The sequence below is a fragment of the Tenrec ecaudatus genome, chromosome X, assembly GCF_050624435.1.
Source record: "Tenrec ecaudatus isolate mTenEca1 chromosome X, mTenEca1.hap1, whole genome shotgun sequence".
NCBI classification, from domain to species: Eukaryota; Metazoa; Chordata; class Mammalia; order Afrosoricida; family Tenrecidae; genus Tenrec; species Tenrec ecaudatus.
This window is the reverse complement of record NC_134548.1, coordinates 167,154,225-167,220,051: the sequence shown is the minus strand read 5'-3', so window position 1 is coordinate 167,220,051 and position 65,827 is coordinate 167,154,225. Positions and strand designations below refer to the sequence as shown.

General features: G+C 57.1%; 6 protein-coding genes across 16 annotated transcripts; 4 read left to right on the top strand and 2 right to left on the bottom strand.

Annotated features, from left to right (window-relative positions):
* Positions 1 to 6,734: 6,734 nt before the first annotated feature.
* Positions 6,735 to 10,792, bottom strand: TMEM187 (transmembrane protein 187). Of its 3 annotated transcripts, none has more exons than XM_075538584.1 (2): positions 10,398 to 10,792; positions 6,735 to 7,715 (listed from the first exon to the last, which is right to left on the bottom strand). In XM_075538584.1, exon 2 carries the CDS (start codon positions 7,699 to 7,701, stop codon positions 6,895 to 6,897), a length of 807 nt encoding a protein of 268 aa, XP_075394699.1. In that variant the 5' UTR covers positions 7,702 to 7,715; positions 10,398 to 10,792; the 3' UTR covers positions 6,735 to 6,894. The 3 variants fall into 3 exon arrangements, with proteins under 3 accessions (XP_075394699.1, XP_075394697.1, XP_075394698.1); XM_075538582.1 differs by having other exon boundaries at positions 10,504 to 10,789; XM_075538583.1 differs by having other exon boundaries at positions 6,735 to 7,711; positions 10,504 to 10,788.
* A 1,309-nt stretch (positions 10,793 to 12,101) lies between these two features.
* Positions 12,102 to 29,596, top strand: HCFC1 (host cell factor C1). Of its 4 annotated transcripts, none has more exons than XM_075539338.1 (25): positions 12,102 to 12,683; positions 17,214 to 17,362; positions 17,604 to 17,764; positions 18,208 to 18,416; positions 19,455 to 19,539; positions 19,869 to 19,975; positions 20,174 to 20,353; positions 20,433 to 20,792; positions 20,963 to 21,123; positions 21,327 to 21,524; positions 21,633 to 21,857; positions 21,939 to 22,263; positions 22,375 to 22,517; positions 22,644 to 22,782; positions 22,981 to 23,201; positions 23,405 to 24,938; positions 25,165 to 25,328; positions 25,820 to 26,225; positions 26,355 to 26,642; positions 26,755 to 26,873; positions 26,958 to 27,095; positions 27,257 to 27,442; positions 27,595 to 27,895; positions 28,112 to 28,175; positions 28,260 to 29,596. In XM_075539338.1, the coding sequence occupies exons 1-25, from the start codon at positions 12,491 to 12,493 to the stop codon at positions 28,297 to 28,299; spliced, it is 6,096 nt and encodes a 2,031-aa protein (XP_075395453.1). In that variant the 5' UTR covers positions 12,102 to 12,490; the 3' UTR covers positions 28,300 to 29,596. The 4 variants fall into 4 exon arrangements, with proteins under 4 accessions (XP_075395453.1, XP_075395452.1, XP_075395450.1 ...); XM_075539337.1 differs by having other exon boundaries at positions 26,352 to 26,642; XM_075539335.1 differs by having other exon boundaries at positions 25,688 to 26,225.
* A 1,180-nt stretch (positions 29,597 to 30,776) lies between these two features.
* RENBP (renin binding protein) lies at positions 30,777 to 36,241 on the top strand. 3 transcript variants are annotated; one of them, XM_075538805.1, is made up of 11 exons: positions 30,777 to 30,913; positions 31,114 to 31,223; positions 31,343 to 31,418; positions 31,526 to 31,601; positions 31,716 to 31,888; positions 32,106 to 32,330; positions 32,545 to 32,626; positions 32,712 to 32,887; positions 33,596 to 33,727; positions 35,926 to 36,013; positions 36,092 to 36,241. In XM_075538805.1, exons 2-11 carry the CDS (start codon positions 31,117 to 31,119, stop codon positions 36,211 to 36,213), a joined length of 1,257 nt encoding a protein of 418 aa, XP_075394920.1. In that variant the 5' UTR covers positions 30,777 to 30,913; positions 31,114 to 31,116; the 3' UTR covers positions 36,214 to 36,241. The 3 variants fall into 3 exon arrangements, with proteins under 3 accessions (XP_075394920.1, XP_075394921.1, XP_075394922.1); XM_075538806.1 differs by having other exon boundaries at positions 30,816 to 30,906; XM_075538807.1 differs by having other exon boundaries at positions 30,875 to 30,893.
* A 129-nt stretch (positions 36,242 to 36,370) lies between these two features.
* NAA10 (N-alpha-acetyltransferase 10, NatA catalytic subunit) lies at positions 36,371 to 39,600 on the top strand. Of its 4 annotated transcripts, none has more exons than XM_075538811.1 (8): positions 36,371 to 36,671; positions 36,961 to 37,059; positions 37,196 to 37,254; positions 37,786 to 37,831; positions 37,925 to 38,040; positions 38,210 to 38,254; positions 38,733 to 38,817; positions 39,307 to 39,600. In XM_075538811.1, the coding sequence occupies exons 1-8, from the start codon at positions 36,651 to 36,653 to the stop codon at positions 39,508 to 39,510; spliced, it is 675 nt and encodes a 224-aa protein (XP_075394926.1). In that variant the 5' UTR covers positions 36,371 to 36,650; the 3' UTR covers positions 39,511 to 39,600. The 4 variants fall into 4 exon arrangements, with proteins under 4 accessions (XP_075394926.1, XP_075394925.1, XP_075394923.1 ...); XM_075538810.1 differs by having other exon boundaries at positions 38,577 to 38,817; XM_075538808.1 differs by lacking the exon at positions 36,371 to 36,671 and having other exon boundaries at positions 36,715 to 37,059; positions 38,577 to 38,817.
* A 2,731-nt stretch (positions 39,601 to 42,331) lies between these two features.
* Positions 42,332 to 54,351, top strand: ARHGAP4 (Rho GTPase activating protein 4). The gene is made up of 21 exons (XM_075538509.1): positions 42,332 to 42,398; positions 45,644 to 45,848; positions 45,962 to 46,124; positions 46,211 to 46,273; positions 46,394 to 46,576; positions 47,000 to 47,128; positions 47,214 to 47,435; positions 50,612 to 50,713; positions 50,808 to 50,999; positions 51,084 to 51,168; positions 51,330 to 51,357; positions 51,456 to 51,555; positions 51,888 to 51,948; positions 52,039 to 52,116; positions 52,190 to 52,324; positions 52,408 to 52,513; positions 52,596 to 52,829; positions 52,905 to 53,213; positions 53,387 to 53,455; positions 53,534 to 53,633; positions 53,982 to 54,351. The coding sequence occupies exons 1-21, from the start codon at positions 42,332 to 42,334 to the stop codon at positions 54,183 to 54,185; spliced, it is 2,835 nt and encodes a 944-aa protein (XP_075394624.1). The 3' UTR covers positions 54,186 to 54,351.
* Positions 54,352 to 54,734: 383 nt separating this feature from the next.
* On the bottom strand, positions 54,735 to 62,682 carry AVPR2 (arginine vasopressin receptor 2). The gene is made up of 3 exons (XM_075538508.1): positions 62,615 to 62,682; positions 55,023 to 55,861; positions 54,735 to 54,940 (listed from the first exon to the last, which is right to left on the bottom strand). The coding sequence occupies exons 1-3, from the start codon at positions 62,680 to 62,682 to the stop codon at positions 54,735 to 54,737; spliced, it is 1,113 nt and encodes a 370-aa protein (XP_075394623.1).
* Between the last annotated feature and the right edge of the window lie 3,145 nt (positions 62,683 to 65,827).

Below are 65,827 nucleotides of genomic sequence, written 5' to 3'. Positions count from 1 at the left end.
GTAAGAAGAATCAGCACAAAGCTGACTCCTAAATGTGCCACTCTCGCATCTTTCACATCAATGATGCTTTTTCCCCTCGGCACTTTCCCTCTTGCCTTTGGGCTCCATAATTCACTGCAACATCTCACAGCCCTCAGGAACTGTCCAAGGAAGTGCTCCTGCAATTGTAGAGGCTAGCAAGTCCCAAACATGTGGATCAGGCATCGGGCTGGAGGTGTCTCCTGACTCATGTGCCTGATGAACCCAAATCAACAGATTCAGATGACAGACTGCGGGCTCACAAGGCTGTGGAAGCTGGCAGATCATGGTGAACAATAGGCTGCTGGCTTAAGAGCCAGAGGTCAGATGGTGACATCCAGATGTAATATCCAGCACAAATGAGCGAACGTGGTTAGCACATTTCTCTACATTGGATGCAGACAGTCTCTCCCAGGAAACAAATCCTCCTTGCAAGGGTGGACTTGAATAAGGGTAGTGACTAGGGTAAGGGCGGTAACCTAAGCTATGCCCTCTAGTAAGGCAGTGACGCAGATATATCCCACCCTAATCCTGCTTCATTAACATCACGGACACTGAGCTCTCAAATGGGACGTTACCCACAGGTACGGAGGCTAGGATTTAGAACACCTCAGAAAATGGAGGAGGCCGAAAATCATCGCCAGCCAAGTTGACACATAACTTTATGGGCCAAGCATGCTTTCGCTGTGCACCTCTGCTATCTACGCCTAATTTTAATCATCAGTTTCCACACACATTTTTTGTGTACGAGCAGCAAGCTCTCCAATCCCTTGGTGAGCCGCAAGCCTCTTATCTGCATAGTCCCTCCCGATCATTTTGTGAGCAGCTAGAAGGGCTGTATTCAGAAAGTCCTTGGCCTGCCGTGACCCTGCTGCTGTTTGAAATATCGTATAAGCCGAGTTTTGCAGCACATTTTTGATGCCGTTTTTGTGGTGACGATAGGTGCCTCAGCTGATGTTCATGTTGGCTTATACTCGACTGGATCCAGATACAGTACTTCCGTCACCACAGTCACCGCAGTTTAGTGACTGACAGACGGGGAAGTGGACCTGTCCTTTGGCTCACCTGCAGTCATGGGGTTGCTAGACACTAAAGAGGAATGTAGAAGCCTCCTTTCTTATACACTGGCGTCTGTCTGTTCGCCTCTACACTTCTCACAGCTTTAGGGTTCCGATTGTGAGCCTATGTCAAGGGGGTTCTCAGATGCTTTTGTTTGCTCCCAAAGTCTATTTTGTTGGTTGTTTCAATAGAGGCACTTCATGTCCTTGTGCTGCTTCTTGGACGGTGCGGCCGCTTTGGCGGAACATATGTTGGAGGCCAGGACTTCTAATGATGCGGCGAGTCCTTGGGGATGATAAACATCTCTCAATGAAGAGTCCAATGAAAAAGTGGCCAAAGGACACGCACAGACAGTTCACCGAAGCCGACATCCAAATGGCTGACACACCGAGGGGGAAAATGCTCCCCATTACCAGCCATCTGGGAGATGCGAATCTGAACAGTGATGCGCTATCACCTCTCACCGACAATGACAGCCCAATTCAAAACAAAATAAAACAGAAACACAACAGATGCTGGAGCGACCGTGAAGGGATTGGCAGCACACATGGTGCTGGTGAGTATGTACATATGTTTCACCCCTGTGGAAAGCGATATGTCTCAAACACCTGGGAACAGGAATTCCATGTGCTCCAGCAATCCCTCACCTGAAGAGGTGAGCGCTATGGCAGGGAGAGGTGTGCTCTCCCATGTGCATTGCCACACTGCTCCCAATAGCAAGAAGTTGGAAACATCCCACATGCCGACCAATAGAGTGGTTCAAATATCTCTGGTCCATAAACACAATGGAATACTGTGCATCCCTGAAAAATAGCGATGACCCCACGAAACACCTGACAACATGGATGGTGCTGGGAACCACTATGCTGAGTGCAGGTAGTAAACCACACAAGGACAACTAGCATTGCATGAGGCCACTTTTCCAAGGATGAAAGCCAGAGCAAAGGCAACACACTGTGGAGGTTGCCAAGCAGGAGGGCCAGGGAGGGAAGACGAAGCAACGATCTAGAGGGTTGGCAGGGGGTGATTTGGGTGAACGGGAAAAATCCGGGTGGGGGTGGGGTAGATGAGTGGCTTGAACTGTTGAATGCAGAGTTCATGGTCTGAAATGTAGGCCGACTCCCCCCTCCCCTGCACCCACCTAATTCTCACTGAACACAATAATGGAATTATTATTTTTTAAAGCTCAGCCTACACTGGCAGTGCCCTCTTTATGAGGCCAAGATGCTGGCTTCCTCACCCGATGCACCAGGACCCCATGTGATCTGTGACCCAGACAAGTGCAGGTGCTGTTGTCACGCTGAGGGGAGCTTCTGAAAGTGACAAATATATTTCCCAACCACAACCCCAAGGCAGGGGCACTTGATGCGCCCCAGAATGGCCATAATCACGTGTGAAAGAGCTTGGGGGGTTTTGCCCAAGTTAAACCTGGAGTTCCACTTTGACCCAGAAACTGTCCTGTGGGTTCACACCGAAGAGACTCGAGAGCCAGGGTTCTTGGACAGCAAAGTTTAGTGCAACATTTTCCACAAGAACAGTTCATCAGCAGGAGAGTGGTAAGCAGCTCCCTGACTGTTTCTTTCGCTGGTGGACATGCTGCACTGCCGTTAAGCATCAACTCTCCACCTATTTGGCATGTGACCAAGGCACATCAGGCAGGCAATACTGAGCACCAAGGGACAAGGTGAGAGTCGCGCTGGCTGTGAGGGCTCAACTGATACGTCACTCCTGGCTGGCCACGATTTTCAGTGGCTTGGCCGTTCTATTACGATGTGGTTTGGCCGTTGTGTTAGTCTGGGTAGATTAGAGCAGGAAATCCAGAGATACTCAAATGTGTGTAAGACAGAGTTTTATATCAAAGAGTAATTGTATATAATTAGAAAACATCCTGACCCAGTCCACATCAAGTCCATCAGTCTGCTATTAGCCTATGTGTCAGATACCAGTCTATAAATTCCTCTTCAGACTCGCAACACATGCAATGATGCCTAATGCAGGAAGATCACAGGCCAGTGGGTGGAAAGCCTTGGGGATCCAGTGGTGGTGGAGGCACCTCAGTGCTGGCAGGGGTCTCCATGTGGCTCTTCCAGCTCCAGGTCTCTGGCTCCCATCAGTGTAGCTCCATCTGGTTTGTCAACAGGAATGTGAAGCAGAGAGAGAGAGTGTGTGTGTGTGTGCATCTGGCCTCCAGGGAGGAAGAAAGGTGTTCCCATAATCCCCAGGAGAAGGCCATGCCTACACAGTGGCCTCAATGGGCTATGACCTGATTGACAGGCTAGACTCCATCCCTTTGCTGAAGTTGACAGCCATTGTGTCATGGTGACAAGTCCCCCCAACTTCTCCTTGAAAGCAGACTCTGCCAATGAGGAAGGCGTGGGCAGGTGGAGGCGGGAAAAGCAGCGACACTGGCTTGATCTTAGCCAAAAGGCCGAGAAGCAGTGCAGGCTTCCCTAAAGCCCAGAGACACCATGTCAAGGAAAGAAGTCAGCTGCAGACTTGTGGGAGTCCATTGACCTGCAATGTCCACAGCAGGCGAATCCATGGAGGGGCAGGAGGTGGGGTGCGGGTCGGGGGGTGGAGAGTGACTATTAAAGAGAACAAGGTCGCTCAGGGGAAATAAAATAACGTTCTGCATCTAGGGCCCTTTCAGGGTGAATGGCGGGCTCCGTGGAGGCTCCAGCAGCAAACAATATAGCAGAAGAAACCCAAGAGCAGGTCTCACTCAGCAGCTGTGAGCTCAGTCTCCATAGAAGAAACCCTTCACCTAGGAGCCCTGGGAGTGTTGTGGGTTCGGAGTTGGGCTTTGAACTGTGCAGCCAGCAGCTCCGTTCCCAGGGGCAGTTGCGCTCTGTCCGGCAAGTCAGAATCAATGCGATTGCCATGGTTAGTGGACCTTCAGCTCAAGGTGCCATTTGCAGAGTGGTTTTCCCAGGTGCTTTGTGGGGAATCGTGTGCCCCCACATCAGCACTGTAATTCCTCACCCCTACACCCATGGCGAGAAGCTCACTCACATTGGGATGGGGTTCTTAGTTCTGTTCTGTCAAGGGTGAGCTTTCAGACGGGGGCTTTTGGGTAGCAGAGTCATGACACGATCATTATGGCCGGCAGCTGACTGGACTTTCTACTCCCATAGCCAGCTACAGGCTCAGGCTGGGAGGAAGCCGCACTGCAGGTCACTGTGCGTCAGCATTGACTCCTCCGTGCCTGTGAGTTTGCTTTGGGGGGGCGGATGAAAAGGCCAGGCTGGGCAGAGAAGAGCAAGTGCAGCCTTGAAGCAGGATGTTAAGCAGGGAAAGAGAAACAAAGCCACAGAAGGCTTTTCCGTGCAGCCAGCCCCTTTGTAGTGCAGGAGGAGCTGGCCAGGCAGTACCTGGTGATGGTGGTGGTGGGGCCCTAATTGGGGGCAGGTGGGGGCAGGTGGGTGGGAAGCAGGCTCTCAAAGGAAGAGGCCGGAGATGGGGGTACATGCCCTGGTAGCAGTGAGGGGTTGGTGGGGAATGTGTGTGTGTGTGTGAGTGTGTGTGTGTGAGTGTGTGTGTGTGTGTGTGTGAGTGTGTGTGTGTGTGTGTGTGCGCACACACGTGTGCCTGTGAGGGCAAGGAAGAAGCAGCAGAAGGAAACCAGAAGTGTTTCCGAAGTGAAAAGGCGAGCAAAGATCAAAGGGTAAGACAATGTGACAGCGGGGCAGGACCTGCTGCTGCGACCGTAAGAAAGCTGGGCCTGAAGCCTTGCTGGGCCCCGATTCCTCGCTGCTGGCCAGGCCCCAAGAGCAGTTCCAATTGATACAAATATTGCTCTGGGTGACGCAGTGGTGGCGGAGGCAGGGGAACCTGGGCGGGGGAGGCAGCCTTGCTAGCTGTACCTCCCCAAAGTGGCCTGCGGCAAGGGCCCAGAAACACATTCTCCTTTGTTCCTAGAGCCAATGCCCACCGGCTTTGGACTTTTCCTTTCCGTAAGGCAACCTGGCACCATGGGGCCCAGCTGTCTGCCTGATGGTTGTCTTCTACTCAAGTGGGGTTCATAGGTAGGGATTTGCAATCCAAGTGGATCGTCAGCAGCTGGACCGTTTCTAGGCTCCCTCCTACTTTTGCAACCTAGAGCGATACTTGGCGAAGAGGCCGGACCCACAGTCCGATGGCCCAGTACGCCCTTCGCAAGGCTAGGAATGACCACCATGCCACTAAAGTCAGGGAGACTGGGCTCCAGAGGAGACAGACAAACAGATAAGCCAGAAACAAAAGACCACCTATTGTCTGAGTCCTGCAGGCATGGGGTAGGGTAAAGTGGGGGTGGGGTGGTCCTGTCAGCAAAGCCATAGCGACAGAAAGCCAGGCTGTGACCGGAGGGGGGCGCAGGGGGGGGAAGGGGAATGACTGCTTAGGGACACAGGACACAGGGACATGTTCTAGCACAGTGGTTCTCACTCTTCCTCATGCCACGGCCCTTTAATACAGTTCCTCATGTTGTGGTGAGCCTCCAACCATCAAATGATTTTTGTTGTTCCTTCATCACTGTCATTGCCCTACTGTTATGAATCGTCATGTAAATATCTGATATGTAGGATGTATTTTCATTGTTACAAAATGCGCAAAATTAAAGCATAGTGAAGAATCACATAAACAATATGTAATCATATATTGTGAAACATTTCTTTTCAATGACAAATAAAAGAAATTTTGTCTTGAAGCATGGTATAGCATGGTCTTCAAGCTGGGTACTTGTATGCAGGTGTATCTGCATGTGGATGGACCTGCCTGCAGATGGATAGAGGAGCGTAATATGGGTTTTCTGATAGTCTTAGGCGACCCCTGTGCAAGGGGTCGAGACCCACAGGTTGAGAACCACTGTTTTAGAACAAGGTCAACTTTTAAAAGTCTAGTGTTTTTTTTTATGAGCCTCACCTTAGTTTTTAAAAACACAATAAGGAACAGGTGAGGATATCCAACAGGTCCCCCAGCAATGATGAGTCCACAGCCTGGGCCCAGCCCCGAAGAGAAGCCACTTGCTTGGACACAAGCTGAACAAGCTACCATACATCAAACCCGACTGGGAGTGACGGGGTGGGCATGGGCCGGGGGGGCTACTATTGAGGGGGCTTTGATAAAACAGGATTTGTGTAGGGTCTGTTTTGAGTTCATCTCTTGTGAGACACGAAAAACCTAACTAAGTGAGCAGAGGGGAGACGTGAGATAAGAGAAGCCAAGCCCCATGGAGACCTCCAAGGATCCGGCCGCGAGACAACTGTCACTGAAGCTGACCCTCCAGCCATCTGCGGCAGCAACAAGCAGCTCAGGGGAGGAAGGCAGGGCCACTGAGTTTGTTCCTGGTGGTCAGTGTTTTCTTAAGCAGATTTTTACCAAAAAAAAAAGAAGTGTTCGTAAAACAATACAGATTGAGGTCATCTAGTAGCTGAGAACTCCAGCCAGCACTTTCTGATCAATAGGGTACCTTGGTGTCCTGGAAGCCCAAACAATGCTGCCTTCTTGCCTAGAATCACTGAGTGGCCATAGCCTTGGGTCCACTGCATCCCTGTGCCCTGGCCTCCGTGAGCCATTCACCTCTGGGGATACTCACTAGCCCCACCTGGTCTGTCTGCCACTCAGCCTTTTCTCTCTCCCTCCTAGACTCAAGAAGGATGAAATTCTAGGAGTCATAATTACCCCAACTCCACACTTTATTTTGGAAAGTTTTACAAGGTAGACACTTGACAAGAACAGTACACACACGGGGCTTTCCCTTGGCCCCATTTGAAAGTGAATGACAGTCACTGGAACAGATGTTGGAGGGGGGTGTCATTGGTTATCAGGCGCTTCTTTCTACGGCTTACGCTTCTTCTCCTCCGCAGGGAAGCTCTGGTGACGGTTTAGAGTCGTCAAGAACAAAAAGGCAAAGTGGAACTGAAGGACATCACAGACTTTGGACCAGAAGTGGCCCGTCAGCTGCTGGAAGAGACGCCACTGTGCAAGCTGGTGGTCCCACAGCTTGAGGACCACGAAACCCAGGCAGGAGAGTAGCCCCAGAACCAGGTAGACACGTGAGGTGGCATTGCCACCCCGAGCCTGGGCCTGCAGGGCTTGCACCAGTACAACCAGGATGTGTGCACCCAGGGCGACTTCAAACCCCCAGGGGTGCAGCAGGACCAGGCCGTAGCTGGCGAGGGAGAGGCTTTCAGTAGCGAAGAACAGCCAGGGCTGCCAGCCCTTGTCCAGGTAGAGGCACCAGACCACCGGCCAGGCAAAGATGGGCAAGGTGAGCCACTGGTCGAGCACGGCGGCAGGGTGGGCCTGTGTCCCAATCCTCAGCCACTGCACAGGGCCATAGAGGAGAGCCATGGCCGCAAAGACCGCCTGCAGGTAACAGGCCCTTGGCGCCTCTGCAGAGCACCTCAGTGGGCATCCGTCTCTGGGAAGCCAGTGCCACCCCAGGAGCATGTAGGCCACGTTGATGAGCGAGTTGAAGGGCATGGCTAGGAAGGCAGGGAGGCTGGCCACGGGGGCCTCCGCGTAGTACTCATAACCCACTTGGACGAAGACGTCCTCGAAGACACCTGTATAGATGGTGGCCACGCAGAAGCAGCCAGCCAGGGCCACATGCAACAGGGCCTGTCTCAGAGCCTGCTCCATCTGGGAGAGTCTACCTTGTGGTTACAAACAAAGAGACCGGTTAGAAAGAATTTTTCCCCCGTGATGAAAACAAACCCAAACACCCCAAGCGAGAGAAGAACAGCTAGCGGTGAGGCTGCGGAGAAGTTGAAAACGTGGGGCAGATGCTGTGGAAAGCGGTTGGCAGGGGCTCCAAACTGAACCCAGAGCTACTGTGGGCCTAGCTGTCCCACGCCTCAACGTCTAGCTCAGGGGTGCAAAGGCAGGGATCCCAGCGGAAACCTGGCCACTGCTACTCATTGCGGCACTCGTTCCACTGCCCCCCCCATGTCCATCCCCATGGTGCTGGAGACACAGAATGTGGGGCGTCAGACAACGGCAGGCGTGTTCTCACGGTGAAGCTGGAAGACAACAGGCAGGCACACAAAGACAGGCTGTTATATTTTTCCACTTAGGGGTTTCCTAGGTCTTTTGTTGTGTGGTGAAACGAGTCCCTCTAGATGGCCATTTGCCTTGGGTCTTTGGAAAAACAGCTTGAGGAAAATTCCCCTAATCCCTGGGAAGGTACTTTTCTTCTTCTCTAAGTACCCTGCCGGGATGGGTCACTATGCCATAGACAGTGTCAGTGAAAGCCACTAAAGGGTCAGTGTGAGGCCCTGTTGAGAGGGCCACGCCTTGAAATTGACAAAGGGTTTGCGGATATGACCCCAACCCCCCTACACTCACTGTCATTGAGTGAGGCCCACCTCACCGAGACCGTACAACTGCCCCTATGGGCTTCGGAGACGGTCATGTGTGCCCAAACTGTCCAGTCCGATGGTGGCCATCACAGGGGACTGCCTATTATCCAGTCAGGTGCTACCATGACACGCAAGCTCCAAAACATGAAACTTCCAGCCAGTGAGTCCCCGCTGACTCATCGCGATCCCCTGTGGGTTCCCGAGATGGTCACTGAGGACGGGAGTAGAAAGCCCAGTCTCTCTCCCGCGGAGCTGCTGCTGGTTTCCAACTGCTGAGCATGCGGCTCGCAGCCCAACACCGAACCACTACGTCACCAGGGAGAGGCATGGCAGTGTAAAAGAAAGCCTGCAATGTTTTCCTTTAATGAAACTGGCCAAGCTTATTTTAAAAAGAACAACCAAACGAAAAGCATATGGAAACACTACCATTCCTTTCCATTGTCTTTATCCTTGAACTTTTGGGGGCCCCCTGCTCTATGCAGCCAACCCCACAGAGGCTTCAGGAGGAAGAGATGGGAAATAAGGCAGGGACAGTAGTGCTGCGAGGCAAGCAGGGAGGGAGAGGGGGACTTCCCAGCTTGGAAGAAGGGAGTGATGTGCTCTCTGCTTGGGGGTAACTCTAGAATTTGCCTAGGTTTCCTGACCCTGATTTGGAAGCCACTACTGCCATCATCCTGAGGCTAGTCTGGGACTTCTGTGTAGCCAGTGACAGGGGTGATGGAATCTAGAGTGCCCTGGGCGATGGGAAGTGTCAGGATCTGGGAAAAACAAAACAAAAGCACATGGAGTGGGAGGAGACACTGACTGCCTCAGCCTCCTGGGAACCTCCTGGGAATCAGCCCTAGGTGGCTGGCAACCCTTGCAGGTAAAGGCCACCCTGGCAGGTCACTACTCAGAACAACTCAAAGGTGTTAGGAACAGGGGAGTGTCCAGGCCAGCCCTAAAGCCCTTTCTTTTTATCAGACACCTAAAGCCCTTTCAAACAAACACCTTGTCAAACAGAGACAAGTGGCTGGGTGGACTAGGAAGGACTTCTTTTCTTTTGCCTCAATAAAACCTTCTGGTTCTCATTTCATTGCTACCACAGACTAGACCATTTAAAGACATGGGGGAATGATCACGGCCAACTGCTTAGGAGGCAGTTGTGGTGTGAGTGGGCCTAGAAGCAGAGGCAGAGAGTACATTAGTCGCAAAGAGAAAAGAGGTGCCCTCCTGCAGGGTTCCAGCCCCAGTCACCACAGAAAGCTGCTTCCCTAGCTCCTGGGACTGACATTTCCTCTTGGTCTGGGGTCAGCGGCACTTCCTCATTCTGTTTCTACTGGTGCCAGCTTAAGTCCCTGACCCTCATCTTCCGGGGAAGCAATGGGGAGGGACAGGAGTTGGGGGAGGTGCTGGTGGGGCAGAATGCTGGGGCAGAGTCCACACCTGAGCCTCCATCATCCATCCCCCTCAATTGCCAGAGGATTTCCACAAATAAGGGGTTGCCAGCCTAGTTGCACAAGACCCTTGAAAGCCACCTCCATAAGCACCCCCATTTTGCAGGGGAGAGGTGATGTGTCCAGTCACACCAAGCATCTGGTGACACACCAAGGGTAGGGCATGCAACCTACCTCGGACCCATTCTCAAGTGTGTATTATTTGCAAATGCATAAAATAAAACGTGTACCTTACAAAAGATTCATAATGTTGAAAGGCAGTCATTAAAATGTTCTTGGAAATGCGTGATTTGGTAATACGCATGCTTCTTTATGTCTATGATAAATGACTAGACACCACCGGCAGGTGTAATTACTCCAGTAATTTCTTAGTGGTGAGGAATGTCAAGGGAGCTATAGAAGCAAGAAGATAGGAGGCCATCTCTGGATTTCTCTTGGAGACACGTGCAAAAGCCGGAAATGCTGCCTTCAGGGAGAGGTTGGTGAAAAGAAAGGTGTCATAGATGCAGGAATAAAGCGAGGGGAGGGTGAAGATCTATACCGGGCTCAAGGGCCAGGGTCTACAGCGAACGTTGGGATAATGATGTAACCTCCTGGGTCGTCAGCCTGCGGGAGGCTTGTGACAAGGGGACGATCACAGTACCCACCTCGCCGCCAAGTTGTGGTGAGAAGTTACAGTATTGGCGCGAAAACGCTAGTGAGTCCCATCCGGGTATTTTGCTCCTCTCCTGGGGGGTTAGGGGAAATTCAAACAGTGAAAAAGGGCGGACCCGAAAAGGAGCTGTACGCATGCGCCTGGGGGCGGGGCGGGCTGCTCTGGGAAGAAAGTGGGATGACGCGAGGTGACGCAGGGTGACGCGGAGCGATCCCGCGCCCGCCCGAGTAACGGGAACGGGCTGCGCTCCTTACACCTCGGGCCTGGTTGTCCACCCTGCAGCCGGCGAAACTAACGGAGGCCCGTCGCTTGGGCTGCCCCCAGCCCCGGAGTCTGCCCGCCCGCCTTTGTTTAGACCGGGTCGGCGTAAACTGAGAAGGGGGCGAGGCCATCAGGCCTGGGAGCCGGGGGACTCCGCCCCTTCCGCCCCGCCCCCGGCCACTCCCCACGCCAAGCCTCCCGCCGGCTCGCCTAGGGCCGCTGGCTGTTTATGGAGCGGGAAAGTGCCTGTCCCGATTGGTCTTCCGGCCACCTGCAGCAAACCGTGTCCCGGTTGCCAAAGCTAGTACAAGGAAACACCTTAGAGCTCTAGCCCTCCAGCGACCCGGGGGTCAGTTCCCAGGGGGGCGGGGCTGAGCCAATCTCAGGGTTTAGCATTTACATCCGGGCATTACCCAGATGCCACCGCCATCTTTGTTTTGTGCTGAAAGTCGCTAATGACGCCTGTACACGGCCGGGCGTGGGGAAGTGGCAAGATGGCGGCTCCCAGGGCGGAGGCGTGGAACCGAGTTTTGGGGGGCGGAGAGACGGGGCGCGGCTACGCCTAACCCGAGTGCACCCGAGCAGGGCCGCAGCTGCAGCCTCCCGCCGCGAATCTATACCGGGGATCCTGTTGAAGCTTCGACTCCGAGCCGAAGCAGAACGAAGGCGGGGGTGGAGGGAGATGATGTCACCAGACTCCACCCTCTCGCCGGACCGCCGCCGCCATGTTTAGTTGTTACTTCTTCACACAAGATGGCGGCTCCCAGGGAGGAGGCATGAGCACCCTGCCGTTACCGCTCCTCCTGCCGTACAGTTGCCACTTCGGGGCCTAACTCTAACCTTTGGAGCGGACTCTGTAGGGAGGAATCATAAGGAGGAAAGTGAGGATCGGACGTTGCCTTGCATTTGGTTTGCAGTGGAAGTACGGAGCCAGGAGGAAGGGGGAGTTAGTCTCAAGATGGCGGCTCCCAGAGCGGCAGGCGCAGCTTGAGCAGCAGAGCCGAACTCGGGGGAGGTACGAGACCTCACGATCCGTGCAGAGCGAACCCTTAAGCAGCCGCCGAGGGTTCACGTTCATCCCAACCGCCTTTGGCACGCCTCCATTCTTTAAGGCGTGTTGAGGCTGTTACGGGAGCGGCGGCTGCACTGAGCACTGGGCGGGGAAGCGGCACAGGCTCAAGATGGCGGCTCCCACAATTGTGGTCTGAGCGCCGGCAGGGCAGGGACAACCGCGGCGCTTGTGGCTCCTTTCCACCCGCCCCGGAAGCCGGCCAGTGTAGGGGCCTTGAGGGGGGGGGGGAGGAGTGTGGGAACCGGGCCGGGGCTCCGCCATTTCCGGCGGGGGAGGGCTACGACTGAGGAAGGGAGGAGAGAGAGGCGGCTCAAGATGGCGGCTCCCAGGGCCTCCTGCCCGAGCCTGTGAGCGGGAGCGCCCGGGCAAGTTGTCAGGGCGGCGGGACTCGGCCGCCTCCAGCTGCTTAGGCTTAGACGCTCGCCAGTTCCGAGAGGTGTTTGAGGAGACGAGGTGAGCGAGAAGAACGGGAAGAGCGGAGGGAAGGAGGATAGTTAAGATGGCGGCCTCCATGGAGTCCGCCGCTGTGTGAAAAACCGCTGCTCCGTGAGAACTGGCTTAGACCAAAGGGGGTGTGTGAGAGCAACCCCCCCCCCTCCAGCTTCCCGCTTGGAGACTTTATTCCACTCTGCTCTTTGCCGGAATTATGGCTTCAGCCGTGTCGCCCGCTAACTTGCCAGCGGTGCTCCTGCAGCCTCGCTGGAAGCGAGTGGTGGGCTGGTCGGGTCCGGTCCCCCGTCCCCGCCACGGCCATCGCGCTGTGGCTATCAAGGAGCTCATCGTGGTGTTCGGCGGCGGCAACGAGGGAATCGTGGACGAGCTGCACGTGTACAACACTGGTGAGCGCACAGCCCGCCGCCTACGCCGCGCGCCCCCTGCCACCGCCGACGCCCCCCTTTGCTTCGCCCGCCACCCGCTCCCCCTCTCCGCGCCTTCTCCCTCTTTTCCCCCCTCCTCCCTCCTTTTTCCCTCTCCCTCTTCTCCGACCTCTCCCTCTTCCCCCCTTTTTTTCCTTGCCCCCTCTTTCTCCCTTTCCCTCGCTCGCTCTTTCCCCTCCCCCCCTCTTCCAACTCCTTTCTCCTTCCTCTTCTCCCCCACCTGCCTCCCCTCCCCGACTCCCCCGGGCTGCAGTCTTCTCCTCCACTTTCCCCCACTCTGCGCAGCTCGCCCTCCGCGTCCTCCCTCCCTTTGCCTCCCGCGTCTGAGCAAGGCTTCCCGCTCCCGGATTCAGGCTGGGTTGGGGGTGAGGGGGGGTCGGCCATTGGTGCGGGGCTGGGAGATTGCTGTCTGACTGCTGCCCCAGCTGTGCCCGCGGTGCCTGCTCAGGCAACCTGGGCGGCGGGGTGCCAGACCTCATTGTCAGCCTCCGAGAAAAGGGGGCGACATGCGCCCCCACCCCTACCCCCTTGGCCAGCCTGACTTCCGCCCCTCTAGTCGGCTGGAAGAGCTGCTGCTAGGACCAGTCTCCTTAGCTAGGTCTCTAGGGCACAAGGCCAACTGTTGTCACCACAGTTTCGACCCATCCTCACTACCCCCACCCCCGTTGGGCCCAGGGGCCTTCTCTGTTTCCTGGTGACACGCTGCCACTGTCTCTCAGGAAGCGGGGGGCAGTGGTAGCCCAGGGTCACCTTCTAGCTCCTTCTCTTTGCCGGGCACCACCTTGAGCGAATAAACTCCTTTTTGCTCCATGCCCCTCCTCTCCCAAGGTTTTGCAGGGGGCCTGCTGGAGCCCCGAGGACCAGAGCCAGGACTGGCAACCAGTCCCCCACCCCAGGCTGGGGAGAGCCACCTGTACCAGCCCCTTGGCCTGGCCTACCCTCAGTGCTCATCCCCAGGCTGGTGGTGACCCTGTACAGTCAGCACCTGTTGCCTCTAGCAGGCGGGAGACTGTGGGTGCAGGGTGGTTGGTGGTTTGGGCCCCAGCCAGGGGAGGGGGCAGGAGGGAGGAGAGGGGAGGGGCAGCATTAGGTCTGTCTTGGGAGATGCCCTGTGCAGTAGCAGTGACTTCTCAACTGGACAGATTTTCCTCCAGGAAGGCCCAGAGCAGGCTGTGGCTGGGAAGTGCAATTCTAGAAAGTAGGGCAGGGCCCAATTCCACCAGCTCCTAGAGTCTCTCCACCAACCCCCAGCAGGGGCTCAGAGGTGTGCAAATCATCACCCTATAGCTGGCCAGCGGCTGGGCCACCTGCAACTCAAGCCCCAGATTCCTTGGGCTGGCAGTGGACTGAGCTCCCTTAGTCCTGAGGGAGGCTGGTGGGAGAGTGCCTGGCACAGTCAGCCCAAGGTCTGGGGGCCTCAGCCCGGGAGTGGTGGGGTGCGGCTGGGCCAGGTAGTCAGTATTTGCTCCTCGGGATCCAGCAGCCCTCCCTGCCAGGGAGCTCTGCCCCCCTGTTTCCCTCTCCCCCCTCCCTGTCCCCGCTGTAATGCGGTCAGCCAGATGCTCCTTAGCCACTGCCCGCGCCCTCTTCCATCTGCAGGATTAGTCTGCAAACCCACTCCTGCTTCTGCGGGGACATTGGAGCTTCGGCGGCCCTGTTGCTAAGAGATAAAGCCCCATGGGCTGTGTGCACTGGATGTGTGTGCTGGCCTCGCCTGCTCACTGGCGGCCATCTAGGGATCATGAGGGATTGCTGGTGGAGGGGGTGTGCTTGAGAGCTTGTGTCCTCCCCCATTTGATCACATGTAGGACACTTGGCTGGCCTTTGGGAAGCTTATTGAGCTACTGTCCCCCCTCAGAAATCATGTTCACCAGACAGAGCTGTCCACTCAGGGCCTTGGCTTTCTGCAGCTGCTCTTGCTTCTGCTTCCTTGACTTCCATCCCATGGTATTGACTGAAAGGAACCTTGGAAAACATCTAGTAGAACTTCCTCGTGTTTTGAAGATGGGGAAATTGGGGTTCATGAGGGGAAGTGACAGCTCCAGGGTCACCCTGACACTTGGGCTTTTGAACCATTTCTTCCTAGTCATGTAGGGATCACACAGTGAAAGGAACAGACAGACTGGACTTTGGAAAACGTGCACAAACTAGGACAATAGCCTGAATGGTAAAATGAACAGTTTGGCACTCGCCCAGCCACTTCATCTCCCTCCTAGAAACACGGGCGGCAAAGGTGTTGGGGAGCAATGAAATTTCTTGAGCGCCCCAGTCGGAAACAGCATTGCTAAAGATGGTAGGCCACGGCTTGGCTTTGAGTGCGTGTTGTTTTACACGGCTCTACCCATAATCTAGTTTCCCGCCGCAGTCTTCTAGAGGGACCCCCTCAAAGGCTTCCTGTTACTGCTTTACCTCACCCCTAAATTTTCCAAGTCCATTCTGTTCCCGCTTCCTTGGCTGTGACTGATCAGGAACCCTGGGCCATCGGAGTGGAAATCTTTTTCCTCGCCTCTCGTGTTGGCCGCCTTAGGCCTTGACCTCAGACCCTCGTTTTCTCTCGCTTCCTGTCCCTCAGTCACCTTCCAGCATCACCACCACCTCTGGGTTCCCAAGGGTGTCCTCAGCAGGAGGGCCAAAGCAGTGCTGGGACGGTTGCCACCTTGTCGGCCTGGTGTCTGTCCCCAGGAGTGAGATTGAAGGGCATTCTTGGAAATGCTGAAGGGATCTGTCTAGCAGTTCTAAGTCAAGTGCCCAGATGTCTAACTGGGATCTTTGTGCCACAGCCCTGAAGAAGGGGGTGCAGATCAGAGGACCCTAGAGTGCTGTGCGTTTTGCTCTCCTACCTTCCCCACCCAGAGCACTCCCTGTGCCTGCCTCACTTCCTCCCCCCCCCCAAGTATGGGCATTGGCCATCACCTGCCAGGGGGGTCACAGAGCCCAGTTATTGCTTGTGTCACCTGACAACTGCCCACCCTCTGTGGGTGCTAGCCTAGCAAGAAGAGGGAACTGCAGGTGTGGCCTGGTCTGTCCAACGCCTGCTGGCCCCCTGCTACCCATCCCCAGATGGCCTCCCTTCCCCAAGTTCACCTCCAAGCTGAGGAACCCTGGGCTGGGTCACCCGACACCCGAGGGCGGGCTGCCGAGGACAGCTGCCCTGGGGGGAGCTGGTGCAGGCAAGGCCATGCTATTTCGGGGGCCGGCCTGGCTTCACACCAGAAAATGGCTTGCCTGCCAGGGTTCTTCAGTTGGTACCCCTAACCCTGCCTGATGGCCACCATGCAGAGGTGCTTCTGTGACCCAAGGAATAAATGGTCCCTCCTAGATGAGGGAGCAGGGTATAGGCCAATCCCAGGACTAGGACAATGGCCAGGCCTCTTGGCATCCTAGTGACTGCCAAATGGCAGATCCTCTGAAGAGCCCATGGAATGCCCCTGCCTGCTCGGGGTGGGGGGTGGGAGGGCGCCTCCTGGGAGCTATCTAAGAAGAGCTGTTCTTCGCCAGGAGCATCTAAGAAACCCCAAATTTCCGGCTACCCAGCTGATCCCGACTCACAGCTACTCCGTAGGGAAGGGTAGACCCTACCCCTGGGGGTTAATGAGACTGGTAACCTCATCTTTCTCCTGCCGAGTAGCTGCTGCTTTCGAAATGCCAACCTTGTGGTTAGCAGCCCAATGCATAACATACTACACCCAAGTGAGTGCCATCACAGGACCTGAGTTACCCAGAATTGGGGGGGGGGTTAGTGGCTGTGGACGGCTTCTTTCCCCACATCCATCACAAATGAAAGGCAAGGCCAAAGAGCAATGTCCACCTGCCCCCATTCAAGTTTCCCACCCCAAGTGCAGCCATTGCCTATGCTATATGCTGACTGACAAGTTGAGTGACAGAGAGAAGCCTGTGGGACCTCTCTGGCCTCCCCAGAACCTTCCCACAATCCTCTGGAACCAAAGTGAAAGTGGGCCTTGTGAAGAGAGGGAGGAATCCTCTATGGATGCTCTCCAGGGAACTGGGGAATGGGTGCTGGCTGCCATTGGCACCTGTGTACTGACGAGTCACGGAGTGCCGTTCACCTTCTTTGTGGGCTCCTCTGAGGGGCTTTGGGGAAGTCTGTGGCTGGCAGAGGTGTGGTTCTTGAAAGTTCACACTGCTACTGCAGCCACCTCTGACAAGAATGTTCTAGAGTGGCAGAGGGGAAGGGGCAGCGGCATTATCACCTAGGAGATGTGGCCTTAGCCTGAGGAGGTTAGAGCGGAGAACTCTGGCCACCCTCCACTCCCCTCGGGTAGCCTGGAGTGGGGACTGGGTGCTGGGCGCTGCAGGGCTGGGATAGGAAATCAGGTGAGTTCCCCAGGTCTGGCTGTCCGCCTGATCAGATGGCCTTGATTAGGAGCAGGGTGTTCCCAGGCTGTGTGGGGTGGGAGTGAACCTTGGGTAGAGGGTGGGGAAGGGCTTCTCAGCTCTGTGGCTTGACTTCTGCTTCTCCTCCTCTTCTAGCTACCAACCAGTGGTTCATCCCCGCAGTGAGGGGGGATATTCCCCCTGGGTGTGCAGCCTATGGCTTCGTGTGTGACGGGACCCGCCTACTGGTGTTTGGTGGAATGGTGGAGTATGGGAAGTACAGCAATGACCTCTATGAGCTCCAGGTAAGGCCAGGCCCAGGCCCACAGGCACCAACAGGGGTCCCAGTAGACATGGGACCAGGCTTCCCCAGCCCTGGGTTTGCGTGGCTGAGTTCTTACCGATGGCTTCTAGGCAGTTGAGATGGGATGGAGGAGGTAGAGCGGGGTCATGTGCCCATTCCACTCTGAGCGGCTCCTTGTACGCTGTGATAGGGACCTCAGAGGCAGTCTGCGTGTCTTTGGCTTATCCTTGTCCCTTTTGCAGGCCAGTCGGTGGGAGTGGAAGAGACTCAAAGCAAAGACCCCCAAAAATGGACCCCCTCCCTGTCCTCGGCTTGGCCACAGCTTCTCCCTCGTGGGCAATAAATGTTACCTGTTTGGGGGTCTGGCCAACGATAGCGAGGACCCTAAGAACAACATTCCAAGGTGAGGCTTTTCCTTAGGTGCCATGTGGTGGGAAGGGGGTGTGGGCATTGGCCAGGAGGGGGTGGAGTCGTGTGTGTGTGTGTGTGTGTGTGTGTGTGTGTGTGTGTGTGTAAGTAAGTAAAATGAGAGAGTGTGTGGCATGTCATCTGAAGTTCTTTCCTGGCCTGAAAGCCTTCACCCACTGGAAGCCCGAGAAGTGGGCTGTTTTTCTGCCTCCGAGCCCCAAATGACAGCCCTCACACTCTGGGAAGGCCCAGCTTTGTGTCCTACCTTCTTCCTTTCTCTTGGACTCACTCTACCTTGGGGGGAGGGGTGTCTCCTGTCAACCCCTTTCTCAGGGCGAGGGCAGAGGAACCTGGTACTCACATAGAGGCTTGGCTTGGTGCACCTCTGGGCCCCCGAGTGGAAGCCAGCTTGCTAGAACTGGTATTCCTTTTTGTCAGGTACCTGAATGACCTGTACATCCTGGAATTACGACCAGGCTCCGGCGTGGTGGCCTGGGACATCCCCATCACTTATGGGGTTCTGCCCCCACCACGAGAGTCCCATACTGCTGTGGTCTACACTGAGAAAGACAGTAAGAAATCCAAGCTGGTCATCTATGGAGGGATGAGTGGCTGCAGGCTGGGGGACCTCTGGACCCTTGATATTGGTAAGGAGCTGGTGCCTTGATTACCTTCGGAGTCTATCACTGCCCTGACAGCCTGTTTGGAGCGTGCGTGCGCGCGCTTGCGCTATTTCTCTCTGGGTCTCCATGTCTCTTGGCATCTCTCTCAGCCAATTTCTCTCTGCTAAATTGTTTCATCTCTTCTTATAGTTCGAAAGAGGTTGACTCAAGATACGGCCTACACTAACCCTGCCTCACGGACATAATCCATTTGTGATCGTAACTGAAAATATAAAGCAAACTCACTGTTATCTAGTCAATTCCAATTCAGGGAGCATACATGACAGAGTAGACTCTGCCTCCCTTTCCCTTTTCTCCTGAGAAGTTACTGGTGGGTTTGAGTTGCCGATTTTGAAGGGTCGCAGCTCAATGCCCAACGCATGACCCCACCAGGACTCCTGCAAGCACAGCGTGACGGTTTGGGTTTACAACCCAAGTATGGGGGGAAGTAATGGCAATCCATTGCACTGAGCTGGCCTCCTTGGCTCGTCCTACCTTCGCCCTGGGCTTTTGGTGCCGAGCCTTGCCCCTCCCCGCCTCCACCTTTTGCTCATCCATTGCCGCGGTGGAGGGCAGAACTGTTCCTAACTGCTCCCAGACGAACTTGGCGAGACTAGAGAGCCTCATTTTCTCCCACGCACAGAGGGGCACCAAGGCTCCTTTGTTTCAATTTCTCCTCTCATGGACTGTCTTCCACTTCACCCAAGCTAGCGCCCGCCCGGCCCCCTCGTGGCGGCAGTACCAGCTGGGCTGAACAGGGCTCTCAGCGGGCGAGCAGTGTGGTCTGCTGGCCACAGAAGGGCATGGGAGAGGTGAGTGCCCATCGACAAGGCTGCTTTCCAGGCTTTGGACCGGAGTCCCAGCATCTCGCTCGAGTGGGGCCCTACACTTTTGAGTAGGTCCCAAAAGTTGGGGAAAGATGATTGCAACAAGGATGGTGACAGTTGTGAGCCGTGGAGCAGCCGTGGGCCCCTCTAGGTCTGCTCCCCTGGTGGTGATTCCCCTTCCCCTTGGTCTGTGCAGACACACTGACGTGGAACAAGCCCAGCCTCAGTGGCGTGGCGCCACTGCCTCGCAGTCTTCACTCAGCCACAACCATTGGAAATAAGTGAGTGCTTCCCTTCAGCTTCCACCTGGAGGGACCCCCAGGGTGGGACGGGCAAGCGGTGGGTGAAGCCTCAATTTTCTGCAAGCAGCCAGTGTGTCTGCTCCAGGGGCCTGAGGGGAAGGGTAGGTGACAGTGAAGAACCCCAGGGCTGGTCCCTTGTCTAGGTGATGAAATTCCGGTGTGGCCTGAGCACCAAGCAGGAGAGGCCCCATCACAATGAGGCTCGGGGGGGTGGGTGACATGATGACAACAGGGGACTTCCTGGACACTGGCACCTGCCCTTGTCAATCCTAGCTTGGCCTGTCCTTCCTCACTCCCCCTCCCCCTAGGATGTACGTGTTCGGAGGCTGGGTGCCTCTCGTCATGGATGATGTCAAAGTGGCCACACACGAGAAGGAGTGGAAGTGCACCAACACGCTGGCCTGTCTCAACCTGGGTATAGCTTCCTCTGGGAGAGGGCCCCTCACAGGCAGCATCCCCTTTGGTGGGCTAGCCTTTTTAGGCACAAGGGTCCCTGCCTCTGCCTCTTTTCTTTCTGAGGCAGTCGCCAAAAGGTCCCTGGAGACTCCGACGCTGCTTCTTCATCCACTCCCCTCATGCCCCCTTCTGGTCTTTTGTTCCTCTCCCCCACCAGACACCATGGCCTGGGAGACCATCCTAATGGACACGCTGGAGGACAATATCCCTCGGGCTCGAGCTGGGCACTGTGCCGTCGCCATCAACACCCGCCTGTACATCTGGAGCGGGCGGGACGGCTACCGGAAAGCCTGGAACAACCAGGTTTGCTGCAAGGATCTCTGGTACTTGGAAACAGGTGAGGCCTTGCTGTGACAGAACCCTCTGGTGGGTCCCAGGCTGCCGCTCTCCTCCTCACCGGCTGAGTTCTTTTACAGAAAAGCCACCACCGCCCTCCCGGGTGCAGCTAGTGCGTGCCAATACCACTTCCCTGGAGGTCAGCTGGGGGGCCGTGGCCACAGCTGACAGTTACCTCCTGCAGCTCCAGAAGTACGACATTCCTGCCAGTGCTGCCACTGTCACCTCTTCTACCCCCAACCCGGTCCCGTCGGCGCCTGCCAATCCTCCCAAGAGCCCTGCCCCTGCGGCAGCGGCTCCGGCTGTGCAGCCCCTGACCCAGGTGGGCATCACACTCCTGCCCCCAGCTGCCACCGCGCCCCCGACCACCACCACGATCCAGGTCTTGCCGACAGTGCCAGGCAGCTCCATCTCGGTGCCCACCGCAACAAGGACGCAAGGTAAATGGGGGCTGGGGCACTGGGGGTGGGTGCCTGCCCAGGGAGCGGGGCCTGCCAGAATCTCAGTGGCAAGTTCAGCCCTGCCCACAGCAAAGAACCAGCCAGAAATCACAGCCACCCAGCTGTGTCCCCCCCGGGCTCTGCTGACGCCCGCCCTCTTCTCTCGCCAGGTGTCCCTGCTGTGCTCAAAGTCACCGGGCCTCAGGCCACCACAGGAACCCCTCTGGTCACTATGCGACCCGCCAGTCAGGCTGGGAAAGCCCCTGTCACTGTGACCTCCCTGCCTGCGGGGGTGCGAATGGTCGTGCCCACACAGAGTGCCCAGGGCACGGTGAGCAGCAGGCGGGATGGAGTGGGCCTCGTGAGGGGAGAGGCCAGACTCGGGTGTTGGGGTTCCTGTGTGTGGTCGGTGTGAGGCCCCTGGTTGGGGACAAGAGAGCAGGGTCAGAAAGCCAGGGGGGCGTGCCTACTGGTGTGGGCAGGCGTGCCCCTGGCTTCCCCATAGGGCTGACGGCCTCTGCCTTCTGCACACAGGTGATTGGCAGCAACCCACAGATGAGCGGAATGGCAGCACTGGCAGCTGCAGCAGCGGCCACCCAGAAGATCCCGCCCTCCTCAGCGCCCACCGTGCTGAGTGTGCCTGCCGGCACTACCATCGTAAAAACTGTCGCTGTGACTCCCGGCACCACCACCCTGCCGGCCACAGTGAAGGTGGCCTCCTCACCCGTCATGGTGAGTGGCCTTGCTTCCGCTGGTCTTCTCGAGGGGACAGGGAGTGGGCAGCAATGACCCCACAGTTTGGTTTGCCTCACATTGCTGTCCCCTCCCCTCTGTCCCTAGGTGAGCAACCCTGCCACCCGCATGCTGAAGACTGCTGCCGCACAGGTGGGCACATCCGTGTCCTCGGCTGCCAACACGTCCACTCGACCTATCATCACTGTGCACAAATCTGGGACAGTCACCGTGGCACAGCAAGCCCAGGTGGTGACCACTGTGGTGGGTGGCGTGACCAAGACCATCACTCTGGTGAAGAGCCCCATCTCAGTTCCCGGAGGCAGTGCTCTGGTGAGTTGCAGGCTGGCTGGGGCTGTGGGCCAGGGCCATGTAGACCCTCGCAATGACTTGGCTCTTCCCTTTGCTGTGTAGATCTCCAACCTCGGCAAAGTCATGTCTGTTGTGCAGACCAAGCCTGTGCAGACGTCCGCCGTCACAGGCCAGGCCTCAACTGGCCCAGTGACACAGATCATCCAGACCAAAGGCCCCCTGCCGGCCGGGACCATTCTGAAACTGGTGACTTCAGCCGACGGCAAGCCCACCACCATCATCACCACCACACAGGCCAGTGGGGCAGGCAGTAAGCCGACCATCCTGGGTATCAGCAGCGTCTCACCCAGCACCACCAAGCCCGGCACCACCACTATCATCAAGACCATCCCCATGTCGGCTATCATCACCCAGGCGGGCGCCACCGGTAGGCCTCGGGTGGCCAGGCCTGGAGGCGGCGCCCTTTGTCTGCAGGGCTTGGGCTCCTGGGGAGAAAGGAAGCTGGCAGGGCCTGAAGGCAAGCTGTCCTTCCCACCAGGTGTGACCAGCAGTCCCGGCATCAAATCCCCTATCACCATTATCACCACCAAAGTTATGACATCGGGAACTGGAGCCCCGGCCAAGATCATCACGGCTGTCCCTAAGATTGCCACTGGCCATGGGCAGCAAGGAGTGACCCAGGTGAGGCGGGTCTGCCCTCATCTCTGCCCAGCGTATTTGCAGCCTCGCCTCCCCCAGGGCCCAGGTGCCCTGTGCAGGACCCGGGGGGCTGCCGTGAGTGATGTTGGTGGGTCTTCTGGTGTCCAGGTGGTGCTGAAGGGGGCCCCCGGACAGCCAGGCACCATCCTTCGCACGGTGCCCATGGGTGGCGTGCGCTTGGTCACTCCAGTTACCGTCTCTGCCGTCAAGCCTGCTGTCACCACATTGGTTGTGAAGGGCACTACAGGTATGTCGCCTGCTAGGCCTGCCCTCAGCAGTGAGGGTGCTCCCAGCCCCGGTCATCCGCTTTGGTCCCTGCCTCCGTGTTGTGAGGCCGGACCCCGCCCCCGCCTGTCAGCGAGAGAGGCTTCTGGAAAGGTAGCAGCAGCTGCGGGGCTGAAGAGAACACACGACTACCGTCCGCCTCGCTGGCTCTCCCCTCTAGGCGTCACCACCCTGGGCACTGTGACAGGCACTGTCTCTACCAGCCTGGCTGGTGCTGGCGGTCATAGCACCAACGCCTCACTGGCCACACCTATCACCACTTTGGGGACCATCGCCACGCTCTCAAGCCAGGTGATCAATCCCACGGCCATCACCGTCTCAGCTGCTCAGACTACGCTGACTGCCGCTGGTGGGCTCACCACACCAACCATCACCATGCAGGTAGGAGGCTGGCAGGTCAGGGCTCCGGTGGGATGCTGGAGGCAGAACTAGCTGCATATCTTGTTAAGTGGCCTAAACCTGGACCCAGTGACCTTTACTCTGGGCTGTGCCTTTGGGGTGGTGGGAGCACCTGGGGCTGGTGTGGGCGACAGGTGGATAGAAAGTGACGTAACCTGTCTTTCCCACCCTGCCTCTTCCTACAGCCTGTCTCCCAGCCCACCCAGGTGACACTGATCACAGCGCCCAGCGGGGTCGAGGCCCAGCCAGTGCATGACCTGCCTGTATCTATCCTGGCTTCACCTACCACCGAGCAGCCCACAGCCACTGTGACCATTGCTGACTCGGGCCAGGGCGATGTGCAGCCCGGTACTGTCACGCTGGTCTGCTCCAACCCACCATGTGAGACTCATGAGACGGGCACCACTAACACAGCCACCACTACTGTCGTGGCCAATCTTGGAGGGCATGTCCAGCCCCCCCAAGTCCAGTTCGTCTGCGACAGGCAGGAGGCAGCGGCTTCGCTTGTGGCCTCCTCAGTAGGGCAGCAGAATGGCAACATGGTCCGTGTCTGCTCCAACCCACCCTGTGAGACCCACGAGACGGGCACCACCAGCACACCCACGGTGGTCAGTGCCAACTTATCAGGCCCCCCGCGGGCTGCACCACCCACCGTCTGTTCCAACCCTCCCTGTGAGACCCACGAGACGGGCACCACCAGCACAGCCACCACCGCCACATCCCGCATGCCTGGGCAGCCCGAGTGCTCCAACCCACCCTGTGAAACCCACGAGACAGCCACCACTGCCATGGCCACCATGGGCTCTGGACAGCTGTTAACTGCCAACCAGCAAGGCGAGGTCCCCACACCCTGTGCAGCCAGCACCCCATGCCAGACCCGCCAGACCAGCTCAACCCGCACCACCATGACTGTGCTGGCCCCTGGTGTGCCTTGCTCAGCCCCGCTGCCACCGTCCAGCCATGGGTTTGAGACTGTCAGTGGCCCTGGCTTTGCCCAGCTGGTCCCTTCGAGTGGCAGAGCCGGGCCCAGCGCCATCAGCTGCAAGGACAGCCCCTTAACAGGCCTGGGCCAACAGGTGCCCCTGGGCCGCCAGCTGGAGACGCAACACACCCACACCACCAACACCCCAACCACGGTCCGCTCTGCCATGGGTACCGGGGATCCTGGTGAGACACAGGGCACCCCCAAGCCTGCGTGTGAGAGCCACCAGACCCAGTCAACGGGCACCATCATGACTGTGCCGCAGGTCTGCTCCAACCCGCCCTGCGAGACCCACGAGACGGGAACTACCAATACCGCCACCACCTCAAATGCAGGGGGTGCCCAGCGGGCCTGCTCCAACCCACCCTGCGAGACCCACGAGACCGGCACCACGCACACGGCCACCACCGCCACCGCCACCAGTGGTTCGGGCCAGTCTGATGGTGGGCAGCCACAGACTGCCACCAGCCACCCCTGCGAGACACACCAGACCACCACCACTGGCACCACCATGACCATCAGCGTCGGCAGCCCTGATGACAGCTCTGCCCACCGGACCATGGAGGCCAGCTTGGATCCGATGGGGGCCCCAAGCCCTGGGACTTCCCAGGCTGACCCCACACTTCAGGCACCTTTCCCCACCCAGCGGGTCTGCTCCAACCCACCTTGTGAGACCCATGAGACGGGCACCACGCACACGGCCACCACCGTCACCTCCAATATGAGCTCAAACCAAGGTGAGTATGTTTTCCCCGCCCCCCTTCCCCCCTTTGCCAGCAGCTTCAGCTGTGGAAGGAAACAGTGGCCGACAGCACTCCCTTCCCCTCAGCCCCTGCTGCTTCTATGACCCCAGCGGGGGCAGGATGGGGCTGAGGTGGGCCTGTAAGTTAGGCTGGGAAGCCCTTTCTGGCCTACTATAGGAGGCCCTTTTGACTCAACTAGCTGTTGCTCCCTGGCCCCCAGACCCTCCACCAGCTGCCAGCGATCAAGGTGAAGTGGAGAGCACCCAGGGCGACAGCGGGACCGTTGCCAGCTCTAGTGCCGTCACAACCACAGTATCCTCCACACTGACACGAGCAGTGACCACCGTGACACAGTCTACACCGGTCCCGGGCCCCTCTGTGCCGGTGAGAACCCTGGGGTTGGCTCTATCCTTCAGCTCTTGGGCTGACTTGCTACGGTTCCAGAGTTTGGCACCAGGGGTCACTCTTGTGCTGCACACCCCGCACAGGCCCTTGCCATACAGACCATAAAAGGCTGCCTGGCCTCATAGGGGCTGCAAGACAAATCCTCTGCGCACCTCTCTGGCGCTTTCATTTCCACAGGAGTTCCCATTGGGGGTGCGCCAACCTGTCAGCCTCAAAACACTCTTCTCTGCTCCCCCCAGGAGAGTAAGGCTGCCCCACTCCCCAGCCTACCTGCCCGCCCTCCCTTCCCCTCTCTTTCCCTCCCCTCCCCTCTGACAGGGACTTCTCTCCCTTTCTAGAGGATCTCATCAATGACTGAGACCACCCCTGGGGCTCTGGCCACCGAAGCCCCCATCCCAGCCACGATAACCGTGACCATAGCCAACACCGAAACTTCTGACATGCCCTTCTCTGCTGTTGACATCCTGCAGCCCCCAGAGGAGCTCCAGGTCTCACCCGGGCCTCGCCAGCAGCTCCCCCCACGGCAGCTTGGGGAGCCCGCCGACGCCCAGGCCACTGAGCTCCAAGCAGCCGTGGACTTGAGCAGTACAGGGGCCCCGCCTTCGGGCCAGGAGCCGGCCAGCCCTGCAGTGGTGGCCGCAGTGGTGGTCCAGCCGCCCCCGCCCCCGCAGCCTGAGGTAGACCAGTTGGCACTGCCCCAAGAGCTGATGGCTGAGGCCCAGGCGGGCACCACCACCCTGATGGTGACGGGGCTCACCCCTGAGGAGCTTGCAGTGACTGCTGCAGCTGAGGCAGCTGCCCAGGCAGCGGCCACTGAGGAAGCCCAGGCCCTGGCAATCCAGGCGGTGCTGCAGGCTGCCCAGCAGGCCGTCATGGGTAGGTGCCAGGGGGCCTAGGCCAGACAGAGTGGTTCCAAAGGGCCCCTTGCGGGGAGGGCTGGGGACAACAAGAATGGGCCAGTCGCTGCTGGGCTCCTCCTGAGCAGGTCCCTTCCCCCTGGAGCAGGTACTGGGGAGCCCATGGACACAGCCGAGGCGGCGGCCCCCGAGGGCCAGGAGGGCCCACCCACCACCATCCCTATCGTGCTGACGCAACAAGAGCTGGCTGCGCTGGTGCAGCAACAGCAGCTGCAGGAGGCCCAGGCCCAGGCCCAGGCCCAGCATCACCTTCCCACTGAGGCCCTAGCCCCTGCCGACAGCCTCAATGACCCCGCCATTGAGAGCAACTGCCTCAATGAGCTGACGGCTGCCGTGCCCAGCACCCCAGCCTTGCTGCCGCCAACAGCCACGGAGAGTAAGTGGCCACTGGCTTGGAAAGCATTGGGGGTGGCTAGCTTGGGCAGCTTGGCCTGGACATTGGAGCCTTAATTCTAACACCACCTCTCTTCTTCTCCCCCCCCCAACAGGCCTGGCCCCATCTAACACATTCGTGGCCCCACAGCCGGTGGTGGTTGCCAGCCCGGCGAAGTTGCAGGCAGCAGCCACCCTGACCGAAGTAGCCAACGGCATTGAGACCATTGGGGTGGTGAGTCAGGCACGGTGGGCTGAGGAGCAGCCTCTCCAGGCCTGAGGATGCGCGCCTCATCCTTTCTTTAAAACTGTCTTCCAGAAGCCCGACCTTCCTCCTCCACCTAGCAAAGCCCCTGTGAAAAAGGAGAACCAGTGGTTTGATGTGGGGGTCATTAAGGGCACCAATGTAATGGTGACACACTATTTTCTGCCCCCCGATGACGCCGTCCCTTCTGAAGTAAGTGCCTGGGGAACAAGGCCAGAGAGGCACCCTGCTGTCCCGTGGCCTTGATCCCTTTGAGGAACTGAGGAAGGAAGGGGTTTCTCTGTGTGTGTCCTTCTCAGTCCCCAGCGCTCCCTCTGGGCAACAGGCTTTATGCCACTGGTTTGTTCTTCCAGGATGACTCCAGCACGATCCCTGACTACACCCAGCTGAAGAAGCAGGAGCTGCAGCCGGGCACGGCCTATAAGTTCCGTGTGGCCGGGGTCAATGCCTGCGGCCGGGGACCCTTCAGTGAGATCTCAGCCTTCAAGACATGCTTGCCCGGCTTCCCGGGGGCTCCTTGTGCCATAAAGATCAGCAAAGTGAGTGGCCTTGTACGGAGAGGGCTGTCACCAGTCCATGCTGTCTACCCACCTCCTCTTTGCCACAAGCATTCCCACCAAAGCAGCCCAGGCCCCCTTGGTCACAGACGTTAAAGGAAGCTGACCTTAACCTCTGACTTCTTTGCTTCTAGAGCCCAGATGGGGCTCACCTCACCTGGGAGCCACCCTCTGTGACTTCCGGCAAGATTATTGAGTACTCAGTGTACCTGGCCATCCAGAGCACACAGGCCGGCGGTGAGCCCAAGAGTGCAGCCCCAGCCCAGCTGGCCTTCATGCGCGTCTACTGCGGGCCCAGCCCGTCTTGCCTCGTGCAGTCCTCCAGCCTCTCCAACGCCCACATCGACCACACCACCAAACCAGCCATCATCTTCCGCATCGCCGCCCGCAATGAGAAGGGCTATGGCCCTGCCACTCAAGTCAGGTGGCTACAAGGTGAGTGTTGCCTGTGGCTGACAATCAACATCACCCCCCCCCCCCCCCAGCCTCCTTACCAGGACCTGCCACCATCAGTCTGTCCTCACATGTATACGCCACTGTCCATCCTAGTCTGTTGTCCCACTCAAGTGAATGCTGCGCGGGCGGGGGTGCTGGTCTGTGGGGCACAGCTGTTTGATTACCCTTTCTTTCTTTGTTGCTCCTGTCCTACAGAAACCAGCAAAGACAGCTCTGGCACCAAGCCGGCCAGCAAACGGCCCATGTCCTCTCCGGAAATGTAAGCAGGAAACTCCTTCTGGGACCTTCAGGGACTGAGATTACCTGCTGTGTTAGTAACCCCTTCTCTTCCCCCGCCCCCAAGGAAATCTGCTCCAAAGAAATCAAAGGCAGACGGGCAGTGAGTGGAGCGCGGCCGCCCGAGTCTTCTCCAGACCCCTCCGCTTCAGGAACACCGCCTGCCTGCCAGGGCCGCCTGGCCCACCCCACCCTGTTGGCGCTTCGTCCCCACTGGCCACGTTCAGTTGTTTGCGTGCTCGTTCAGTCGTTCGTTCATGCTCTGTCTCTCTGTTTTTAAGACAAGTTCTCTGTGGAAAGAAAGCACATTTCACCACTGCCCAGGGGAAGTGGCTGGAGGCCGCTTGAGAGCGGTGGGCACGTGCAAGCAGCGCTCCTTCCTCCCTCTCCTTTCCCAGGGGGCACTCCCAGCCCCAGCCACGCCCCCTCCCGCTGTTCCTGGGGGCCCACCCTACCTCTGGCTGGCCACCTGCTTCACTCTTGTTCCTCCTCCCTCAGGCTTGCTCAGAGCTTAGACTTTCTCTCCGAGGCCTTGGTTCATCCTCTCCCCTCTGGTGGAAAGGGAAGAGTAAGGCAGCGAGGGGCCAGCAGCCAGGCTGTGTGGCGCAGTGGGGCCGGCAGGTGGCCACAGGGAAGGGGTGACATCACCAACTGCTGCATCTGTTGTATTTTTTTTTTAATTTGACATTGATGAAGTTAAGGTTTTTATTGTAATTTTTAGCCTTAGTGTGTGGGGTTTTTGTCTTTTTGTTGTTAGCTGTGTACAGAACTCACCCCCCCTTGGCTAAGCATCATCTTTGCAGTGATCTTTAGGGGGGGGTTGTCTTCAGGGCCAGTTAGGTTTCTTAGAGAAAACAAGCCTGGGCCTGCCCAGAACGGAGACAGAAGGCAACCCTGATTAATTGCCTCCCCAACAGCCTTCTAGTCAGAAGAGGAAGTGGGGTGAATGAAGGGGGGCCAGGAAACAGAGGTGTGGTATGGCCCTCTCGAAAGGTTGGGGCAGAGCTGTGGGCCCCAGGGGAGTGGTCTAGGAGCCAGCTTCCGCCCCACCTCCAGTTCTGGCCAAAGAGAAAGACTCCAGCAGGTTCCATGGAAGAATGGAAATCTCTGCCTCTGCCACCCTGAAAGGCTAGGCCCTGCCTCCCCCACCCCTGCCAGCGCCTCTGGAGCCCAGGGCGTTGTATTATAGTACATCTTGCTGTGGGAAATGTCACTGCTTGGTCACCTTGGGCACATGGCGCCCACCCCCACTGTTCTCCTGCCCCTGTGCTTGAGCACCCTGGATTCTCGTCTCTGCCAGCTGTACACCTGTCCATCTATTGTAGAGGAAGCCCCGGACTCCATAGTACCATAGTGCGATGTCGTTTTGTGCTATTTTGAACAATTAAAAGGCGTTTTTTGAAATACCTGTCTACTGTCTCTCGCCGAGCTCTGAGGCTTGTGAAGAGGCAGGTGACTGCACTCGTTGCCACCAGCTTCTGGGAAGAAAGCCCCAGTGGCCTCTTCAGAGGCCCAATTCTTCGGGAAGGGGGCCCCAGTGAGTTTGCACAGGAGGGATGCAGCAGGCTCGTGCACATACCCGGTGGTGAAATGTGTGGGCCTCTGTCACAGCCCCCCATTCACAGCTGGCCCTTGTCCAGAATCTCTGAATTTCCCATTTGCTGCCTTTTAACGGGCCAGCCAGGTGGGCATTGCTGTGGGGACAACATCCTAGCGTTCTTGCTGTGCACAAAGGGCATGAGAACATCCCCTTCAGTGCTTCTGTCTCCTCAGTACCCCTGCTGCTCCCCCCTTACTCTGGCCCAGTCCCCAAACCATCTGTCTTGTTCTCAGTTTGCGTGTGTCCATACACCCCTGATCCAAGAAGTGTGTGCCCAGGACCCTTGCTGCCGGCCTGGGCTTCCAGTCTGGAGTTCTGCTGCTAAGAATCTGCCCCACCCTGGCCTTGGGCCCTGACCCTCACTCAGCCCAGTAGCCTAGGGAGGCTGGAACCTAGGAGTCATGGGGAAGTGTCCTGTGGTGAGCGTGGCCCAGGTGGGGAAGGGCCTTGCAAATTGGCCAGGCATGTGACAGGATGACCCTTGAAATATTTCACCTGGGGTGGGGTGCAGGAGTTCCCACTTTTCTCGACCTAGGGCCCCCACATGCCACCTCCCCACCGTCTTAGTTCACCTGCAGTGCATTATAGAGTCTAGGGCCCACATGCTCCCGGTCCCGACCCCTGGTGGGAGAGCAGGGGATAGGCAGGAGGAAGAGGAAATACTTGGGATAGGGAGGAGGCAACCTGAGACCCGGAAGGCCAGCAGGAAGCCCAGCGTGGATCCCCTCCGTCCCGGAGCTGTGTCAACAGGGGGAAAGGCCAGCCACGTTCCAGGGTCCGGTCCACTCGTGGGTGTGACTCGGCCCTACCGAGGAAAGTGGGTCCGTTGGTCCAGCTGGTTAAGGGGCGCACACAGTGGCCAAGGCATATGGGCCTGCCTGAGGGCGCCTGTGGGGAGGCGGAGTCTCTGGTGAAGTCTCTCTCTGCCCGCCCCACCCACCTGAGCTCGGCCTGCCCCGCCCCTCGTCACAAGCCCCGCCCCTGGCTCCTGCAGTGGGTGGGGCGCAGATAGGTCAGCTGAGTGGCAGTCACGAGACAGTGCTCAGAGACAGTGCTCAGCTCGAGCGGCTTCCTGAAGGATTGGCGCGAGGGGGTCTCCAAGTGCGACCGACAGGCCAGTGGTGTGGGACTGGGGAAGGGGGTTGTCCCAGAGGGTCTCAGAGCCGGTGGGAGGCAGCCCTGAGACTGGTCCGGAGCTGGAGTGTCCTGCTGAGAGGTGGTGGGGGGAGAGCCCTGGACTGGATTCGGATTCAAGGCCCCAGGGTGGGACCTGGGGAGTCCGGTGGGACGGGGACCTTCCTTAAAGCCGAAGTTCCCCCAGGACATGGACAAAGAGCGGGAGACCCTGCTGGCCTGGAGGGAGCGCATGCGGCAGGAGCTGGACCAGGTCATGGCCTTCTGGACCAAACACTCACACGACCAAGTGCACGGGTGGGCCACGCCCTTCAGGCCCCCGCAGCCGGCCAAGAACGTCCCCCAGGCCGTCTCTCTTGGGGGCTGGTGAGGACTGAGTAAACTCCCACCTAACACTGGATTCGCGTCCCTGACAGGGGTTTCCTCACGTGCCTGAGTCAGGATGGGCAAGTGTATGACGACCTCAAGTACGTGTGGCTGCAGGGGAGGCAGGTAGGAGTCCTTACAGGACGTGGTCATCCTGGCCTGCTGCTCCCACCTGCATAAAGTAGGCCCGGTGCAGGCCAGCCGAAGCTATTTCCCTCCTGCTGCCCCCATAGGTGTGGATGTACTGTCGCCTGTACCGAAAGATAGAGCGTTTCCACCGCCCTGAGCTGCTGGATGCGGCCAAAGCAGGTGGTCACCCATCCCCAGGCTCCCTGAGGCTGTGAGAGGGGTTCAAACCCGGGAAGGGCAGGCCTTGGGAATGCCCAAGGGATGGCTTCCTCCCTGAAGTTGTGCCAATGCCAGGTGGGGACTTTCTGCTTCGCCACGCCCGGGTGACACCTGCAGAGAAGAAATGTGCTTTCGTGCTGACTCGAGATGGCTGCCCGGCCAAGGTGCAGCGCACCATCTTCAGCGAGTGTTTTTACACCATGGCCATGGATGAGCTGTGGCGGGCCACAGGGGATACCTGCTACCGGGTAGGGGACACTCCACTTGGCACTTCCTACTCCTTGACCATGCTGTATTGTCATCCAACAAAGGGTGTCTCCCCTTCTCTGAGCCCCCCCCCCAGGTCCACGGCTGGCCCCACAGCCCCCCACTCCCGCAGTGGGCCTCTCCTTCTTGAGCTGGGAGAGAATAGACCAGGAAGGGGCATGTGCTCCCTCAGTCCTGCCTATCCCTCCCTTCTGCCAGAGCGAGGCGCTGGCGATGATGGAACAGCTGACCCACTGGGTACAGGAAGACCCATCAGGGCTGGGGAGACCACAGCTACCAGGGGCCCCCAGGGCCGAGCCCCTGGCAGTACCCATGATGCTGCTCTGCCTGGTGGAGCAGTTCTCGGAGGCCGATGCCGAGTTGGCAGCCAAATACACACAGCTGGGGGACTGGTGTGTCCATCGGATTCTACGGCACGTCCAGGTGGGGGCCAGGGCGGGTCTTCCCCCATTCACCCTGCACCGCCTTTGTCTGCCTGCCCTGGGGGTTGGGAGGCTGAAGGTGGAGGCCTGAATGGGAACTGTGGCTCAGCCCCTCCTCAGCTCCCGCCCACCAGTACAACTGGGAGGGAGGGGCGTTTGAGATATGAGGCTGAGGACGGACTCCCCCACCCACCCACTCCTGCTATCACCTGTAGCGGGCGGGGACAGCTGTGCTGGAGAACGTGACTGAGGATGGTGGGGAACTGGCCGGCTGTTTGGGGAGACAACAGAACCCTGGTAAGAGACCAAGTGGAGTGGGGAGAGAAGAGGGACTGGCCTCCAAGGCGCCCTGAAAAACACGGCCCTGGCCTCCCCTCACCAGGCCATGCAATGGAAGCCGGCTGGTTCCTGCTTTCTTATGCCAGCCGGAAAGGTGATTCCAAGCTGCAAGCCCATGTCATTGAGAAGTTCCTGCTGCTGCCCTTCCACTCAGGATGGGATCCTGACCATGGGGGCCTCTTCTACTTCCAGGATGCCGATGGCCTCTGCCCCACCCAGGTGGGAGAGCTGCCAGGGCCACCCTAGAGCTGAGCAGCAGGACTGGGCTTGTGCAACAACCACGCCCCCCCCCCCATGCCCAAGCCTAGCCTCTGCGGTGGGTGGGTGAAATTCTCGCTTTCACATGTAGGTGAACTCAGTGTAGGAGTGACCAGGGGCTGTGGACCCTCAGGATCCCACACTAAGGGGCAGAAGTCCCACCTCAGGGTGTCTGAGGGCTGAGCCTCCCCTGGAGGCTGTAGAAGAAGGGGCCTTCTTTCCTCTTCCAGCTTCAGGCAGCCACCAGCAAGCCTTAGCTCATGGCTGCACCGCGCCAACCTCTGCCTCTGCCAGTGGAATTTGGCGAATTTGGCGAGTCTCTTCTCACCATTCTAAGGTGTCACTGGGATTAGATTAGGGCCTATCCACTTCACTAGCTAATTACATCTGCCATGACCCTATTTCCAAACAAGGTGCCAGGGGATGGGGCACCCACTAGCTTTGGGGAACACAGGTCCACCCAGGAGAGGGGAGCTGGATAGGGCCAATGCACAGCTACACAGCATTTCCATTCATGGACTGTAGACCCTTTTTTGTTCTGGAAGGGACTCCATGGGATACTACACCTGCTCAGGAAGCCACTCCTGAAAGACATGTGATCAAATGACAAGTACCTGGGCTGGGGCGGGGTGGGCGGGGCTCTGAGCCAAGGCTCTGCTCTGCTCACAGCTGGAGTGGGCCATGAAGCTCTGGTGGCCTCACAGTGAAGCCATGATCGCCTTCCTCATGGGCTACAGTGCCACTGGAGACCCAGCCTTGCTGCGCCTCTTCTGTCAGGTCGCTGAGTACACCTTCCGCCAGGTGAGCTGAGACTAGGAGGCGGCTGGGGCCAGGGCTTCTCATGTTTCATCAGGGAAGATGCTAGAGAGGTGCCTTCCTGGGAGGAGAGGAGCCAGGTCAACCTGCAGCACCCAGGCTGCGAATGAGGTCTCAGGGTGGTGAGGGGGAGGGGATGGCAAGGGCAAGCCCAATGGTAGGAGTGCATGCGACAAAGTAGGGGAACCCTGCAAAGGAGCGGGATTGAGTGGTGTCACCTGGTCTGACCTGGGGAAGCTTCAGCCAGTGAGTTGGTCAGCACTGGGCAGGGCTTGCAAGCAGGTCCTTCTGGCCCATCCCCTGCTGAAAGCCCCTAACAGGCAGAATCCAAAGCTATTTCTTATCTCACCTGGGTCTGGGAAAAAGGTGGATTCTGAGCTGTCTGCCTGGGGTAGGACTGGAAGTCGCCCCGAGGCTAGGTGTCGGCAGGGCAGGCCTCAGGGACGGGACCTTCCTCTCAATGCAGGACAATCTCAAGATCCCAAACAATCACATCTCCATAAAAACCTGATTCCCAAATAATGTCACCTTTGGAGGTCTTGGGCAGATGTGACCTTTAGGGACACTCCAGTCTAATGGGGGTGGGGTTAGGGGTGGGGGTGGGGTGGGGCGGGTGCTGGCTTCTGAGACACTAGATGAGAGGGAGGCAGAGGAAGGAAGGTGGTTGGGGGGAGGGGATCCCGCAGCCTGCCTGTTTCCTGGGAGAGGTCTGAGGGTGTCACAGGGCTAGAAGGGCTCCTGCGAGGCCCAAGGGCAGTGAGCTGAGAACCCGAGGAGAGTAGAGCTGTGGGAAGGCCCAGCTGAGTGGGAAGCAGTGAGGGGTTTCCAAAAGTCAAAGGATCAGGCAGGGTAAAGCAGGTGGCAGAGGAAGATTCTATTATTGTCACCTCGGTAGGTCAGGGTCTAGATAGCATTTTCTCCCTGTCGCATGGACTCAGTGTCTAACTTCACAATAGCACTCCCGGGGGCTCTGTCCTGTCGCAGTTAGTGTTGTGCCTGATGAGCAATGTTCTCCGAAGTAGTAAAAAGGCCCACGGTCATAGCTCAATACTGATACAGTAACATAAAGCACTTACTAGATACACTACATGAAATGCAAGGCCGACCTTTGAATGAGCTGGGGATGATATTAAGCCATTGAAAGTTGTAATTGACAGGTAATTGACTACAGAAAAGTGGGATCCCCCAAAGCTTACTTGATTGCCTGGGGGGGGGGGGAGAAGGGTTCAGCTCTGACACCAGAAATGAAGGCCCTAAAAGATGAACCTGAACAAAAGAATGAATAACATAATTAATAGTTAGAACTCCATTCCTTTCAGAGAACATATGGTCTTTCATGGGCAGTTTTTAAAGACCTTTTGCTGTTTCAATGTGATTGGTTTCCCATGTGATATTTCTAAAATTGGGTCCTGATGGCACCGCAGTTAAAATGTTCAGCTGTGAAACAAAAATGCCAGTAGTTACAGCTGTCTAGCCATTCTGCAGGACAAAGCTGTGACTCTTTAAAGGCCATGGGCAGTTCAGATGCTGTCTGACAGTGGGTCACTAACAGTTGGAATGAGGTGGATTTGCATTTTTGTTGGGTAGGGCAGTCTTTCTGACAAGGGTTTAAGACCCGGCACGTACGTAGTTCACGCTGGTAAGTAGAAGAAACTGATGGATGGGAGAGACCCAGCACACAAGCCAGGTTGGGGTGGAATGTGGGCTGGAGGGAAAGGCAGGTGGCCTGAACCGCTTGAGCTGCCATCCCCCAGACTGCAGTCATCGGGTCAGGATGGGGGCAGGCTTCTGGTGGCACAGAGGGGACAAGATGCTTTAGGGAACCGGGTGCCCGTCAGCACTGGCACAGGCCAGACTCAGGTGTCTACACACTGGTCCACCTTTCAAACAGACCAGGGAGCAACCACTTAGGAAATTGTGACGCAGGTGTCTCCATCAGGGTTTATTTTACTGATGTATGAGTGACATACACTAAACCAGGCCCACTACACAAATCCAACACTGCATGTACAGTAGCACACCTGAGTAACCACCACTCGGTTCCCATCTTGCCCCTCAATTCCATATTTGCCAAAGCCGACTTTGCACGACACTATCTGGCCTCAGCCCAGCCCTGAACCTGCCCTGCTGTTAGGGCCAGTGGTGACAGGGGGAACTGCTCTTACTGTGTCATTTTCTTCCAGTTCCGTGACCCCAAACACGGAGAATGGTTTGGCTACCTGAACCGAGAAGGGAAGGTGGCCCTCACGATTAAGGGGGGTCCTTTTAAAGGTGAGTAGGGTGAGGCCGAGGGTGCTAGATGGGGCCTCTCGCGCCTCTGCCAACCCGGTCGGCTGCCTCTCCTGGCAGGCTGCTTCCACGTACCGCGGTGCCTGGCCATGTGCGAGGAGATGCTGGATGCTCTGCTGAACCGCATCAGCCCAGTCCCCAGGGTCTCAGCCCAGGACTCGACCACCGAACCCGCCCACTGAGGCACGCAATAAAGCTCCGCCTACGCTACCTGTGCGTGCATGCGCCTCCGGGGACCCGCGGGAGGGGGGTGCGGCCCGCAGTCACCTGCTCGCCGGGCTGGGACCAGCCCGGTGCCAAGAACTCGTCACACGTTGGCCCGCCTGGAGCCTCGCTCATTGGCCCGCCCTGCGGGTACGACGCTCCTCGAATTGGCTCTCCGCGCGCGAGTCCGCCTAGTACGCCAGGCCGACCCAGCACTGGCTAACCCCGCGTATTGGTCAAGCGGCCGCGAAGGCGGGTCTAGTGGCAGCGCGCTTCCGGCCGGTGGCCAGCCCAGCGCGCACTGCCTCTTCCGCTGGCCCGCTCGGCCGCACCGGTGGCTCATCGACTCGCGGCAGCCACCTACTGCGTGCCCACGACCCCCTGGGGCCCGCGACTCGTGTCCCCCGCCGCCGCCATGAACATCCGCAATGCGAGGGTGAGGGGCTGCGGGAGGGGGTGCCTAGCGGCGCTTTGGGTGGAAAGGGGGGGCCGCGTGCGCATGCTCCGAGGGCCGCCCGCCGTGCCGCTCCGGGATGGGTGCTGGGACTCTGGCCGGCGCTGGTTGGGAAGCTGGCAGCCCGGGGGCAGGGAAGGGTTCTAGGGCATGCCCGTGGGGGGCTCCTGGCATGGCCCGCCCGTGGTGGCTGACCATCGGTGGACAGACCCCGGCCTGGCCAAAGGAGCGCGGCCCAACGGCCGGCTCTGACCCCGCGGCCACCCTGCAGCCCGAGGACCTGATGAACATGCAGCACTGCAACCTGCTGTGCCTCCCGGAGAACTACCAGATGAAGTACTACTTCTACCACGGCCTCTCTTGGCCCCAGGTGCGCGCGGGTAGGGTGCTGGGGCGGGGGGGGGGGGGGGAGCGGGGGTGTCTGGCGGCGAGGCTGGACCTGCGCCGACCCGGCTCCTCCGAGGGGCCTGGGCCTTTGACAGTTTTCTCCTCCTTTGCGCCCCCAGCTGTCTTACATCGCGGAGGATGAGAATGGGAAGATAGTTGGCTACGTGTTGGCCAAAATGTGAGTCTCCAAGGACGGGGAGAAGCGGGGCAGGTGCTGAAGAAGTGCTTTTTCAAAACCGTGAATAGGTTGTGTCTTGAGAGCCATTTTTGGTAGCGCACTGGGCAGGTGCACAGCCCCAGGCACCTGTCCTGTCCCTTGGGGATCTTGGCCCCAACTCCCTGCAACACTGACCATGTCCATACCTGAACCTCCGCCGCAGCCCCGTCACAGTAGGGGGGAGTATGACCCTGTTAGGCAAGTCTAGAGTGGGGGTAGATGGATGACACAGCATACATCCACTGTTCTGGTTTCACATATTCATTTCACTCCCTGAAAACTGCCCTGTGGTATATCCTCAGCCCTCTTCTCTATGAGTGCCTGGTGGGTGCTTTGTCAGGTCTGGGGCAGCAAAGTAGGGTGCAGGGTCCGCTGCTGTGAGGGTCCCATGTTCTTGCCCTGACAGTGGGGCCCTTAGACCTGTACTGAGGGGGTTCAGGGACCCTGTGGATGGGCGACCAACACAGCCCACCGGATCTCTCATCTCTCTAGGGAGGAGGACCCAGATGACGTGCCCCATGGACACATTACGTCACTGGTGCGTAAGCCCCACCTCCAGGCTCTGGTTGGGTTGAAGGAAGTTTGATGGGCAGCTTTTGAGCTCCGACCCCTGCAACCCCTGTGCCACTAGGCTGTGAAGCGCTCACACCGTCGCCTTGGCCTGGCGCAGAAGCTGATGGATCAGGCCTCCCGAGCAATGATTGAGAACTTCAACGCTAAATATGTCTCTCTGCACGTCAGGAAGAGGTGGAAGCCGAGCCTAGGGAAGGGGAGGAGAAGGGAGGGCAAGGAGGAGACCACCTTGACTGAGTCAGGGGTTCCTGGAGGGATCAGGAGAAAGGGTGGGGTCCAGATGAGCTCAGCCTTCCCTGGCCAAGCCTGGGCAGCTCAGCAGCAGTGCTTTGTTCCCCTGCAGTAATCGGGCCGCCCTGCACCTCTACTCCAACACTCTCAACTTCCAGTGAGTAGTTCTGGGGACGTAACCAGAGTTTTGGGAGCTGGAGGCTGGATAGGGGAACACTCAGGAGGTTTTATAGTTGCGAGGGCTCTGGACGGGATGGGTGAGAGTAGCACTCCCAGCATTCCCAACTCTCTGGGAAACTTGACAGGGAACTGGCTGAACCCAGGATGCATGGGAGGGTTGGGGCAGGGGGAGGGCTCAAAAGTGAGGGTCCCTGAGCTCATCATGCTCAGTGTCATCTCTTGGGTGGGGAAGACAAGGAGGATTGTTGGGAAGGTGGTGGACCCAGGACTGAATGGCCAAGATGCTCATTGCCTCACAGGCTGCCCTTGTGGCAGTCCACTTGCTGGACCTCCTATTCTCAGTGTCCCAGCAGCAGGCCCTCGGAAGCCACATCAGGAACACCGTGGGCACCAGACCTTCCTCCTTCTCGTTCTCCCCACCTCCCCTCCCCTCCCGCCAACCTACCTTGTCCCAGGATCAGTGAAGTGGAGCCCAAGTACTACGCAGATGGGGAAGATGCGTATGCCATGAAGCGGGACCTCACCCAGATGGCGGATGAGGTAAGAGTCCTGCCAGGGCCCAGTAGCACTTGTGTCCTTTGTGGTTTCTCATCCCCAGCTGATAAAGGCAGGAAGGCCCTGAATGTCCTGGAAGAGAGACTGACAGCCCTCTTGGCCTCAGTATTCAAGACTGTCAGGTGGGGAGAGGGGATTGAGCTGGGCCCTAAGGCGAGGTGAGGAAGGCATGGGGTTGAGGCAGGACAGGACTGGGGAGACCAGGGCTGTGTAAGAGCACAGATTTCTTAATGGGGAGGCCCGCTCACTCTCATTTAACAGATGAGGAAACTGGCCCAGAGAGGGGCAGGGTCTGGGAACAAGTTAGTAGCAGAGCCACATTCAGTATAGGCCTCTCAGTTCAGCCTGATCTGCTTCTCACCTTGTCCTCTGCCTCCCAAGGGGACAAGGTGACCCAACCCTTGTCAGCCACCCATCCTTGGCACCCACAAGTGCGGAGAACTTAAGCCTTTGTCTGTTTCCTCCTGGTGACAGCTGAGGCGGCAGCTGGAGCTGAAGGAGAAGGGCAGGCCCGTGGTGCTGGGGCCCGTCGAGAACAAGAACAACTCACTGTCGAGCACAGGCGAGGCCTCCCGGGAGGATAGTGGTGGGGACAGCAAGGACCTCAGTGAGGTCAGCGAGACTACAGAGAGCACTGATGTCAAGGACAGCTCAGAGGCCTCCGACTCAGCCTCCTAGAGCCCGACCGAGTCCCACCAGGCTGCAGCCCCACCTTGTCCTACCCCCTAGATTGCCCAATAAAGTCACCCCTGTCCCTAGGGAATCTGTGTCAATGTGCACACTGGCCTTTCTCTGCCTGGCTGGCTGTGGAGCTGGCAAGCTTGTGGCCCCGGACTGCTGCCCTGTCGGATGGATGGCTTTCAGACCCAGAGGAGAGTGCCTGGGGTCCTGGGGGAGATGCCTAGGACACAACCTTCCACATTCTGCCTGGCTGTGCCTCTGCAGCCTGAGACACCACATGGCCCTCTAGCTGCCCCAGGATGAATGTGTTTTGCGGGCCACCACACACACAGGTCTCCAGCTCACCTTCTGGGAATAGCCTGTCAACTGCCTCCCCCCCCCCACGAGCCCCCCAGCCAGTACACACGCTCCTACCCTTCCTGGTCGAAACAGTACCCTAGTCCTGTGTGTCAGAGGCAGTGGCCCCTCTTAGAAAAGGCACAAACCTGTTTCCGGTGCACAGAACCCTGTGCTCCATGTATCTTCGTGGGCCCCCGCTCCCCAGTCCTAGCCTGGCGTGGGAGCTTCGGTGTATTTCTTACAATGAAGCCCATTTTGCAGCATTATCTGCAGCCCTTGGTTGAATGTGGGTCACAGGGTGTGCATAGTCACTCTTAGGGCTTGCCCTAACCCCTGCTGGGCCCCGTGTGGGGCGCTGCCTGGGCATGCCCATTCTACCTGCCCCAGGCGTGCAGCAAGCGCGAGGTGGGGAAACGGTGCCCGGTGGCCTGGGAACGCCGGCTCAGGAGCGAAAGTGTGCGCCTACGCAGTCTGCCGCGCTCAGGCCAGGCTGCACTCTTGACTGGTTCCGGATACAGCATTGGCCTAGTCTCGCCCCGCCCGCCGCCGCACGGTCCTTCCGCCTCGGTTCCTTCCAGTTCTAAAAGCGAAAGGGCTTGGTTCCCAGGCTCAGATTGGCCCTGGGAGTTGGGCGGGGGCGCAGCGTTAGGGCGCAGGCGCAGTGGCGGCTCAGCCGGTGGGCCACGCCCCCTTCCTTCCCTGACTGGCGCGGCTGCATGTAGCTGGTGCTAATGCACGCTAAAAGGCTGGGTTTCCTGGGCGGTGGGCGAGGGGAAGTCGCCCCGCAGCGCCATCCTGCCACCCTGCTACTGGGGCACTTCTGGTGTCCAGATGGCTGGAAGCAGGCTCCAGGGCATAAGCCAGACACACGGATCCCCGAAGCCCCTTTGTTCCCATCTTTGGAGTGCTCTGCTGTCTGATACGGGCGCCACTGAGCTCTTCTATCCACGCAGCAGGCCTGACCAATCAGGACCCTCAGGTCTCTAGAAGTCTGGTCGTCCCCTTCTGCAGGGGGCCGGCATTGGGATTCTCAGGAGGAGGGGCCGGGGAGAATTCAGGCCAAACCGGAAATGATAGTCAAGGTCCTAACAGCTAGGGAGGTATTAGAAAGACATCTTTCTTGTGGGCCAGTAACCCCCCCCCCCCCGTGCCTGACTCTGCCCATGGAGGAAGGCGCTTTGAGGTGCAGAAGCAGCTGAAAAGGATGGAGAAAGGGCAGAGGGTGTTGGTTAGGTGATGAGAGCATGGGTCATTGGGTCTGAGATGGTGATGGGACATGTGGGTCACCCTGCTGACAAATGTGCAGGCTTAGGTAAGGCTGTGCTTGTCTGCCCCCCCCCCAGGGTTGGTGGGCAGCTCGCCTGCATTGCTAGAGGCTTTCTACATGAGCACTGGCAAGTCCAGCTACCCGAAGTCCAGCTCCCCGGCCTTGAAGTCCCAAGCCCTGAGGATACAGGGCAACCCAGATAAAGGCCTTGTACTGTGGGTAGGGGATATGGTTTTCCTTTAAGAGCAAGAAGACCCTGCCCCAGCCGCTCTTCGAAGGCCACATGTGCTCTCCAAACTTACACGAAATTGACTTGCAAATCTCAGTTATGGGTGCCTCCCGCTCACCCCAAGGATTGCCCTCCCACCAAGCAGAAGGCGGTTGTCTGCTAGTCACCCACCACCTGCATCCTGCCTTCTCGATTTACTGAAGAGAAGCTGTAGTCTTGTGGCTTCGAGGGGTGGGGGAAACTGTAGCACCCCTGAATGAGGGAGAACTCAAGACTTGTTCCCTAAGGCCTTGCTCTGAGGGGGCAAGAGGGGAGCTGTTCCTTACTCACCACCCCCACCAGGGGCAAGTGCAAAGTGCAGGGAGGGGAGGCAGGACAGTCACTTCCGGCAGCAGGAAGTGCTAACCACCTATGGAGAAACGAGGCCCCTTCCTCCAGCGGGTAGTGGATCAAGAAGGGGAACCTCAAGCCAAGGCCAGCTTTCATTGCCCCCCAGGCACCAGAAAGGAACTTGAGGCCAAGGACAAGTTCTTGGTGGCCTAACCCCTGAAAAATTTCCACCGTGCGGGCTCCCCAACCTCTGGGACTCAGCTCTTTAGGGGCAGTGCTTTGTGAAGGGAGAGAATCTAATATTCTGGGGGCTCTGGGGAAAAGCAGACGACCTGGGCAGCCCAGTGCAGGACTAGCTATGCCCAAATTGGCAGGGAGGGGCCATGGGCTGGAGCATGTGGCATGGAGAGGTGGGGGACGGCACCCAGGAGGGTGTTAGCTTACTTTTTCAGCCCCAGGGGTAAGGCCAGGCCTGAGCAGGGCCTCCGGGGGTGGGGAGCAGTACAAGGCGGGGTGCAGGGGCGGAACCTGGACGGTGGGGGCGGAGCTGGTGCGCTAAGCCACTTGAGCGGAGGTGCCAGAGGTCCCAGCGCTGGCCGCGATCTCAAGCGCGTCTCAGGCGCGTGGGAGCAGTGGGGCTCGACGGCGCGGCCATGGCCGCACACGGGAAGCTGCGCAGGGAACGAGGACAGCAGACTGAGTACGAGTCACAAGTCAAAGGTGAGAAGGTGCCCGGCGCTGCCACCCCTTCCCTTTGAAAGTGTTGGGGGTGCGTGAACCCCGGGAGAGGCCCCCAGCCACGAAACCGAGGCTCTGGGATGAGTGGAAGGAGAGGGACTCTCAGCTCCTGCTGACCTCTCCGCCTTCCTAGATCTCTGAAGTGATGACCACTGCTCCCTCTTCCTTGCTTCTGTTCTCCGGCCTTCCTGCATCTACCCCAGGGGCTTGCTGCGGCCCAGGGAAGGAGGGGCAGGGAAGTCTGCCCAGGTGCCACTCAGAAAGTAGGGATCCCAGCTAGGGCAAAATGGATCCCATTGACCATGCAGGGGCTGGGGGCGGGGCAGTGAGGGAGTATGACCACAAGAGGCTGGAGGCTTTCTGACAGAAGATCTCTGGGTTTGGAAGAACATGCAAATCTCAGGCAAATCAGCTTGAGCAATCCCTAGTCCACAGCTTCTTAGGACCTTATTCTGGGCGGGGTAACTTTTTCAAAGGAAAGGTGGCACCCATCTCTTGCCATGAACCAAGGAGGCAGGCCCCCTGGGTCTCTCGGAGAGGTGCGGTGACTTCCTGTGCCCACACAGCTGGCTTGTTTGGCAGAGGCCGTGAGAGGGGAGGTGACTTTACACAGGACCAGCCAACTCTCCAAGCCCTGATTCCACCATTTCTCAGTTGAACATGCTTGCCCCATCCTGCTTCCCAAAGCTGTCAGGAGGGATACGTACTACGTGTGTGAGCCTGCTCTGGGGCCCCAAATATTTTGGTCTCCATTCCCCATCCCCCCCCCTGCTCAAGAAGAAAAGCCCAACCCCCACTTCCTAAAGGGCGGCCCAGCCAGGCTTCACTCAGCTCACAGGAAGTGTCAGCAGGGCACAAGTCCCAGCCATGAATTCAAATGTGTGGGTCCTGTCCCTCCGTGCCCTTGTGACTTTCCGAGAGTGTGTCCACAGAATTAGAGAGCCCTGTGTGTCTCCTGCGGAGTGATTGGTGGTTTTGAACTGTTGACCTTGCAGTTAGTCCAACACGGAACCACTATGCCACCAGGACGCCTCTTCCATATGACAGTATCTATTTCTTCTGCCCCAGGCTCTGAGAGGCTGATGAAATAGAGCTAGTCCCCGCCCTCGGACAGTTTTTTTTTTTTAATGTAGAGACATAGAATAATAGCCACCAAAGAAGGAAAAGGTGAGGTGGCCAAAAGGGCGTGAGCAGATGGCCAGCTTGAGCTGAGGGGAGGTCCTGGAAGAGCTGCCATCTCAGCCAATCTTCTGTTGGAACTTAGAGCTCTATGGTGGCTCCGTGGGGGTGGGAGGGTAGGAGGAGGTGCGAAGGCTCACTGGCTGCCGCTAGGGGCGCCGGCTCCATATCAGAGTCTAGCTGTAATTCATTGCTGCTCAAAATTGCTACCAGCCAGTGCGCATGCCTGATCCAGAATGAGGGCTGGCTTAAGGTAGCCCTTTGCAGTATGCACTGAGCCAGAAGCTCATTGTTTTGTCTGCCAGTTGGTCCACGATTGTTCGCTTTAATTGGTCTCCTGGGAAAGGAGCCCTCATCCAGGGCTGGGCTGGCCCCCGGCAGAAGGTGCGGGGAGCTGCTTCGACCATTCTTGGAGTGAAATGCAATTCACCTTAGCTCCAGTAAGATTTGTGTGGTTTCAATTGACATAAAGCCCATTCTAACTGGTTCCCGAAATTGAGGAGTTCCCAACTCGAGCCTGCTGCCCCTCTTCCCTTATCCATGGCTCTGGCCTGCTGTTGGGGTCAGTGACAGGAAGTCACCACCCCATCTACCCAGCTTGACCCCAGAGGCTTCAGTCCGGGAGGCAGACCAACTGCCCTCAACCCCGTGGGCATCCAGTCTCCCCCTCATCACTCTGGTCTTGCAGGAAATCTACTCGGACACCCCACCCCCTCAGAATCACTGTCCCCAGGGGAGTTCTTTCCAACTGTGGTTGAACGCTATGCCTCCACCCAGGCCAGCTCCCAGGCTCTTGCTGTAGCTGCTAACAGGACTCTGGAGGGATCCCCACCTCCACCCCTGGAAAGCAGAACCCAGTCACATGGCTCTGGGTTTTGGCTCCTCTGTCATTCGGAGTCTAGCCCAAGCCCTTCCCTGGTCACAGGCCCTTCACCATCTGTCCCCACAGCCTCTCCAGTTGCTCTATACAGCCCCATTGGCGTCCTAGCCACCATGCCCTCCCCCCCCCCCGCTCCCTCTGCCACTTGCACCAGCTCTCTGCCTGGATGTCGGTCTGTGTGATGGCACATGGCATCCCGACGTTCACTTGCTGCTTGTCTCCAGGACAGCAGGGACATGGCCAATGCCTTGCTTACACTGGGCTGGGCCATGAGCAGACAGGAAATTGAGGGTTGCTCCTGGTGGACAGGGGGGAGTTGGTTGCTCCAGCTCTGCCCCCCCACACTTCACATCTCAGTGGGGAAAGCAGCGTTGCCAAATCCAACAGGCGATAAGGTGTCAGCATGCCCGCTGTGGGGCCTTGAGGTGACCTTGAGGTGAAGTGGGGAGGGGGGTGAGCTCCAACAGCCTGTCTGCCACCGCTCGGCCCTTACCACCTGGCCGATGTCCTGGGCACCAAAAGGGAAGGAAGTGGCAGCAACGAAAGTGGGGGCTTCCCAGGGTCCAAGGAGAAGTCAAAAAGAAAGAGAGGGCTGCCTGGGGGCCGGAGTCACTTTCCCCACCCTCTTCAGCCATTGCCCTTCAGCCTTTTCTAGCCCAGTAGGCAGTCCAAGGTAGAACGAGGAAGCTGTCTGCTTCCAGAAGGACGGACCGCCTCAGAAACCCTGTAAAGGACTGCTCTGGTCAGGGTCAACTCCATGGTGGCTGTGTGTGTGTGTGTGTGTGTGTGTGTGTGTGTGCGCGCGCGCGCGCGTGCACCCAAGGTAATATGACCAGACGTCCCGATTTTGGCGGGACAGTACCGATTTTTAACATTTTTTCCCATGTCCCGCAGCATTTTTAAAAAGTCCCAATTTTTTGAAAGAATGCACGACAGGCTAGGGCATATGGTTTTCGGCTGCCACGTGGCTATTTCTCCAGGATATGAGTTTTATCAATGATGTCCCACTGGTGTCCCGCTTTACCAGTGTGAAAATCTGGTCACCTTAAACTAAGGTGCTCCCCTCTTAGCGTAGCCTTTTCTCAGGCCACCGCACAGCCCTCGGGGTGGACAGGGCCAGGGGCTCTGGGGTCTCCACCTCCACTGAGTTCCTGCCACTTACCCGCAGAGATCCGCTGGCAGCTGAGTGAGCAGCTGCGCTGCCTGGAGCTGCAGGGCGACCTGAGACGGGAGCTGGTGCAGGAGCTGGCGGAGTTCATGAGGCGCCGCGCAGAGGTGGAGCTTGAGTACTCGCGAGGCCTGGACAAGCTGGCTGAGCGCTTCTCCAGCCGAGGAGGCCGCCTGGGTGGCAGCCGAGAACTCCAAAGCTTCCGGTAGATGCTGTGCTGGGGGCAAGAGGGCAGGTGCTGGGCTAGAGTGGGGGCAAGGGGGCAGGTGCTGGGCTAGAGCCCACCGACCGCTGGTCTGAGTGCCTCTCTGTCCCCAGGAAGGAGCCGTCCCTCCTGTCACCCTTGCATTGCTGGGCCGTGTTGTTGCAGCAGACCCGGCAGCAGAGCCGGGACAGCGCAGCCCTCAGCGAGGTGCTGGCTGGGCCCCTGGCCCAGCGTCTGACCTACCTGGCTGAGGACACGGGGCGCATTGTCAGGAAGGTAGGGCCCCCGGTCTGGAGGGCAGACTGAGGGCACGGGGGCATCTGGCCAGGTGGTCATGCTTCCTCCCGCCAACCCGCCTCCAGAGTAGGGAGCTGGCCCAGCAGCTGCAGGAAGAGCTCCTGGAGGTGGTCTCGGAGCTGCAGACGGTGAGTGGGCAGAGCCAGGGGCAGCAAGCCAGGCCAGGGGCAGGGGCAGGGCGTCCCGGGCCGGGGCTGGCCGAGCTGTGCACTTTAGCAGCAGTGGCTCGGCCTTGGCCTCTCTCCCAGGCCAGGAAGACGTACCAGGTGTACCGCTCAGAAAGCGTGAACGCCGAGACCAAGCTCCGGGAAGCCGAGCGCCAGGAGGAGAAGCGAGCAGGCCGGAGTGCCACAGCCAGCACCGCTGCAGTCACCGAGGCCGGGCCCTGCCGGAAGACCTCCTTCAAGAAGGGCGGGCGGCTGGTGGAGAAGGTGGGTCTGGAGGGTACATGCTTTGGTCTGCTTGTCTCCAGCTCTGGGGCCTGTGAGGAGCGGAGAAGGCTGGGGAGCACTAACTAAGAAAGCATCCCCCCTGCATGGGAGGAGAAAGACTGCCTGTGGTCCATCAACCAGAGAGGGTGTTGGACGTTGTCAAGTGATCCCCGGCTGCTGCCATCAGTGCTGCCAGCCTGTGAAGACCCATCCCTTCCTCTCTGGCCTTTGCCCTTGCAGTGTGGTCACACCTTCACCGGGGCTGGGTGCGGGAGTTGGTGCGGTCCCATGCATGGGAAGGGGCGGGGAGGTCAAGACCAGAGGAGGACCCAGTAGCATGTCACAGTATGACTACCCTCAGGGGAAGGGGAGGGTGGGTGCTGTGAGTGGCCTTGGACACTCACCAGCTGGTTGTGTGGGCAGCGGCAGGCAAAGTACCTGGAGCACAAGGTCAAGTGCACAAAGGCTCGGAACGAGTACCTGCTCAGCCTGGCCAGTGTGAACGCAGCTGTTAGGAACTACTACGTGCAGGACGTGCTGGACCTCATGGATGTGAGTTCTGGGGCTCCGGGAGGCCGGAGCCAGGGCCAAGAGTGTGCCCTAGGCCCACTGGACGTCTCCTTCCTTCCTCCCCCAGTGCTGTGGTACAGGGTTCCACCTGGCCCTCGGCCAGCTGCTCCGGAGCTACACGGTCGCCGAGAGCCGCACACAGGCCTCCCAACTGCAGGGACTGGGCAGCCTGGAAGAGGCTGTGGAGGCGCTGGACCCCCCAGGGGACAAGGCCAAGGTGCTGGAGCTGCATGCCACTGCCTTCTGTCCCCCACTGCGCTTCGACTACCAGCCCCACGAAGGGGACGAGGTGAGGCCTTAGCTCCCTGTTGGGCGAAGGGACAGGAGTCCCCGAGGTTTGTCTGCGGGCTAGAATGGTAGAGGGTCAGGTCTACTCTGAAGGCCCTTGAGAGAAAGGCCTAGCAGTCTGCTTCCCCACAGCCAAGGGAGTCAGAGGGGATACTCCCACAGTTGGCTCTACTGCGTTAAAAGGACAGGAGCAGATGGAAGAGAAAGTTTCAGCTGCAACCAAACCAGTGTCAGCATCTTTGGAGATACATACACACACACACACACACACACACACACACACACATCTTTACGCTAGGTGCAGGGTGTACACAGATGGCTGTCCTGTTCTTTCAGCCTTTCCACATGCTGTAATTCAGTTGCTCATAGGAAGCTCAGGGGCCAGTCAACCACATACACAGCAAGATGCAATCAGGCAGCCTCTTTCTTGCTCCCGGTTTCTTCGGCTACGCATCAGATCTGGCCTGGGCTACAGGCTGTGTCACCGGAGCGACCTGCACTTTTCGTTGCTTCCTTTCTGCTTTGGTCAGCTTTAAGCAGGCACGTGGTTTGGAAAGGCAACGGGATCCACGCTTGCGCTGGTACCCAGCTTCTCCCTGCTCTCGGGTCCCACTCCCCCATCTAGCCATCTCGTCACTGTGCTCTGCAGACACCCTTCTGCTGCAGACACCCTTCTGCAGCCGACCCTTGCCCTGTCCTCATCCGCCCACACTTGCTTTCCCCTTCTCTCACCGAATCAGCCGAGCAGTTTTTGAGTCGACATCCAACAAACTCACTCAGAGCTGAGTCTGGTGCTCTTCTTATTACGTTTCCTCTCAGTGCTTTCTCTGGAACAAATAGCTTCCTCCCCTTAGAAAGGAAGTGGCGCTTTCTGTATGCTGGTCATTAACTCAGACCCACAGCCAGATTGGTTGTATGTTGAGCTTCTCTACCATCCTGCGGGGTCCCCCAGAGACCAAGTCTGTGTTCTCTCTCACTAGAACCACTGACTGTTTGACAGGGCTTAGGGTTCAAGGTTGAAAATCCCTTTCAAGTGATGTATTTTCTCTCTCTCTCTCTCTCCCTCCCTCCCTCCCTCTCCAGTAATTCCCACTGCTGACCTCATGGAGTGGGTCTCTCATTTTCTAGGCTGCCTTCTCTCTCAGAGAGGCTTCCACCTCTATCTTCCATCTTTCTTGTGGTTTCCCCTTGCCTGATTTTATTTGTAGGAGGTTGGGTTTGCTCTTTGAGTTTCTGTTTTAAAATAGCCTTTTGCTCTTATTTTCTGAAAGCAATAGTTTCAAAATGTTCACCTGTGTTGTTATGTACAATATTCTATTATTATTTATATTAAAATTAAGTACAACTTTTTATTGGGCATCAGATGGGGCCTTACATTTCAGGTAATCATTTTTGGATTCAACAACGTGTCAGACCTCCCCCATGTTTTTTGTTCTTCCTTTTTGTCCACCCTGGCCAGCCCCTGCCTCCCCTTGAGCCTCTAGCCCCGCCTTCCTGACCACCCCTGGTAACCAGCAGCAAAAGCTGTTTCCAGTATTTGTGCTTTTGTGATGGACTAACTTCACTTCGCATAGGTCATGAAGGGTTTCACGGGGTTTGTGCCCGTCTGGTGATCCAGTTGTCCACTGATGGACAGGTAGGGTGCCGCCGTCATCTCGCCATGGTGAACAGGGCTGTTGAGGCTGGGTGTGCATCTATCGTTTTGGCTTTCTTGTTATTCCCCTCTGTTTCCTACACTCGCTGTTTTCTTGCTGCTCGTTAAAATTTTTTTTACGCTTGCTTTGATCTCTCTCATTTGAGAACTTCCTTCCACTTCCTTCCAGTTCTCGGTGTTTTCAATGCTCCATGTCCTTCACAAGGAGGCCTGGGGGTGTAGTGGTTTAGCATTAGGCTGCTGAACCCAAGGTCAACAGTTTGAAACCATCATTTGCTCGGATAGGAAAAGAATGAAAATCTCAGGCGCTCACGGGCAGTTCCCGCATGTCCTACAGGTCTGTGCGAGTAGGCATCGACTTGATAGTAGTGTGTTGGTTTCTGGTTGGGTCACTCAGTGGACTTCTCCTTGGGTTGCCTGACAGGGACTCAGCTCTTTGGTTGGGAGATACTCTCCATCCCGTGTTGGCTGCCAGTTCAGGGGTGTACAGTGGAGTGAGAGGGCTGGGAGGTACATCCGCCAGTGATCTTGAACGCCAGAGCTGTGCAGGGCTTCACATGGGGTGGGCTGCTGTTGGGCAGGGTAGGCAGTCCCCTCAGGGGCGGCAGAACGCATCTGATCTCCAAGAAGTGAAATGCACTTGAAGGACAGGTCAGTCACACTCGCTGGCCAGAGAGTGGCTTTGACTGATGCCGAGGCTCTGTGACACTATTTACGTCCAAAGACACTTGATAGTCCCAGCTGGCTACACATGCATAGCGCACATGCACACACGTGTGCACAGGCCCAACCCATTGCTTGCTCTCTGCTGCGTGCAGGTCTGAGTAAGGAGGGGGCTTGGCCTGCTGGTTGTGTGTCAGATCTCTTGGGATTCAGGAGAGGAAGTCTCACTTCTGGAAGCCTCTTCTTATCCCTGCTCTGTCCATGGGGTGAGCTGTGCCCCTTGACCGTAGGGAAAGCCATTTTTGGCCCATGTAAATGAGCAATTGCCTTATCTGGCTGGCCTGCCTTCTTTGGTTCAGGCCCCAGCCACCCTCCTGGCCTGGCTTTGTGATTAACAGCTTTATTGAGATTCAGAGACACAATTCACACACTCTGAAATTTCCCCTTTTGAAAAACACCATCCAATGGGCTCTAGTCTATTCTAAGTTGGGAAATTTTAGAATGTTTTCAGTTGTCCCATCCTGATCCCAGCAAGTAGGAATTGCCCTCCTGTCTCTGTGGTGGGCCTCTGTGGCAGACTCATTTCACTCAGTGGGTTTTGACCCTCGGCTTTACTTGCTGGTTGCCGAGAACATGGACTGTGTCCTCACCTCCTCTTTCTGAGGCTAATCTGATGGTGTAGGCATGTATGAGAATGCCAATTCTCTTTACGGCCTCATGTCTGCCCATTCAATCTGTGATGGACGTTACCTGGCTTTTGAGGGTCACAGTTGCCGTGGGTCCCCACTGTCAAGTCTCTCGAGTAGATACTAGTTGTTGGGACCCGGTGGAATGACCCATGGCACCCTGGTTCCCTGCAGGTGGCTGAGATCCAGGCTGAAGCAGAGCTGTGGGACGAGGTACTGCCCAGGGCCCAGAATATCCGGAGCCGTTTGAGCCGGCAGACCATTGAAACAGAGGAGGTATGAGGACTGGGGACCCCCTCTCTGCCCTGGCCTCCCTCCCAGGTTCCTCGGTTTCCTCTGGCCTCCCACCCTTATGCTGTCTCCTCCCCAGGTAAACAAGACGCTGAAAGCCACCTTGCAGGCTCTGTTAGAACTGGTAGGATCAGATGACGGGGACATGCTCGACTCGCTCCAGGCCAGTCCTTCCACAGAATCCCTCAAGTCCACGGGCTCAGACCCAGGCAGTCGGCAGGCCGGGCGCAGGCGTGGCCAGCAGCAGGAGACAGAGACCTTCTACATTGCGGTGGGAGGGGAGGCTGAGCCGGGTGGGCAGGGAGCTGGGGGTGGGGGATCGGGCTGCATGTGGGCTGACTCTCAGCCTTTCTAGAAGCTGCAGGAGTATCTGAGTGGTCGGAGTGTCCTCGCCAAGCTGCAGGCCAAGCATGAACAACTGCAGGAGGCTGTCCAACGAGGTGGGCCTGCTCCACCCCCACCCCCTAGCTTTGCCCTTGGCCCATCCTCTCCTCAAACTGTTCTTCCTTCTGCCCAGAGAGGTTGATGACCATGTAGGAAGTAGCCCAGCAAGGTGTTTGGCCTTTCTTTCTGTGCACCTAACCAACATCTTTTCCTTCAGGGGACAAAGAGGAGCGCAAGGCACCCCGGTGAGTTGGATACAGGGTCCCTTCCTGGCTGCATCAACCCTCTGGCTCTGGGTCTCCAGTGGCCCTGGGCAGAATTGCAGGCCCTCCGTTCACTACAGGGTCCAGAGCTCCCAGCGAGCCCAGAGGAGCCGTCACCCCCGCCCCTGCTCACAGTACAACCAGAAGCTCTTCGGGGGAAACATGGAGAAGTTCATCCAGGTGCCCGCTGGCTCTCATACCTTCCTTCCCGCCTGCCTAGTCAGGTGGCTTCCTGTGGATCCTTTGATCCTCATCCCACCCCACCCACAGCCATCAACCAAGTCCATTCCTATTCTGAGAGACCCTAGGGGGTTTCCAAGGCTCGCAATCTTTGTGGGAGCAGAGGGCCCCCTCTTTCTCCCAGGAGTGGCTGATGAGGTTGAACTGCCGATCTCGTGGCTAGTGGCCCTATGTGTCAGCCACCATTGCCACCAGGGCTCTCCAGAGGGGGGTGGAGGGTCACTATGCCCGAAAGATTGGCTGTGCCAGGTAAACACTTTTTGTGCCCATAGAGCTCTGGCCAGCCCGTGCCCCTGGTAGTGGAGAGCTGCATCCGCTTCATTAACCTCAATGGTAAGGGCGAGGCCCTAGCACTCCCCCCCCTTACCCACCCCCCCACCCCGCACCCAGTCCCCACGCCCACAGCCCCTGTGCTCCCCACAGGCCTCCAGCATGAAGGCGTCTTCCGGGTGTCAGGCGCCCAGCCCCGCATCTCGGAGATTCGGGAAGCCTTTGAGAGAGGTGGGGAGGCTGGCGGGTTGGGTAGGTGGGGGTGAACGAGAGCAGGCTCTGAGCTGTGCCCCTACCTCCATAGGGGAGGACCCTCTGGTGGAAGGCTGTGGGCCCCAAGACTTGGACTCGGTGGCTGGAGTGCTGAAGCTCTACTTCCGGAGCCTGGAGGCCCCCCTCTTCCCCCCAGATCTGTTCAGCGAGTTGCTGGCTTCCGCAGGTGAGGGCAGGCCCAAGCTGGGCGGCGTGGGGGCCACCTGCCGTGGCTGGGGCCCACTCCCATGCCTCTTTCTATGGGCACAGAGCTGGAGGACACGGCCGAACAGGCAGAGCCCGTGGGTCGCCTTCTGGCCAGGCTGCCCAGCCCCATCCTGGTGGTCTTGCGCTATCTCTTCACCTTCCTCAACCAGTGAGTCTTGGGGGCAAGGGCCCCCAGGGGATGGTGGGCAGGTGGGGATGGGTGCTCCTCCCATGACCCTCCTGGTCCCCAGCCTGGCCCAGTACAGTGATGAGAACATGATGGATCCCTACAACCTGGCTGTGTGCTTCGGGCCAACGCTGCTGCCTGTGCCCGCGGATCAGGACCCCGTGGCCTTGCAGGGCCGGGTGAACCGCCTGGTGCAGACCCTCATCGTTCAGCCCACGGCCCACTTCCCAGGCCTGGCCCAGCTGCCTGGGCCCGTCTACGAGAAGTGCATGGCCCCACCCTCCACCAGCTGCTTAGGGTATGCACACTGCACCAGGTGGGGGTTCCCATGGGGCTGGGGGTCGCCGCACTCACGGTAATCTGCTTTGGATAGGGATGGACAGCTGGACAGCGTGGCAGGGGAGACTGAGCAGGAGGATGGTGAGGATGGGGCGGAGGGCCCCCACTCCCAGTCCGGTGCTCACTCCACCCCCTCCCAAGGCCCTGTTGTGCCCCCAGACCTGGAGGGGGTGGTGGAGGCAGTGGCCTGCTTCTCCTATACGGGCCGCACGGCCCAGGAGCTGACATTCCAGAAGGGGGACTTGCTGCGGCTACACACCCGAGCCTCAGACGACTGGTGGCGAGGCGAGTGTGGGGGCGTACGAGGACTCGTCCCCCACAGATATATCATGCTGCCCGCTAGGTGAGTGTGGCCTCCCTGGCCTGGCCCCTCTCGCAACAGTCCAGGAGCAGGAGGGTGGGGGCTTGTATCCAACTGTTCTCCAAAGTACCTGCGCCTCCCACCCCACCCACCGGTGTCAGATCCAGTGGGTCCGGCTGAGAACCAGTGCTCTTGACAGCCCACTCTGACCCCAGGGCAGAGAAACTTCTAGCAGGTCAAGGGCTGCAGGCGGCAGGGAACAGCGGTGTGGAGTGTAGCAGCCGGTGAGACCCAGTGGAGTGGGCAGGTGAAGAGGGGCCCTTTTGGGGGAGACATGGAGCCTCACTTCGAGGGTCTTACAGGCCAGAGCCAAGCGCACCGCTGGAGACCATGGGCACTTCGGGGTACAGACGACACTGCCTTGTCCCAGCCTCCCCAGACCGACAGGTGGATGTAGACAAGGTGAAGAGCTTAGTGGCACTCCCTCCCTGTTGAATGGGGTTTCTCACCCTGCCCCGCCAGTGGGGGGTTGGGAGGAGAGGAGGGAGAAGAAGGGGGCAAAGGGACAGGGATGAGGACACTAAAGGCCCTCAGCCTGGCTGTGACAGGGCCACCCAAAGGAGCAGCACAACCTCCCAGCTTCCATGGTTGGGGTCAAGCTCACTGAGTCAGAGTTGGGCCCTGGGGACACTGGAGGAGGGGTGGGGCAGAGAAGAGGACACCACTTGGAAGGTATGGGCGCAACCAGAGGAACCCCACTTCCCAGCCTCTGGAGGCCCCGGGTGAGGGAGCCCTTCCTTCTCTCCGCAGAGTGTGGCGCAAACCATGGACTCCGTGTTCAAGGAGCTCTTGGGGAAGGCTGCTGTCCGCCAGGGCCTTGGGCCCGTGTCGCCCAGTTCCAGCAGGCCTAGCAAGAGCAAGGGCTCCCCCCACAGCCCTGGAGCCCCAGCCTCCCCAGCCTCCCCTTCGGCATCCCATCCTCAGGGTCCTGATTGGGTCGGCAAACCACGATGAGTGCCAGTGGCTGATTGAAACTCGCCCTTCCCACCTACCTGCTCCTCCCTGCCCCTCCCAGCCAGTCCTTCTGTGTAGAGACAGCCGCAGGCTGTCCCTGGTGACCGCCCCTCCCTGGCTTGGGTCCCTGTGGGAGGGAAATGTGGGGGAGCTGCCACAACTCATAAAGGCCCTGTGATTCTTCCATGCCAGTCAGTGCTCTGTTGGGGGGGGGAGGAAGTGGGCTGGGCAGGTGGGCATGGGCAGCAGATTGGGCACTGGTGGCCCCTCTGGCAGTGGAGGGTGGGGAACCTGGTGTGTTCAAGAGCGGCGCCGAAGTCTTTGTGGGGGGTGGGGGTGGGGGAGTCTTCTGTCTCTGTGGTGCCACCCCCATATACCCCCTGACCAGACTTCAAGGAGACCCTCACCACACGAGCATACGAGCAAAAGTTTATTAGCGGCGAAGGGGACTTGCAGAGGGCTGGCGGGGGGGGGGGGCTTAGAAGCCAGGAAGGAAGGTCTCACAGGGCACTGGCCCAACCCCGAGGGTCCCCTCCTCCCACGGGCTCCTCAGAAGGATGGCTCTTTGGCCAGGGAGGAGCTGGCTGTGACACAGGACTCCTCCTGGGGCCCCAGGCTGGGGGTGGCACGTGCCCGACCACAGCAGAGCAGGCTGCGCAGCTCTGAGGCAACACTGCTGCTGAAGGAGGTGTAGATCCAGGGGTTGGTGCAGCTGTTAAGGCTGGCCAGCAGCATGAGCAACACGAAGGGGGGTCCTGGAGAGGTAGAGGCGGCGGCTCAGGGGCCTCTGGGTGCACACAGGGCCCCCTGCTGGGCATGGGCTGTGGCTGCACCCACCTTCCAGAGGCGCCTCTGGATCCCACGCTGCCCACAGCTGCACGAGGAAGAAGGGTGCCCAGCACAACACGTACACAACCACAATCACCAGCGTCATCCTCACGGTCTTGGCCATGGCTGCTGACACACGGGCTCCCTCGCTGGGGCCACCTACTCGGCGCCCGCCACGCCGTCCCCCAGCCCTTTCTGTGGGCACCAGACTGGCATGGATCTCCCGGAAAATGAGTACCTGGCAGGCGGCGATGCCCAAGGCAGGGGCCACGAACACCATCAGTGCGATCCAGGTGACATAGGCGCGGAGGCCCCAGGGCTGGGCAAACCGGGCCCAGCAGTCCAGGACACCAGTGCCCACGTCCTGCTGGGCGAAGATGAAGAGTTGCGGCAGGCTGAGGAGGAGCGAGCTGGCCCAGGCAACCAGCACCGGTCGGTTCCAGTGTGCGCTGCTGCCATGGCGGTAGGCCAGCATGGGGCGGCAGATGGCACGGTGGCGGTCCAGGGTCATGGCTAGGATCATGTAGGAGGAGGCATACATACCCACCATCTGCAGGTACTTCACGGCCCGACACAGGGCATCCGGTCCCCAGAAGCGGTCGGTGGCATCCCAGGCCAGCTGGGGCAGCACTTGGAACAAGGCCACTGCCAGGTCAGCCAGGCACAAGTGGCTGATGAAGACGTGCATGGGCGCCCAGCGGCCCCGCCGCCCCCGCCGCACCAGGGCTGCCAGCACCAGGCCATTGCTCACAGCGACCACCACAAAGACAGTAGAGAGCAGAGCCAGCTCCACCCGGGCCAGCAGCGGGTCCCGGGGCTCCAGCTCCTCACTGCTGTTGCCAGGGGCCCTGGGGGGAGAGAGGGCCCCAGGCTCAGCTGGTCGGGTGGAGAGAGAGAAGGTGGAGTTAGGATCACTGGGGAAGTTAGGTGGGTGTGGGTTTGCCTTCAGGACCATGCCCTCCCCGGCCCCTTTCACCAGTTGGCACCTTACCCGAGGTGGGGGAAGCTTTGAGCATGTTGGGTCACAGGGTCAGCTCTGATCACCTTTGGCAGGGGCCCGTCAGAGTGCTTGGCAATAGGGGCCTGTGTGGGCTTGGGGGCTGTCAGGAGAGACGGAATGGGAGCCACAAATGGGCAGAGATGGACGAACTGATGGACACCTGGGCGACTAGCCGGCGCCAGCACCCACCCACACCTGGCTTGTGAGTGAGGCCTGTGGTGGGCCTAGACACTCCCAGCCCCCACCCTTCTGGGCCCCTGGCCACCTCAGTCCCCCTCACCTGACTGGGCTCCCCGGCTCTTGGGTGGCCCGGCAGTAGCACGGTGGCCCTGTTCTCCGATCTGCACTGTGACTCAGCCCCGCCCCAGCTCTGGGAGTGACCTGCGTAAAGGGGGACTTCCTACCCGGCCCCGCCCCCCTTCCCCCACCCTTCCTCCTGGGCCACTGGGAAATCAGTTCCTGGCCTACAGTGCCCTGGCCAGGCCCGTCCCATCCACACCCCCAGACTCCTTCTCCCCAATCCTGGGGCCTTTCACCACCTGCAGAGAAACTGAGGCCAGGACCCCATGGCCTTCCCTGGGTCCAAGAGTGAGCTCAGTGCGTCTCCAAGCGAAGACACAGCCCCCTCACAGGCCATCAGCCCCTCCCTCGCCTCAATTAGGGCCTGGCTGGAGAGGAAGGACAGGAAGGGGGGCAGGGGCCCAGCCAGGGCTTAATGTACCCCTGAGATCTGGCTTCCTCACGAAGGTCCTGCCAAGGTCCAGTGGGAGCAGGAGCCACACCCTCCACCTCCCTCACCCACCTGCAGCTACCTGTCCCGAAGGCAGGGGTTCTCCGAGCTTGCCTACAGCAGGACCATTCCTGGAAAAGGCTGGCCGGCTCTCATGCCCTTGAGCACACAGATTCTGCACTCCATCCTTCCCCTCTCCTCTCCCAGTCCAGCTGGGCGGGGCGGGGGGGCACTCCTTATCCACTCCCCCTCATCTCCCCTCCAGTCCTTCCTCGCTGCAGGCTGGGCTGGTTCAGGGTTCAACCTAGGCCAGTACAACCCACCCATGGGCAGGCTCCAGTTCAGAGACTGGCCTGCCTTCCTGTTTGTCCGTCTTCTCGGTTGACCCAAAGGCCAGGGACCAAACAGCCTCTCCCTGAATCCGTTGCCAGCACTCCTCCCTCCCAGAACCTTCAGTCACCCCCTGCCCTTTGACACCCCAGCATGTCCACCTACATGTACACAACACCCCACAGCATGCACCTGGGCACCCCCCCTCCACAATACCATGTCCATGTGCACACCACCACAGCATGCACATGTATGTACATGCACCCCTTCTGCCCACACTACCATGTACATTCACACCTCTTCCCCACAGTATTACATAAATGCACACACACCCACAGTACATGCACCCCATAGCATGTACTTGATGTATGCCACACCCAGCAGTACATACCAGCCCCCACAGCATGCACATGCGCAGAGCACTCCACATAGTGTGTGCAGGTACACCCCACAGCACATGCATGTATACATGTAACTTACAGTGTGTATGTGGACACACCCATAGCATTTACATGTACACACATGACACTCCCACATGTGCTTATAAACACCCCACACCCAGCATGTACATGTATACACATACCCACAGCATACCGCTGCCACACACGGTATGCATATATGCACATCATACCCACGTGTGCACACTACAGCATACACATGTACACCACACACATGTGCATGTATACACACCACACCCTTGCACATCTACACACAACACACCATATCCACGGATGCACATGCATACCACATGAACGCAGGCATGGCATCCTACCGTGCCCTGGCCCACCCAGTGTGGGATCAGAGCACACACAGAGGCCGTACATACATATACCACGCGCACACGCACAGAAACAGACATGCACTCTCATGCTGGCTGCAGACTCCCTGTGGAGCACCCGGGGAGCCTGGGGTCCTCGGCCTACGAGGTGGACCCCTGCAGGGGAAGGCACACGCCACTAGTGATTATGATCAAAGAGAATGAAAGGCTTTCTCATGCCATTCACAGCAACAAGAATGGTCAGCAACAAAGTCTGCAGGCATAGCAGAGCAGACTCGGGTAAACTGAGCCCTGGGAAGAAGTCCCCCCAGAACAAATGCTGCGTGTGCCTTCCCCTGCAGGGGTCCACCTCGTAGGCTGAGGACCCCGGGCTCCCCAGGTGCTGCACAGGAAGGATTCTCTGAGGCACACAGCCATCAAGACCACGAGGTTCTCTGTCACCCGCATGCCTGGCTGCAAGCCAGAGCCGGAACTTCTGGAGCATGGGGCCAGCCGCTGGGGTGCAAGGGCCACTATTTCCTTCTGGGTTTTCTGCCCAGAACCAGCCCTTGGCCACACAGTGCTGGGTCCCTCTGCTCCTGCAGTCTGGGTTTCCCTGCTGTCGTGTGGGCGGGGGGGGGGGGGCGGAGGGTTCCAATGCAGGTCTTTCTGCGTGCCAAGTGGCAGGAGGACCACAGGAGCAGTGAATCAGCAGGAGTGCCTGCCCTGGGCCTGCCACCACCTGGGGCATGTGCACTAGTGGGGGGTCCAGGTAGTGAATGGTGGGGTTTGGATGGTGGAGAGGAGGAGGAGGAAACGCTGGCAGCTCAGTTCTGCAAGGTGGAGGAAGGGCCTGGCTCCAGGCAGTGGCCAGCCAGCCTCTGGAGCCCTCCCCTGACTTCTTTGTGGGTGGCTAATGGGTGGGCCCTGCTCCCCAAACCCAGTGTCTGAGCAGGAAGGATGGGTCTGGCCAATGGGGCAGAAGGGGTGGGTCCAGACCCACCTGGCTCCCTGAAATGATAAATCTTTGTTCAACAACCACCAAGTGGGCTGCCTGCTGGGCCCAGTGGGGCATGCCGGGATGAAAAGACCTGGACCCTGTGTCAGGCTGGCTCGTTTCCCATCTTGATTAAAGTCTAATCGACCAATTTTTAATGGATCATGTTACTTTGTGCCTGATCTAAAAAGTCTTTGCCTAATCCATTGCCACTAAGACAGTTTGCTGTGATTTTAGATGCCTGCTATTTTTATCCCTTGAATTTAGGTTTGCGATCCTTTTTGAGTTAACTTTTATGTATGGTGTGAGGTACAGGTTGAGGCTCTTTCTTGGGCATGCGGATATCCAGTTGTTCTAGGCCCAATGGTTCCAAAGAAATATTTGGAGGAAAATCAATGAAACCTCTGGGTGGGGGTCTGTCTCTGGGCTCTTCCTTCTGTTCCATTGATCTACAATCTATCCTAGGCCAGTGCTGCGCTGCCTTGATCAATGTAGATTTACAGTAAGCCTCAGACAAGTCCCTTCCCTCCCCCAAGTTTGTTCTTATGCAAGATCATTTGGGCGCTTTTAGGTAAGTTGCATTTCTACAAGCTCTTTGGAATCAGTTTGTCAGTTTCATAAAACTAAGCCTGCTGGGAGTTCTTCTTTTTGCTAGAAAAGGAAACTTTCTTGTTCCCTTTGATCCTGGGCTGGGGACAGGGCCTCCAGGTGGTGGCCATGCGGCCGGAGCGATAGGTGCAGACAAAGGGACTGAGGCCAGCAGGGGGAGGTGGAGGGCTCCCTGCAGCCTCCTCGTCATGGTCATGTTCGAGGGTGCGCCTGGGGGCTGGCCAGCCTGGGGAGGCAGGTCAAGTGGCCTCTCATCTTCTCGAGGAGTTTCACTTCTCTGTCCAGGAAGTGGTTCTCCAGATGGGTGGTGCCGGCCTCAGCTTCCGCGGAATAATTCTGTGGGGTCGGAGAGTTCGTGCTTGCTTGAGGGTTTGGAGCTAAGCATACAAAATAGAACGGTGTTCGTTGGTTCCAGGAAGGGGTGACGACCAATAAGATGGTCCCCGAGGTTGCGCGTGGTGAGGAAGATGGAGAATTGGCCGAGGCTGCAGGTGGGGAGTCCAGAGGGTTGTTCTGGCCAAACCCTGAAGAAGCCTGACATGAAACCCTGGGCCGGAGAGCTTGAAACCTGCTGGGAGTTTGACTGAGATTGCGTTGAATTTGAAGGGAACAGAGATGGTGGACCCCGGCATGATAGCGATTTCTGAGTACGCTCTCACTCTCTCTCATTTCTGTACGTTTTGTTCATTTCTCAGCAACGTTTCTGCCACAGCTTTTCTCTGAGTAGTTCGTGTTTTGTAAATGATACTTTAAAACTATCTTTTCTGATTATTCATTGCTAGTATACGGAAATGTTAATTTTTTATATCGACTAGCCTGCAACCTGGCTGAAATCACTTACTAGTTCGACGGTTTGTTTTGTCTATAATTTAGGAGTCTTTGCTCAAGATTTGAGCCAGCTGTTCTTTCTTCCTTCTTCCTGTGCCACCGCACTAGCAGAACTCTGATAGTGTCGTGGCTTGTGCATTGGGCTGCTACCCACAAGGTCAGCAGTTCCAAGATGAGGCGTTCTACTCCCATACATATTGACATCCTTGGACACCCGTAGGGTCCATGAATCAGGGTTGACTCGATGGCCGCGAGGTTTGGGATTGCCAATACCGTGACTGGATCCTGATCATCTGAGAGGATGAGTAAGTCTTTCATCATTAAAGGACACTTGTGGGTTCTCATAGATACCCTTTATCAGGCTGCGGAAATGGTTCTTTATTTCCAACTGGCCGAGAGCTTTGTCACAGATCGGGATCGAACATTCTCTGTTGAGATGATTCGCTTTGTTTTCATTTTGCTTGCTCCCCTGCTAATATGGCTAATTACACCGAGTGGTTTTCAAATATTGAAGCAGCCTTGCATTCCTGGGTGGAATCCTGCTTAGTCATAATGTGTTATATTTTAATATCAATGTTGCTTGCTTTGATTGGCTAAAATTCTGTTTTGCATTTTTATGCATGAGAAAGGATCAGCCGTTGGAAGATGTGCTCTTGGTGACAGAACTGAAGCTGGAGGGGACATGATAGAATTTTGCAAGACCAATGGCTTCATCCCTTTTCTTCAACAACATAAATGGCACAAGGTTCTCTTCTTTCCTGTAGAGAGTTCCAGTCTCAGAAGCCTCAAGGAATAGTTGGATTCTGTCTGACAGGGTCATGGTGATTCAGAATCAACCCGATGGGCCTGACCAGATGGAATACAATGGAATCGAACTGACTACATCTGTGGGTAGAGATGGATGAATGAGAACCTCAATATCAGCAGCTAAAACCAGACCAGGAGCTGACTGCAGAACACACCATCAGTTGCTCCTATGTAAGTTCAGGATAAGGCTGAGTAAAATGAAAACTAGCCCACGAGAGGCAAAATACGATCTTTAATCTATCCCCCCCTGAATTTCCAGAACAGATCAGGAACAGGTTTGACTCAGTGAACATTAGTGATGGAAGAAGACCAGACGAGTTTCTGGATGACATCAAGGGAAAAAGCAAAGGCCATTCAAAAGACAGGAAAGAGAGCAAAGACCCAAGTGGAGGCCAGAGGCAACTCAGAAACTTGCTCCTGAATGCAGAGTCGCTGCAGCACATGGACAGAACGCTGAAGTCAATGAGCTCACCAGGAAATGTCAAAGGGCAGCTCGAGAATAAAAAGCAGTGCAATGCAATGTGTAAAGGTCTGGAGTTAGAAAGAAAGGACACACGCAGTGTGTCTACATTGTAAAACAGTTGTATTGGCATATACTTCACAAATAATATAATTCGATAGTTCAATCATATTAAGAAGACTTGTATAATCACCATCACAATCAATTTCAGAACGTTTTATTCTCTCCTGCACTCATGGTTGTTAGCTCCTGATTTTCCTCATCTCAACCTTCCCTGCCATACCCCTTAGAAGCCATTAACCCAGTTACTCCTCTATAGCTTTACCTCTCCTAGATCATAAACAGAAAACCATCACAAGAAAGCCAAAACAAAACAAAACAAAAAACCAACAAACCACCAGCAGCAACAGAAAAACCCCAACAGTAGTAACAAACGAAAACAGAGGGAAAATCTCATTTGAAAAGAAAGCAAACTATATGAAAAACTAAAACCAACTAAAATGGGTCAAAAGGGAAATAAAAAGTTTTACCACACTCAGCATATCTTAAGCCGAACAAAATGAAGGAAAAATTCAATACTAGAGTTGGAATATTGAAAGAGTCTGTGGTAAGGTGACCAGATGTCCTGCTTTTGGCGGAACAGTCCCGATTTTTAATCATTTCTCCCGCGTCCTGCAGCGTTTTAAAAAAAGTCCCACTTTTTGGAAAGAAGGCACGACAAGCTAGGGTATATGGTTTTCAGCTGCCATGTGGCTATTTCGCCAGGATATGAGTTTTGTCCGTGGTGTCCCGCTGGTGTCCCGATACAGGAAGCACCAAAAGAATGTGATGGAAGGAAAAGACAGAGTCCTTTTTTATGAAAACGTACTAGTCGACATTGCACTATCTCAAGAGGTACTATATCATCAAGAACCAGTGAGACCGAAGGAAGAAGTCCAAGCTGCACTGAAAACCTTAGCCACCAACAGGGCTCCAGGAATTGCTGGGACAGCTCCGGGAGCACCCACTCTTCTATGGCCGGAAAGGTGGGAAGACAACTGCTTGGCCAACTGACTGGAAGACATCCCTATTTGTAGCCATTGCAAAGAAAGGTGACCCAACAGAATGCACAAAGCATAGAACAATATCCCCGATCTCACCGCCGGTAACATTTTGAGGAAGATAATTTAGACGCAGTTGGAGAAGTACATGGAGAGGGAGCCGCCAGAAACCAAAGGTGGATTCAGAAGAGGAAGTGGAATGAGGAATGGCAGAGAAAGCTGTTGACTTGTGTTTCATTGACTCTGCCAAGGCCTTCGAAAGCATCGTGAACGATGGAAATTACACACACTTCATTGTGCTCATGAGGAATCTGTACATGGACCAAGAGGCAGTCCTTTGAACAGAACAAGGGGAACGCTGCATGGTTGAAAATCAGGACAGGTGTGTGTCAGGATTATATCCTCTCGCCAGACCTATTCTGTTTGTATGTTGAGCAAATCAACTGAGAAACTAGACCATATGAAGAAGAACGCAGTCTCAGGATTGGAGAAAGGCTCATTAACAACCTGCAATGCAATATGTAGATGAAACAACCATGCTTGCTGATAGTGAAGAGACCTTAAAACACTGATGAAACTCAAAGATCAACATCTCAATATAAAGAAAACAGCTGGACCAGATGACAAGATCATGAGAAATGGAGCAAGGATTGAAATTGTCAAGGATTTAATCTTGCTTGAATCCACAATCAATGCTTACGGCAGCACCAATCAAGAATTCCAATGATTTATTACATTAGGCAAATCTGCTGCACAAGCCCTTTGGAAAAGCCTTTTGTGAAAGAGCAGAGATGTCACTTGAGGACTGAGGCGTCCTCTCCAGCCATGGCGTTTGCACGCATTTCATGTGCATAGGAGAGTTGGACAATGAATAAAGAATATGGCAGAGGAATCGATGCCTTTGAATGCTGGTGCTGGCCAGGAATATTCCAAAAGAAAAAGGCAAATCTGTCTTGGAAGAAGTCCAACCAGAAGAATCTCCTCAGAAATGAGATTGGCAAGGCTTCATCTCACATACTGTGGACATATTAGTAGGAGTGACTTGTCCCTGGCAAGGACATCAGGCTTGGGAAACTCAGCTCCAAAGAGGAAGAGCCTGGCCGCGATGCACGGATACAGTGAACTCAAGCAGCGCATAGGGTCGGGCAATCCTAGGAGCTGGAGCTGACTGGACAGCAACATTCATGAGGGATACGCTAAGCCCAAATCGCTGCCATCCAGTTGACTGACTGCTTGGGGCCCGACAGGACAGAGTATTAACTGCTCCTGTGGGTTCTGACACTGGAACTCTTCACAGGAGTAGAAAGTCCCCTCTTGGTCCTGAGGAGCAGCTGCTGACTTCAGATTGTCGATTTGGCAGTTGGCAGCCCAACACCTTAGTTTTCTTTTATTGCGGTGTCTTCGTCTGCTCTTTGGATTTGGGTAGTACTGACCGTGCATCTCGCAGCTTTTCCTACAAACCATTGACGCGTTCTAATACGTCTTTTACTGCTAAGGATTGGGAAATTTTCTGGATATCTGTTTGTTACTGATTTGTAATTCAGTGTCATTATGGTCAGGAAACATGATTTCTGCCCTTTGTAATTTGAGACTTGCTCAGTTTCCCAAAGTTATTGTCTCTCTTGAAAAAACCGTCTGCATTATTTGTTGGGTGTCTTATTCTATAAACCTTACCTGGGCAAATTTGGCTGATTGCATTGTTTGAGTTCTCAGCATTCTGATTGTGGAGTTCCCTACCTGCTTTATCGGTTATTGAGATGTTCCAATAACATTTGTACACTGTCGGCTTCTCCCTCTGTTGCTGCCAATTGTTGTTTCATGGGATTTGGGAGCTTCCTTATTTAGGTACCTCATATTTATGGCGGTGGACTCTCTTTCGTTATGAACTCCCCAAAAGATAGAAATGCTTAATGCACTTGGCTGCTAACTGATTGGTTACACATTTGAACCCCCCTAGTGGCCCGTCGGAAGCAAGAACTGGTGCCCTACTTCGCCAGGGCAAAGCTTAGGGAGCACAGCTCTGTACCGACACATTGAGGACTCAGAGGGCTACTCCTGTGGGGGTCTTCTCCTAGTGACTTGCCTCTTCATCTCCTTGTCCCAAATTTGACTTTAGCTGATATTAATATAGCCACACCAACGGCCTTCTGCTCGAGGCTTGCGTGGTCTCCGAGTCCTTTCCCTTCCTTTCCCTTTAAAGTGTGTTTCTCGTAAAGAACAGAGACATTTTCTCCTGTCTGCCGTTCCCTGCCTTTTCATCGGGCTCTGTGGCAGATTGTGTTTTTCAAAGGTCTCTCAGCCCACATGCTCCCCTGGAATGGTGCCACTCCCCCATCAGGAGGTGGAGTCTAGACGCTGCCCCCTCTTCATCTGGCTTGCTTGGAATCCACGCCCTATGGTAGAGTGGTGCTGGATGGTTTGCTCTCTGAGCACAGACCCTCCCAGCGTAACTTCCCTGAGACTGCCAGGGTGTGAGGCGACCACAGGAGAAAAGCTACTATACAGTGAGAATAAACTCCAGACTACCCGGCCTTGCTGCACCCACACACCGTGCCAGCTTCAGCCACTATGTGCGGAGTCACAGGTGTTCGACTCAAAGGAATAGTGAGAAAACTATTATGGTGATTAAAAACAGACTTTTATTGGGGCTCTTACATCTCTTATCACAATCCAGACATTCATCCAGTGTGTCGAGCACATTTGTACATATGCCGCCATCATCATTTTCAAAGCATTCTCTTCCCACTTGAGCCCCTGATATCAGCTCCCCATTTCTTCCCCCTCACTCCTCCACCTGCCCTCCCTCACAAACTCTTGATAAGTTATAGATTATTTTTTCCACATCTTACATCATCCTCTGGTGCCCCTCACCCACTTTTCCATTGTTTGTCCCCCTGGGAGGAGGTTCTAGATTGATCCTTGTGGTCGATTCCCCTTTCTTCCCCCACCCTCCCTTAATTCTCCTGGTATCTCTACTCTCCTTGTTGGCCCTGAGGTGTTTATCTATGCTGGACTCCCTGTGTTGCTGGCTCTTGTCTGTAGCAGTGTGCATGCTCTGGTCTAATCCCATTAGTAAGGTAGAATTGAGGTCATGACAGTGGGGTGAAGGAAGCACCAAAGAGCTAGAGGAAAGTCGTGTGTTTCACCGGTGCTATACTGCACCCTGACTGGCTCATCTCTTCCCTGTGACCCCTCTGTGAGGTGATGTCCAATTGTCTACAGATGGGCATTGGGTCACCACTTCATGCCCCCTCTT

Bases quoted from the DNA above. Each gene is read 5' to 3' on its own strand.
- TMEM187 (XM_075538584.1), bottom strand. From the start codon at position 7,701: ATGGAGCAGGCTCTGAGACAGGCCCTGTTGCATGTGGCCCTGGCTGGC.
- HCFC1 (XM_075539334.1), top strand. From the start codon at position 12,491: ATGGCTTCAGCCGTGTCGCCCGCTAACTTGCCAGCGGTGCTCCTGCAG. The intron at 19,976-20,173 runs GTATAGCTTCCT...CTCCCCCACCAG, and splicing joins GCTGGCCTGTCTCAACCTGG to ACACCATGGCCTGGGAGACC. The intron at 22,518-22,643 runs GTGAGGCGGGTC...TCTGGTGTCCAG, and splicing joins GGCAGCAAGGAGTGACCCAG to GTGGTGCTGAAGGGGGCCCC.
- RENBP (XM_075538805.1), top strand. From the start codon at position 31,117: ATGGACAAAGAGCGGGAGACCCTGCTGGCCTGGAGGGAGCGCATGCGG. The intron at 32,331-32,544 runs GTGGGGGCCAGG...TATCACCTGTAG, and splicing joins GGATTCTACGGCACGTCCAG to CGGGCGGGGACAGCTGTGCT. The intron at 33,728-35,925 runs GTGAGCTGAGAC...ATTTTCTTCCAG, and splicing joins CTGAGTACACCTTCCGCCAG to TTCCGTGACCCCAAACACGG.
- NAA10 (XM_075538808.1), top strand. From the start codon at position 36,769: ATGGGTGCTGGGACTCTGGCCGGCGCTGGTTGGGAAGCTGGCAGCCCG. The intron at 37,060-37,195 runs GTGCGCGCGGGT...TTGCGCCCCCAG, and splicing joins ACGGCCTCTCTTGGCCCCAG to CTGTCTTACATCGCGGAGGA. The intron at 37,255-37,785 runs GTGAGTCTCCAA...TCATCTCTCTAG, and splicing joins GGCTACGTGTTGGCCAAAAT to GGAGGAGGACCCAGATGACG.
- ARHGAP4 (XM_075538509.1), top strand. From the start codon at position 42,332: ATGGCCGCACACGGGAAGCTGCGCAGGGAACGAGGACAGCAGACTGAG. The intron at 47,129-47,213 runs GTGAGTTCTGGG...TTCCTCCCCCAG, and splicing joins ACGTGCTGGACCTCATGGAT to TGCTGTGGTACAGGGTTCCA. The intron at 53,456-53,533 runs GTGAGACCCAGT...AGGGTCTTACAG, and splicing joins GGTGTGGAGTGTAGCAGCCG to GCCAGAGCCAAGCGCACCGC.
- AVPR2 (XM_075538508.1), bottom strand. From the start codon at position 62,682: ATGTTACCGGCGGTGAGATCGGGGATATTGTTCTATGCTTTGTGCATT. The intron at 55,862-62,614 runs GCAATGGCTACA...CTCTCCCCCCAG, and splicing joins CTGTTGGGTCACCTTTCTTT to GGCCCCTGGCAACAGCAGTG. The intron at 54,941-55,022 runs GTGGGTGCAGCC...CTACCTCTCCAG, and splicing joins TCCAGAGGCGCCTCTGGAAG to GACCCCCCTTCGTGTTGCTC.